The sequence below is a fragment of the Humulus lupulus genome, chromosome 6, assembly GCF_963169125.1.
Source record: "Humulus lupulus chromosome 6, drHumLupu1.1, whole genome shotgun sequence".
In the NCBI taxonomy this organism is placed as follows: Eukaryota; Viridiplantae; Streptophyta; class Magnoliopsida; order Rosales; family Cannabaceae; genus Humulus; species Humulus lupulus.
This window is the reverse complement of record NC_084798.1, coordinates 216,646,121-216,710,688: the sequence shown is the minus strand read 5'-3', so window position 1 is coordinate 216,710,688 and position 64,568 is coordinate 216,646,121. Positions and strand designations below refer to the sequence as shown.

General features: G+C 31.9%; 6 protein-coding genes across 6 annotated transcripts; 5 read left to right on the top strand and 1 right to left on the bottom strand.

The window, feature by feature from the left end:
* Positions 1–15,657: 15,657 nt before the first annotated feature.
* On the bottom strand, positions 15,658–19,337 carry LOC133784500 (meiotic recombination protein SPO11-1-like). The gene is made up of 15 exons (XM_062223820.1): positions 19,137–19,337; positions 18,938–19,037; positions 18,724–18,797; positions 18,520–18,621; positions 18,263–18,336; positions 17,899–17,915; positions 17,576–17,645; positions 17,419–17,455; positions 17,217–17,264; positions 17,077–17,135; positions 16,972–17,003; positions 16,771–16,876; positions 16,544–16,664; positions 16,405–16,468; positions 15,658–16,318 (listed from the first exon to the last, which is right to left on the bottom strand). Exons 1-15 carry the CDS (start codon positions 19,219–19,221, stop codon positions 16,192–16,194), a joined length of 1,116 nt encoding a protein of 371 aa, XP_062079804.1. The 5' UTR covers positions 19,222–19,337; the 3' UTR covers positions 15,658–16,191.
* A 9,110-nt stretch (positions 19,338–28,447) lies between these two features.
* On the top strand, positions 28,448–32,710 carry LOC133783273 (two pore potassium channel a-like). The gene is made up of 3 exons (XM_062222838.1): positions 28,448–28,593; positions 30,513–31,481; positions 32,462–32,710. The coding sequence occupies exons 2-3, from the start codon at positions 30,547–30,549 to the stop codon at positions 32,655–32,657; spliced, it is 1,131 nt and encodes a 376-aa protein (XP_062078822.1). The 5' UTR covers positions 28,448–28,593; positions 30,513–30,546; the 3' UTR covers positions 32,658–32,710.
* Positions 32,711–46,970: 14,260 nt separating this feature from the next.
* On the top strand, positions 46,971–50,441 carry LOC133783272 (receptor-like protein 7). The gene is made up of 2 exons (XM_062222837.1): positions 46,971–49,985; positions 50,155–50,441. Exon 1 carries the CDS (start codon positions 46,991–46,993, stop codon positions 49,958–49,960), a length of 2,970 nt encoding a protein of 989 aa, XP_062078821.1. The 5' UTR covers positions 46,971–46,990; the 3' UTR covers positions 49,961–49,985; positions 50,155–50,441.
* A 3,316-nt stretch (positions 50,442–53,757) lies between these two features.
* LOC133783270 (DNA-dependent metalloprotease WSS1-like) lies at positions 53,758–56,955 on the top strand. The gene is made up of 4 exons (XM_062222836.1): positions 53,758–54,069; positions 56,142–56,300; positions 56,425–56,620; positions 56,809–56,955. The coding sequence occupies exons 2-4, from the start codon at positions 56,146–56,148 to the stop codon at positions 56,824–56,826; spliced, it is 369 nt and encodes a 122-aa protein (XP_062078820.1). The 5' UTR covers positions 53,758–54,069; positions 56,142–56,145; the 3' UTR covers positions 56,827–56,955.
* Positions 54,796–55,326, top strand: LOC133786060 (uncharacterized). The gene has a single exon (XM_062225275.1). It carries the CDS (start codon positions 54,796–54,798, stop codon positions 55,324–55,326), a length of 531 nt encoding a protein of 176 aa, XP_062081259.1.
* A 3,031-nt stretch (positions 56,956–59,986) lies between the features above and the next one.
* On the top strand, positions 59,987–61,233 carry LOC133786059 (uncharacterized). The gene is made up of 2 exons (XM_062225274.1): positions 59,987–60,685; positions 60,836–61,233. The coding sequence occupies exons 1-2, from the start codon at positions 59,987–59,989 to the stop codon at positions 61,025–61,027; spliced, it is 891 nt and encodes a 296-aa protein (XP_062081258.1). The 3' UTR covers positions 61,028–61,233.
* The last annotated feature ends 3,335 nt before the right edge of the window (positions 61,234–64,568 follow it).

Here is a 64,568-nt window from a genome sequence, read left to right as displayed (position 1 = left end):
AGATGAAGAAGGTCGGTTCAGGGAAGTTTTGGGCTGGAGGTAGCGCTACAGCGCCCACCCTAGGGCGCTATAGCGCTCCTCAGGAGGGTTTCTGGCACTTGGGCGGTTCTGTGTTTAGCGCTGTAGCGCTAGGGGTGGAGCGCTGTAGCGCTACCCTGTTCCTTCCAAACCCCGTTTTGAGTGTTTTTAAGGGTTTTTGACTTGGGGTTTCAATCCTTAAGGCCCGGGATCGATTCTACTCACCGTGTGGGCATGTTTCGAGGTCCCGAGGATGGTGCTTAGGTTAAGACCCTATTATTGTGGATTCTCATTAATGGAGGTTATAATTGGTTGTGATTAGGTAACCGCTAAGGAACTAAAAGACCGATCGTTCTCAGGGGTCGTCTTTATCATACTTCTCGCTCGAACTTGAGGTAAGAAAACAGTGTATGAATACAGTTGCACCCTGTACAGGTATATGACATGCATGGTTTGATATTGAAGCATGTTGGTTGATATACGTGAACGTGGATTGCATATTAAATGCTAATGAATGATGATCACCTGTTTAAGACACTGACTAGTCAGGGACCGACTCTAAAGTCGATGATCACGCATTGAATGACTCTATGGCATTAATGCGGGACCGGCCCTAAGGTCGATGAACTTATAAGCGCTTGCTTGGTCTACGACCGGATGACTATAGCCAAGGTATATGACCCCGGTGACCGTTTGTCACGTGGCTAAGGGACGTTGTCCATAGTTTCGACTCTAGAGTCGTGAGGAAGGTTATATTGGTGACCATTCACCATGCACCTGTCCTGAACAAACTTATGAATGAAACACTTATCGATTAAGCCCTGGTGACCCTATCGTCACATGGCTAGAGGGAGCGTTGCTCATTACTGTGACTTTTGACTACTGTCACCTATTTGTTGGACTGATAGTCCTGGATGATTATTATGATCGTTGTTGATATTATACCGTATCTTATTGTGTTTTCTTGCTGGGCCTTGGCTCATGGGTGCTACGTGGTGCAGGTAAAGGAAAGGAAAAGCTTGGCTAGCCTTGAGTGGAGAGCTTGGGCGATGTGATGTACATACAGGGCCGCTTGACTGCCACGGTCAAGGAGTTCTCAGAGGGACTAGGGGTTTACCCTATTTTTGCCGCTTAGGCCGGCGGGGATTGTATATATGAACTGTAGCAACTCTTTTGTAACATGAACTACTTGTAAACGTTTTAAAAAGGCTCATGAGCAGTTTATTTACTTAATGAAATGTACCCTTTCCTTTTACTGGTTTTCCACCTTAACCTGATAATAACACTTAGATCACGTTTTTAGCCAAAGGACTCGGGTAGCGAGTCAAATTTCCGCTTCACCGTTCTCCGTAACTGTTCTGGGGTAGCCAGGGCGTTACACTTAACTTGTGACTTTATCCTAATCTAAGCTAATAATGTGGAAAAGTATTTCCATATTCTTATGTGTTTTTTTCTTCTTCAAATAATTCAATTTTTTTAATTATTACTTCAGTGTTAATAATATTGTTTTATTTATTTGGGTATTTTTGTCATTTCATTATTTTTTGTAACAAAAAAAAATATTGTACACTTTTCTCATATGAAAATTAATTTTTATATATTTTTGGAAAACAAAAGGCCAACATGTTCACGTTATCTCTCATTTTATCCTCTTTATCTTTCTTACTTCCCAGAGTTAAAATCTTGCCATTTTTCTACTGTTTTTGCTGAGATATTTTCGTCGATCATCCACCAATCCTTTTTTTTTTTTAATGGTTTTATCCACATTTTGATCCGTTCGACTTCAAAGTAACTGGTAAGTTTTTAGCTTGTAGGTACGATGTTACTTTAATAAGCTAAAAAGGCCAAAAATCAAGTCCCGTATTACTTTTCTCACTATTACATTTTTTCTTTTGGCCAAAATCAATTATGGTTCGGTATATTTGATCAACAAACAGTACTAATACCGATTTACTTTGTTAAGCTAAAAAAAGGCAAAGAATCAAGTCTCATATTACTTTTCTCACTACCAAGTTTTTTTTTTGGTCAAAATCAATTAAGGCTCAACATATTTGATCAACAAAAAATGCAGATACCAAATTACTTTATTTAGCTAAAAAAAAAAAAGCAAAGAATCAAATCCCAAGTTGCTTTTCTCACTAGCAGATTTTTTTTTTTTTGCCAAAATCAATTAAGACTCAGCATATTTGATCAACAAACAATGTAGGTACTAGGCTACTTCGTTAAACTAAAAAAGGCAAGTCTCAGGTTACTTTTCTTACTACCAAGTTTCTTTTTTCCAAAATCTATTAGTGCTCATCATATTTGAACAACAAATGATACAGATATTAATTTACTTAAGCCAAAAAAAGGCAACGGCTCAAATTTCTGATTCCGTTTGTTTTGTAGGAATTGGTAGAAAGCAAAACCTTCATTTTTTTTTGGCAAAATTAGGTCTAGTGAAAAAAAAATCATTTTTCATGGTCTACTCACAGCAAGGGACAAACTTGGGATTGCACGAGCTTCACTATTTTGGTCATGTCTGGCTTTAGAAGCCGTGAAATAATACGAGGTGAAAACCATGTGATAGATAAGATGAAGCACTACAAATTTTTTCCTTTCGAAAATTTTAATCTCGACTTTCTTCATGGTCAAAAGTTCGTTCCAATGCAAGATACAAGAAATCGAGATTTCCTAAAAGGAGTATATTCACAAAAAAGTATCATTATTTTGGCCATACCCTACATTATACTCAACCGATTCCGATTCCGATTCCGATTCCGATTTCGTTTGTTTTGTAGGAATGGTAGAAGGTACAACCTTCATATTTTATGTCAAAACTAAGCTTCGAGATAAAAAAAAAGTTAATTTTTAGTAGTCTCTTCACAACAAGCGAGAAAATTGGGGTTGCACAAGAGCTTTACTATTTTGATCATATCTGGCTCTAAAAGTTGTGAAATGTCATGAGGCTAGAACCATATGATAGATTAGAAGTGGGCATACAACTTTCTTCTTTACTGAAATTTCAAACTCGACTTTTTTCATGGTCAAAAATTCGTTTAAATGCAAAATAAAGTAGTCGTATTTTGGTCGTACCCTACACTATACTACTCCAATTCCGATTCCGTTTGTTTTATAGAAATGGGAAGGAAGAATCTTCATTTTTTTTGGAAAAATTAGGCCTCACTTAAAAAAGTTCACTTTTAGTGGTCTACTCTAAAACATACATCTTAATAGTTTTACAAAGCTTATTCCATGCATCTATAAAAACAAGAGACAACTTCAAAAGCATTGTGGATAATTTTTATTCCAAACTAAACAAAAAAACCTAACATAAAAAAACTATTGACCCTTGCAATACTCAACAAGACGATCAGCATAAGAGGACGAAGATGAAGGAGTTGTGTTACATGCTTGAGACACTTGAACAATGGTATCACAACAAATTGAGCTTATCTGACCAAATCCATGAAAGTTAGCATCAATTTGTTCAAAGCATGGAGCAAGACGGCCTATTCCTCTTCGACAATCCTCAGAAGGCGATGGCGATGATGGCGGCAATGGTGGGAATGGTGGCAATGGCGGGTTAGAGCAGAATTGGAAGGCTTGAGCAAACCAGCTGGAAGGTACAATGGTGTCACAATTGGAGGAGGTAATGTCATCTATGGCTTTACAACAAGAGGAGCTTATTGGTACCTTTAAGAACATCATGTTCATGATCTCTAGGGCACATGGTTGGTAACGTGTGATGTCAGTCATGTTACAACTCTTAATGCCCTCTAATGAGGCCATGGCCATGGCCAAAAGGAACAGTGCTAAGTGTGTTTGTGAAACTCTTTTCATCTTTGATAGATTGGTTTGTGAAAATGTGATAGTTTGGTTTGGCCAATGATGATCTTATATAGATAGAGTCGTTTTGAGATTTGAAAAGGCTTGAATTTGATGAAAATTTTGAAAAATAAATTGTGTAACATCTTTTGTATAACCTTCCGTGAATGTAATATGTTTCATGCTTTGTGTTTGTTGAGGAAAATGAGCTATTAGAAATGAAGTGGTTTTTGCATTTTTTGATGTTGAGATCTTCTATATACGTTTTTCCAAAGTATAGTAAAACTTCTATATAAGAAATGATTTGAGACCAAATTAATTTTATTCTAATTGAGATGTTATAATTGAATAGAAGTATTGGTACAAAAAATTTCTACACCCAAAAGTATCAACTTTAACAACAATAACAATAAAACTCCCTAATAATTATTACATATTTAAAGGTAATTCAAATGTAGAATAAATCTTTAATTTTCTCATTTGTGTACAAATAAATGACATAATATATATATATTTATTTGACTATATATATAATTATTACTATATAGAGGTATATTTTCTTAATGTGATACTTAAAAAACGTATAAATAATTACATTTTAGAAATTATTTTTATTTATAACTGATCTAAATTGGGACAAATTTTTTTATAATAAAATAGAGGTTATTTTTATATAGAAGTTTTAGTGTAGCATACATATAGAGGTAGACCATCTTTATAAAAAAAAGTTGAAATTTATAATAATTAATAAATCATAATAATTAGTGGCAATTTGACTTATGTTACAATTTTTAGTATATTCAGAACATTATTATTATTAGAGTAGCATTTTTTTTAAATGTGCAAAAATATTTAATGCACTACTTTTGTTCTTTTCCAAAACCATATAATGCCTATGACTAAATTTAAAATTATTTTCCCTATGGGGCTATTAAGTAGTCAATTTTATGGTTTGGATTTTTCCACATGGAATGGTTAATATAAATTAGTCGGCTAATTATATAATAACACAAGAAACCATTACTAAGTCCAACACCATTGTATGCCTACTATGTATAAATAATTTTACTTGTGGGGAAATATATAGTGTTTGATAAAAATACATGGTTTTGCATGAATTTTTATTTAGTTCAATGGAAAAGTCTTTACTTTATGAAACAATAATATTAAAGACACATGCTTTTATACACAAAATCTACACATACACATATGGCATATGTAATGCCCCGAATCTCTAATGCGGTTTAATGGCTGGATTAGTAAGACAGGAGGGCCATAACTATTTAGTTATGCCATTAAATGATAATATGCATGTTTATATGAATTATATTATATTACGATGTTATATGCATGCATGTGAGTCCACATTTGAGTATTATGATATTTTGATAATTTGGCCCGTTAAGGGTATATTTGCATATTTTGGTGCATATTGTGATTTGTGAATGAAATTCCATTATTATGGAGATATATTCGAGCTATTCGGCATGAGACAGTCCTATATAATGGATTAGCAGTTTTGTCATAACGATGTTAATTATTAAGTAGTAAGAATATTTATTTGATGATAAATTAGGAGTTATAGAGATCAGAATGAAATTCTGGAAGTTTTGACTATAATGTCTCCGGGAGGTTTTTGGGACCCCGAGCATTAGATTTTATTTAAGGTTACTTAAGGTTACTTAAGTTTAAAGTAGCTTGTGAGATTTGAAAAGACTTGAATTTGATGAAAATTTTGAAAAATAAATTGTGTAACATCTTTTGTATATCCTTCCGTGAATGTAATATGTTTCATGCTTTGTGTTTGTTGAGGAAAATGAGCTATTAGAAATGAAGTGGTTTTTGCATTTTTTGATGTTGAGAATTTCTATACGTTTTGTCAAGTAGTATACAAAAAAAGCCAATACTATATTCTATGATAAATAAAAAAATATGAAATTTATAATAATTAGTGTAAATACGATAAATAAAATTGTGAAATTTATTGTTGGTTCATATTATATTTTGTACTAAATTTGACACAATTTTTAGTGTGAGTTTAATTTGATACACTTTATAATATTATTGAAGTTTTTCATTTATATATTTTTTTAAAAAAGATTTAACAATACACCATTTTTTAGTACTACATTAGAAATACTTTAATATCACAATTTTTTTTCCTACATAAAAAAAAGGGATAACTTGAAAAATACCCAGTTTTAGAATTAGTTAACTAAAAATAGCCACTAATAACATTTAGTTGAATATTACCCACTTTTTTAAGCACATTTCTCATATTACCCTTAAAACACTACTAGAAGTCCAATATAAAAATCTTAATCTTTGCCTCTATGAATTTTAACGTAGAAGAGTTTATAGTTATTTGAAAAAGAGAACCATGTATTTTGGGTATAATGGGTAGAGTCATTAATATTTTGAGTATTAATCTAAAAGTTTCAAAATGAGGGTAAAAATTAAAGAGGTTAACTTAAAATAGGTACTAGGTGTAATTTTCACATAAAAAAAATGGTTTTACTTTTTCCTTTTATTTTCCATTTTTGTTATGCACATCACTAAATTCAAAACTATTTTCATTTTGTGGTCTGGATTTTGCCACGTGGAATACTTAATATAAATTAGTCGGCTACCTATATAACCACAACCAATTATATGATAACACAAAACTATTAGAAACCATTACTTAGTCCAACAACATTTTATGCCTACCATATATAAATAAATTAACTTGGGGGAAATACGGTGTTGTTTGTAACTATTAAAAAAATAGTTTTTATTTAATTAATTAAAAATTTAACAATTAAATATAAAATGTGTTTGGTAATTGTATTTTTATTTATTATTTTTTAAAATTTTAATTAAAATTTTGAAAATAGAATTTTTTTACTTTCAAATTTTTTTTAAACAGTTTTTAATTTTTTCTTTTTTTTTTTCCTTCTTTTCTTCAAATCAACATATCATATTGTTAAACAAAAAATAAAAATAAAAATTATCAAACACATTTATTATTTTTTGTTTTTAAAAACAAAAATAATTACCAAACATATTTTTATTTTTTAAAAATATATAAACAAAAATAAAATAATATTTCTATTTTAGTGTTTAAAAAAATTCAAAAACAAAATTTTTACTGTAGTGTTTGACAACAATCACATGTTTTTGCATGAAATTTTACTTAAGTTCAATTGAATAGTCTTTATTATATAAAACAATAAAATTGATGACATATGCTTTAATTTATACATAAAATCTACACATACATATGACACACCTTTTTTTAAAAGAGATATATGCATATGGCAGGATTTTAACTATGAGAAATGATATATGTGCATCTTAAATATGCAACAAAATATTACATATATGTTAATATATGAATTGTTTAAAAATATAACACCAGAAGTGGCAGAAACAGATTTAATGGGGGCAAAATAAAGATTTTATTGAAAAAATATAGGAGCTAAAATACAAATAACAAAAAATTTACATGTAAAAGATATTTATTTTTAAAGAGGGGTCACAACTCAACACTTAAAAGGCACACAAATCCCAATTATGAGATCTTAAGGCCGAATTATGGTAGATTATATGTATAGTGAAACTACTATAAAGTTTTTTATTATTTGTAGTGCACCAATTTTTTTTATTTAATTAATTGTGTGCATTATTTTGTTAGAATTTTATTTTTATTATTTGGTAAAATCATGTGAATTAAAATTTGTCAATTGTTTTATTTTATGAACTTGTTTGAGTTTTAGTTGCTTGTATTAAAGTGCATGATTGTGAATTGTTTTATATGCATAGTGTGAGCATGCATTAAATTTCCCATGCATAATGTATTTTCTTCTTATTAATAAATATTTTAAAAAGGGGAAAATAAGGGGAATGTTCTAAAAGGTTTGTGTTCACACAAGTGAGAAATAAGAAATGAAAGAGTTGTCATTTTCTTTAAATCTCGTAACTTTGAACTCAGCCTCAGTAAAGCAATCATAACTTGAGTTGTAGATGTCCGATTTAGAGAAACTTGGTTCCATTAGAAAGATAATTAAATTATCTACAACTTTTGTGAAATAAATTTTTCCCTAAAACGCAAATAATAGAGAACATAATTAAGGGTTTCGGCCAATCATATTTTATCCTCCCCACAAATTCCTCTCCTAATTAAACCTTTGACCTCAAGGATTAGGAAACTCTCCATTTCCCTCTTGATAGTCGCCCACTCCTCACCCTCTCTCTCTCTCTCTCTTTGGCTTTCCACACTAATAAGGAAAATGTGATCTTTTTCGTAGTTCTAGGGTCCTGCCACTTGGGACTCGATTTTGACTCTTATTCTTTGCATTTTAGGAAAAGCTTTATTTCTCAAAAGTTGTAGATAATTTAATTATATTTCTAACGGTACCAAGTTTGTCTAAACCTTCTAGAACCTTATGCATGAGATAGTTAATGCATGCTCACCATGCTTATCATGCACATGCATACACACACAAATGCTCAAGTGTATTTCTACCAATCATGCACCTTAATGCACGCAACTAAAACTCAAACAAGTTCCAAAAATAAAATAAATAAATAAAACAATTGAAATTTTTTAATTCACATAATTCTACCAAATAATTCAAATAATAAAAATAAAATTCTAACACTTAACTAAAATTACAAATTAATTCACACAATTAATTAAATAAAAAAAAATTGTGCACTACATTATTGGTCAATAACAGGACTCTTCTCTACTACCCTTTAAAGTCTCTCTTCTTTTTTAGCAATGTCTTGAGAAAATGTCAAGTATCAATATTATATATAAAAAGCAAAGGGTATAACAATCAACCTCATATTGATAACACACATTAAGATGACTATTACCTAATAAGTTGATAAGGCGATGCCTTACTACTTCTCTTCAAATGGGCAAACTTGACTTTATCACAAAGATTCTTAAAGCCCACTACGTGTATCAATGAAACACCATTTAACCTACTCTTTTCTCCTTATTTTTTTATTAATATTTATATATATTATTGGATGTTGGTCAAGGATAGTTTGGTAAAAACAACCAAACCCAACACACATCATTGTCTTTCAATTTGGAGTGCTATATATATAGGTGAAGCTCTTCATATAGTTTGATACATATGAGCCAATAAATCATATGCTCAACAAACAAGTAACAACCCTTCAAAGCTGCCTTAAAACTCTCTTCTTTTATACCCTTTTCTTCATAAATAAGAGCTAATTGGTTAGTGTACTATTTCTTCATGAAAATGGAGAGAATTAGTGCCAAGAGCCAAAACATGCATAGCTTTACAAAGTTAACAGATGCTCAGTCTCTGAAGATAGTGCTTATCTCAGTCTCACTCTTCTCTTTTTTCTTTTCTCACTCATCTTTATTCTCTTTTCTTCATTCTCTCAACTTCTATATTTCAACATTTCCTTACAAATTTTTCACCCACAACATTGATAAAAATTGCATATTCCTCATATGCAATGGACTCTTGGTTTTCCTTGCAAAGTATTCTGGTTTGATCAGAACTCTGTCCTTGTCTAATAATCCTCAAGATGACCAATCTTATTCCAAGAATGATTGTTCTCAATCTGATTTATTGTCAATGTCACCAACAAAAGAACTACTAGTCTTGGAGACTAAGGATGAAGCTGAGGTTATTGAAAGTAGTACTATTGAATCAAGTAATGATGATGAAAATGTTGTCATCAAAGAAGTGGAGGAAACAGTCTTGGAAGATCATAAAGAACATGAATACGAAAGCGAATTCGCTGTTTTGAATCAAAAAGAAGAAGAAACTTCACTAGTACATGTTCATCAAGAAGATGAAGAAGAAGAACATACTTGGTCAGAAGATGAAGAAGAAGATGTGGGAAATGGAAAGCTTAGTACAGAAGAACTAAACAAGAAGTTTGATGAATTTATCAGAAGAATGAAAGCAGAGTAAAAGATTGAAGCACGACAGCCGTTGATTATGGTTTAAGTTATACAATTGTTCAATGTAAAAGTAGTGTAAGAGTAAGAGTAGGTGGTCCAGTCTTTGTCTCATAGTTATGATGTTTTTATGAGCAATAGGAATCCTTTCTTCTATACTTCTCCTTGTTTTGATGAGTAAATTAGTTGTGTATAAGTATAACCTCTTATTATAGAATATTATCTTTTCTTCTTCTTTTACACCTTTTGGGATCTAGTTTTTGTCATGTTTATATATATATAATCATGCATGTTTGTTTATAAATCAAAGGTCATCTTTGTTGTAGAAAAAGCTGTAATATTCATCCATGATGACGATGATGAAGTTGTTCAGAAAAACTCACATCAAAATGATTTTTATGATAACAATTGGTGTCCGTACAGTTCATGATAACAGCAAAATAGTAACTAGAAAGAGGTTAGTTGATTTAAAAATCTGACTCTGATACAAGTCAACCAATCAGAAATTACTTATAGATGTATATATATGTTTATATACATGTGTAAACTTAAATAGAGAGTAATCAATGGTTGTAACATGGACATAATAAGGAGGCCCATTTATGAAAATGATGCTTAAAATGGATCCAAATATGGTAGATGGACCTACAAGTGTGCTAGGACAAAAACTCATCATAACTTCATTTGTTTGGTATATGGAGCAAAAAATTCTATATTAAATGGCTAACTTTGAAACTATTTAACAATACAAAATTAATATAGTTTAATTCTAAGATCATAAAACAAAAGTGCAAGTGGGAGCCTATGCCACCCCATGAGTTATTGACCCTCATTCACTATGAAACTCACTACCTAATTTTAACAGACTGAGGCATGTACATATAAGTTAATTCATGGCTATATAATTATGTCAAAGAAAAATCATCCAATTTATATATCCAATAATAAGCATATATTTTTTTATATATAATCTAGATCAATTTAATTTAATGAGTAAAATTAAATCACATATTAAAATTAGAAATAAAATTGTTTAATTTAAATATCATTAGATCAATCTATCAATTGAATTTTATATAAATACACTCCTACATGTATAAATATAGGTATATTCACATCCATATACTGTGAGGACAAATATGAGATAATAGATGTAACAAGAGTTTCACTTGTTTAAACACTTTACTTCACCAATAACAGCAACGAAATGAAGAAGAATATTACTATTTGCCACTTTAAGGTGTCCACACTACATGAAGTGGTAGCCTATGATTAGTTAGCGATACTTTATAATACTTATTAAATTCAAATGTATGAAACTTGATATTGGATTGCACCAATAACAACATGTCACCTTCTTGACCTATGAATCATTTATGATCAATAACTTTTATTTTCTTTAATATTAATTTGGAATAATAAAACCGACAATTTTTATTTCAATGATCATGGATGGAATCATTTTCCACTAGTTAGGAAAAGTTACTTTGCTCCAGAAAAGTCTAAAGCTTAAACTCTTTTCTTTTGTTGCATTAAGCCACTCTGATTATTAATTGGGGAGTGAATTAAATATCTTTTATATATAATCTACTATTGTTGAAAACAAGGTATAGAAACTTTGGTTTTGTCTACTGAAAAGGACTGAAATATTGTAATGTTCTCGTGTGGTTGGAAGATCATAAGCTTTCATTTTCACTTTCTCTTCATATGGATTCACATTAATTATAAGATTATCTCTCTGAAATGGGTCCTCCTTAAAATGAAAAATCACTCTCAATATAATATGGGGACTTTGTTTGATTCTCTTCCTGTCTACATAGCTAGGTACCCACCAAACCAATTAGCTTATTGAGTTAATAATAGGTCCAAATGCAGTGTCCAACTTGTTAGCAAAAAAATTATACAATGCAATCTGCCATTGAAATTGAAAAATTAATCCAACAACCTACTTAAACTACTAGTATAGGGTAACTTAAAAAACTTAGGATAATTTCTTCATGTATTTCAAGGGTAAGAATTTATTAATGACAAATGATAAACTCATTCATTCTTTCATGTTTCTTTACTTATATTTCATAATGCAATCCTACTTTCTAAACATCACTTCTATGTATTACAATTACAAAGTATATATAATCCCAAGTTTATTCTTGCTGTCTTCTAGTGGAAGATAGCATGGTGAAGCATAGAACAACAGACAAAATATTAAAGTAAACATGTATAATATTAATAAAGATGAGATCAAAGAACAAGAACTTCCAAGAAAAAACATTAGGGTGTGCATGAGGCAAAGAGTCAATGATTGAGGTTTTTTTTTTGTTAATAAATTCATTATGAGTTGAATGATTGTAACCTTGAGATCGATAAGGAAAGCAGCTAACATGATTCATTTTTGGATTCAAATAATGTATTTTTTGCAATCAATCGGGAAGTGGGGTCTCTATATATCTTACTTATTATATAAATGGCTATTAACCAGTATTTTGTATTTAATAGTTGGTTATTAACACTTTAACATAATCTGTAATTTACTCGAACAATACAACTGTTGAGAAATATACAACCATTACCATAGGACACAACCAATGACATTTACAGCCATAATAAAAATCATTATCTCATCAAACCTCATCTCTCATCATTATAAACTCTCAAATAATTAAAAATATCTCCTGAAACATACTCTCATATCAATTACACCTACAAAAAGTGTTGAATTAATACACTATAATTTCAACTCTAGAATGATTTCATCCTGCTGAAACAAAAAAATCTGACTTATAAAAATAAGTGTTTTACTTAATAATTTTAAGGACTTGCTTTGGGAGTCCTTAATACTCTTTTAGGACTCGTAATAAGTGTCCTAAAAAAGTATGCGAGTCCTAAAAAAATCTAGGCTAAAAAATAAATATTTTACTTAATAATTTTAAGGACTTTCTTTGGGAGTCCTTAATACTTATTTAGGACTCGCTTGTGAGTCTTAAAAAAGTATTAAGGACCTCCAAAGCACATCCTTAAATTTTTTAAGTGAAAGAGCATAAAAATCTATCATTTTTTCGAAAACATAAGGTTAAAATACACAAAAGAGAAAACTCATCAGCACACACTACAACATTTTAGAGTATATAACCCATTAAAAGATGACATTCTTTTAAAAGTGCTAATATTAAAGAAATAAAAGTTTGGCCTATATGTTGAAACATGGGCTTACATAATAGTGATATAATATTTACAGTAGAAAAATAAAACCCTATACTAGAGAAGATCGTTGGAGCCATTTTCCTGGAGAAGATTCTCAAAGCTTTCACTGCTCCTTCGTTCCCGGCGGCAGAGATTGCTCTGCACTTTCAATCATCTTTCCTCTCCTCCACCATTGTTCCTTGCTGGTCAGTCACTCTTATCCTAGCTTCTTTTTTTGGTTTTTTTCTTTATCTCTCTTACTCCTTAATCTCTTCAATGTACGTGCCTAGTATTATAGATCTGAAAATCTTTGTTTGTTTTCTCAATAAGTTATTACATTCATGTATCTAACCATTTCCTTAGCTTTGGTCGAAGCATGTTACTCAACAAAATCAATATATATATAAGAATTAGTTTTCTTCTCTGGGTTTGTTTAAACTTTTTTTTTCAGTTTTTGCAGGATTACTAATTTGAAACTTGCATATGTACTTATCTAATTTTACTATACTATTATTATATGAAAAGAAATCTCACTAACTATTTTAATGTTTCTCTAAAAGTTTCATGGATGAAATCAAACTGTATTACTTCAACAATTTCTGCAAGTGAAATAAACCTCAGATTTTTTTGTCTCAGCAGGATGAAATCATTTTAGAGTTGAAATTACAGTGTATTAATTCAACACTTTTTGTAGGTGTAATTGATATGAGAGAATGTTTTAGAAGGTATTTTTAATTATTTGAGAATTTATAATGATGAGAGAGGAGGTTTGATGAGATAATGATTTTTATCATGGCTGTAAATGACATTAGTTGTGTCTTATGTTAATAGTTGTATATTTCTCAACAGTTGCATTGTTTGACTAAATTACAGATTATATTAAAGTGTTAATAACCAAATGTTAAATAGTACAAAAATCTGTTAAATACAAAATACTGTTTAATAGTTATTTATATAATAGGTAAGATATTGAGTAACTAGTACTGCACCATTATACACACATATACAAGTATATGTTGACTTAGCTGATTACCAAATACAATAATGGAGGATTTTCCTGTGCACTTCACGAAAAAGAGCACAGGAATTAAAGCAACAAAAATATAAGAATTTTAATGTCTACTCTATTCATGAATTGCAACCGTCTATTCAAGAATTGCATCCGAAGGAAGTAGTTGAATCTTCGTCTTAGTTTATAAATTACCTAACTAAATCTTTTAAATATTAACACAACGTTTTTCTGTTAATACCATGTAATATATTTTCATTATTTTACATATTTAATATTTATTATGGAAATCATATAATTTTTAAATAATTCTGTTTTAAATTCAAACATAGGTAGTGCATTGCACTTACATTCTAACTAGTGTATATATACGTATGTATATATATGGGGTCCCGTTTTTCTAATAAACGATAACATTCATTTTTTTAATATGATCCGTTAGATTTGGCATCAATGGCTAGGATTAATTTTCACTTTTATAAATTTTAAAAGCAACTGCCAGGGCTATTAAATTGTCAGTTTTTCTAATAAACAGTAACATTTCCTGGCAGTTGCTTTTAAAATTTATAAAAGTGAAAATTAATTCTAGCCATTGATGCTAAATCCTATATGATTTGAATGATCAATGTACCAATAATCAATACAATTTAAACAAGAAAATACAAACAACAATAACTACCAGATAATCACTAGTGTTCTTATTAATTATACCATGAGTTTGATTAAGACTATTCAAGTGTGGATTTCTTCTAAGAACTTGCTTGTTATAATGATTAACCATTATGTGAAAAAAGATAGATATTACATGGGCATTGATAATGATAATCATAGTCATACATTATTGAGTCCTTGATATGTGCCTCTACATTAATTTCACCTCATTTTGCAACTTTTTCCACATACCCTTTTCATATAAAGCTAAATTATAAATCAAACTAGCTTTTTTTTTTATCAATAGCTTCATATAATTGACCTTTAGGATATGAAGAGGATAAGTCAATTTCCAGTAAAGTTTTAATAATAGTATGTACAGTATCTATCTATGTAAATAAATCTTGATTCAGTCTAGGAAGCAAACACTTGAAAAAGGGATTACTTTGAGCCAAGATTAGTAGAGGATCAGTACTAATTTTACCACATTTCTGGAATCTATACTATGCTAAGGAAAATTATGTTTCGATGAATAATAATAATAATAATGAAAGAGATCCAAGAAAGAAAATGATTTCTCTTTTTTCATCACTTTACATTTTTATGCGTCAGTTGCTTAAAGTTTAAGGATAATATTGATAAAATATATTTTTTTATTGTCTAATGAATTATCCAGAGAGAAATTGTTTGTCTAATGATTCGAAACTAATCATGCCAAAAATAAAATAAAATAAAATATCTTGGTGTCACATCATTCATTGATTTTACATTTTTTTCAACTTCAGTTTTCAAAAAAATAAATCTTAACTAAACAGAAATGGATCATAATGAATGTATTCAAATATTTTACATATCTTTAATTTTACTTGGATAAGTTATGCTCAAGTTTGTCACTAAGCTAATGTTTACTTGTGTTATTTATTAGTCAATTCTTTTACCACTTTTTGACAAAACTGAAGGAAAAAAAAACAACTGAAACTGACCACTAAATTTTAATTCGATCATAATTTCATAACTAAATCAATGGGATTATTCTATTTGTAATGTCTTTCTCTTTTCACTTCATACAGTCACTCTTACAAAAATAATGAAAACAAAAAAAATTCAAAGAATTAGTTTCAAAAACAATAAAAACTGATCGCCTTTCACTAAATTACATTTAGAACATAAACACAAAATTTCGTTTATTCTCTTAGCCAACTATTGCTGTTTCCATCTAAAGTGAAAAGCTAATTAATATCAACAGAGGAATATGAAATATTGTATAATGGCAGAGATGAGTCAAATAAGGTGAGATTTACAATACTATTCCAATGAATGGCAGAAATGAGTCCACGACTCAAATAAGTCCATTTCATCAAATGTTAGCAATAATGACTACTAAGTAGGTGCCTACAAAGAAAAGACTCAAAACTTCAGATTTTGTGAGAGCAAACAACATGCAAGAGCCGCCGCGTGCCTCTTGGGTGATTCCAAATAGTGTTATTTGAATCGTAAAACGTTAATTTTGCTAATGTAACACTTCTGCAAACAGCCCATCAACTAAACTATTTAGGCTCCTACATGACAAATGCATAGAATTTTCAAAAGATTAGATGTAGAATCCACCTTGAATTTGAGATGGTATGTACTCCTCTGGTAAGAAGGATAATGCACGCACAGATAATGCTTCTATCTCAAACTTCACTCCTCTTTGCAGCATCGCCTCTAGCTCCAGTCTTTCAAGTTAAAAGAAACTATTGTACATTATAACAATCATAGCCAGCTAAAAAAGGTTCGCATCAGAAAGCACAAAGAGTTTTACCTCCATTGCGGCACCTCTCTTCGTAGGTAGCATCTGTGCAACATGGCTTCAGTTTTCCTTTTGTCTGAAATTGACATAACTCATTGGTTAAGATCACAACCGGAAGAAAGGCATTCATGAAAGACCATTGCATTCTCACCTTCTGCTGTCAAAGGAAGAAAACATTGGTTTGGAATACAATACTTGTTAGAATCTGAAGGAAAAACTCCAAGCCATTTTATCTCTGGGACCCTTAAATTTTTTGCATCGTATGCCATTTGCTTAAATAACAGAAGAGTGAGTTTAGATTGGCTAGAAACTAAGTACAAGGCACAAGCAAGCATTGAAAATAGAGAATAATAAGATAGTCCAGTCAAGATGCCTAACCCTCGAACCAAATCGATATGTTGACAGTATGTCAAAACCATAAGGATCACAATCTACCAAGCAATATGCGGGGAGATGCAGCGTATCAATAAGCAGACGCAAAAACCTGGACAATGTTTTTGCAGCTTAGGAGAAATTAATAGAGCTGAAAGAACAAAGATATTCATCTTATTTTATTTACAAAAATAATGGAATTTGTACCTTCTCGTAGGAATATCAGGATAACCTCGTCCCTGTAATGAAAATTAAAAGGTAATGACAGCATATCTAAAACCAGTTTAAGACTCATATGACAGGCACTCTTACCGTGATAACAATGCAACGGTTTTTGCTGCAGAATTGGTCATTTGCCAATCGTTGGAACACTAGGTCAAAATCAAACAATACATGTTTTAGTTGATTGAAATGCATCTAGTCATGCACGCAACATGGATGACCAAAGGTACCTGATTCTTTCTCCACAACAAGAATGTATTGGGCAACACTAACTACATCTGCAAGAAAGATTAAAGGAAAATTCTATCTATTTGAGCAAATTTATCATAAGAAACATCCAAGTTTACACTGGCAAAGAAAACATTGTCAAATGAGCTTCTAGACACTGAGCTAAGTTATTATCTAAATTATATTTCTCAAGGGTCTGGATACCTTTAACTTCTTCAACGTGAACAGGAATTGGGTAAGCCTGTAAGTAAACCAAAGGCAGAGATAGAACTCAAATACAGAGAAAGGAAGAAGATACATTCCAGAGTATACATATATATTTATATTATCAATAAAATATATTTTTATCCTCCATTCTTACAGTGCTTGGCCTATTTATGCAATCAAGAATCTTTTGAGATTCTGAGAATCTAAGCCATCCCATCACCAACCTATAACAAGAATGAGAGCTAGTTAAAGATTGATGGGTAACTACACCTAATGCATGCCTATAGTGATAACAAATGGTGGGGTGAGGGTTAATGTAATGAGTACAATTATTATTCATGCGATCTTGAGTACAATACATTTTAATGTCTACAATGAAGGTAATTAACATGGTAAGATAACATCAAATAACAGACCAAGAAATTGCATATCCTTATATAAAAATGATCAAGACATGACGTGAGCTCAGGTGCATACCCATTTCCAACAGACACCTGCAAAAATGATGGAACGTGAAGCATCTCAGGAGCTGAATGTAGCGTAAAAAAGCAGCTCATGCATGCAGCCTAAGAAGTGTCGCTGAAACTACTTCTGAATTACTGAAAATTACCATGTCCCTTCTTTTGTACGACTAACCATATGGAAATCCGAAATCGAAAACAAATGAGAGGCGTAGTGTGCAAACAGCATTTTAACTTAAAGAACAAGGTTCAAGAATTTATATGAAAAAGGGATAACGTAGATTAAACAAGAATACGAAAATCACTATCCTGATTAATCCTCTATTATTAAACCCAAAAACTTGATATGTTCGTAAATGAAATGTATGAAGCCTACCCACCACATTTAAATTGTGTCTACTGCACCGCAAAAGGATGCATATGTCATTGATTGCCCGGTCTACAACAGACTGGTCTGTATTGCAAAAATAAGCATTGAGCATTACTTCGAGAACCCAATGAACATCAATTGGAAACAGTAATCAAAATTTTCCAAAAAGGCAACTTCAGACTTTAAAAAGAATGGATTTTGCATCACATGAGATAGCAAGAATACATTTGTAACAAACATCTGAACTGAAATTCAAGAAAAACTCACCTGAAAATACAGCTGGGTGCATGTAATATATATCTCTTTTGGAACCATGTTTATTTTCTTGCAAAAGTTTCTGCACAATCAACAGAACCCTCAGCAGAACATCTGAAAGAGGACCAAGCAAAGCAGATGCCAATCATCAAATATAATATATACACTCAATTCAAAGCCTAAAAGCATCAAATCACATAATTAAACACAACCCACCAATTCTATGCACGTGGTTTTCCCTCTTAAGTGTAAGAATTTCCCTCCCATTGGGCAAATCAGAGCTACAGCAACTGCATTCGACAACATTAACACTCCATAACTAACAAAAACCACAAAATCAACTGAATTATTCAAAATGGAGAAAAAGAAGAAGAAAAAGTTCATTAACCCTAATTTGGTAACTGAAACATTAGAGATGAAAGAATTGAACCATATAGAATCGGAATTCGTGCAGTAGCTACTGAACCGATCGATTGAAATGACAGGAGAGCGTCCATTGCTGAGATCTTTAACTACAGCTCGAGTAAATTCTGGAGACGACAAAGAAAATGAAACATATACATATATAATTTGGTAAAAGAGAATGAATTAAATTATGGGTGGTTCGAAGTCGAGGCTGAACGAATGACCTTTGATCTTCTTCTTCACCAAATCGCCTGGTTCTGGTTGTGAGCTTAGTCTCCGATACTTTCCCTCCAAAAAAATTCCCTCCATTTTTGGGTTTGAATTTCACAGCCCCACCAAAGCTCCTTGCAAACGGTTTTCAGAGATACGACGTCGTTTTATGGATTAGATATTCAAAGAGATACGACGTCGTTTTATGAATTATATCGTAAAAAAAAAAAAAAAACAAAATTGCGATCTGCTGGATCCTAAATTAAAAATAAATATTTATATATATATAAAAACTATGAATTTATTATCTTAAATTACTTATTTATTTTTAAACTTTTACAATAACCACTATATTACAAATTTCTTACATATGTTTTTATTATTACATCTATGGATAACTATTTAATTAATCATATATTTCTTGTCAACCATGAAAGAAGTGCTACAAACACTCTCTATATCTACTTTCCATATGCAAATAACTCTAAATATTTGGGACTTCCTATGTTAAGTTATTGGAATAAATAGCAACTCTTCCCTAGTATTAAAGAAAAAGTTTAGACAAAACTTAATTCATGGAATTCTAAATTATTTTCTTTTGAAGAACGGGAAATTATTCTTAAAGCAGTTATTCAAACAAATGCCTACTTATGTAATGTCGTGTTTCCAACTTCTAATTAGTTTTTGCGATTATTTGGAATCAATGATGGCTCGTTATTGGTGGAGTTGTTCTGTTCAGACACAAAAACTTTATTGGTTGGAATGGAAAAAATTATGTTTTCCAAAATATCAAGGAAGATTAGGCTTTTGCTCATTTGTATACCATAATCAAACATTGCTGGCTGCACAAGTATGGCATGTTATTTCTTGCCACAATTCACTCCCTTCATTGATATTTCAAGCAAAATATTTTCGCCATGATAATTTTTTAACGGCTTAAGGTATTATACTCTTTCCTCTATGATTTTTAACTATTTTACCATTCTATTATTCTAGTGTGTTATTTGTTGATATCATTTAGATTGAATTTGAGTATTCCTAAATAGTGACTTCAATTTTGTTTTCTTTTAAATAAGTTTTGAATACTCATAGATTATAAAAAGAATTATTACAAACCGACTTGATACAATTATACTACTCTTTTCAATATTCAATTTGTATATCCATTTAAGTAGTCTCTCATGCATTTTAGACTTCTTAACTTGCTTCTCTACACAACTTTCATAGTTTTATAGTTCTTTCTTTTCTTCTAATATGTAGTTGGCTTTATACATGAGGTGATTATATTTATATATGATATTAAATATTGTTTTGCTTATAGGCAACCATTTATTGACAAAGTTTATGTGTTTCCAACTTACTCCATACCTATTGGTTATAATTATATTACTATTTTCAATATTCAATATGCATATCTATTTAAGTATTCTCTTATTTATTTTGGAATTCTTCACTTGCTTCTCTACCTAATCATCATAGTTTGGCAGCTCTTTTTTTCTTATAGTCGATAGATGGCTTTATGGATGAGGTAAATATTTTATATATGATATTAAATATTCTTTTACTTATAGGTAAACATTTAATTATTAAGTTTTTGTGTTTCCAACTTAATACTTTTATTATTCTATAATGTCTCTCTTTTTACTACATATGCATACAGTTGGACTTACTCTTAGTTGTGTTTGGCGTAGTATTGTTTAAGGACGCACTATTTTTTCACAAGATTTACATTGCCGAGTAGGGACTGGTGAAAATATACTTGCGTTTAAGGATCATTGGATGCCTCGTCCTCCGTCTTTTTTTCCCTCCTCTAAAGATGTGTCAAATTCAAATATATGGGTTAAACATCTTATACTAGAGGACAGAGCTGAATGGAATATGTCCATATTTTTTTATGTTGCTGGTCAAGAATGTATTCTCTCTATTCCTCTAAGTAAGTTTGCAAAATCTGATAGTTGGTAATGACATTTTACAAATGATGGTTAGTATTCAGTAAAAAGTGGATACAAGGTGGCTACATACTTAGCTTTTTCCTCTCCTTCTCCCTCTAAAGCGGTTTTTTCAATTTGGTGGAAGAAATTTTGGCAACTACACTTACCAAAGAAGATTTTACATTTTGTCTGGAGAGGATTTCATGAAATTCTACCTACATATGTTGGGCTTTATAGACGTAAGGTAATCCAAACTGCAAATTATCCTTTATGTGGTTATTCTCAAGATACTAATAGCCATGCAATTTTTTGGTGTTTTGCGTTTCAGTAATTGTGGAAATTACTAGAATTTGATCTTATCCATACAACTTGTGCTAATATCTCTTTTCAGCAAGTCATTTTAAAGGCATCTGAGGTGTTTCAACAATCTGAATTTGAACTATTTCTTCTTTCTTCTTGGTATGTTTGGGGAGAGAGGAACAATATTGCTCACAGTCGAGCCGCCCAATCTCGAATGATTATGGTTTCAAGAATTAGATCATTATTTAACGGGTATAATCAGGTTAGGTACTCAAAGATTCATACGACACATACAGTTTGTCAATCTACTAATTATTGGATTTCTCCTTTAGTAGGTCACAATAAACTAAATGTCGATGCATATGTAGATGTTGGTTCTAATACTATAGGTATTGGAGCGATTATTCAAAATTCATGTGGAGAAGTCTTGGCTTGTCTCTCCAAATCACTCTTAGGCAGTACTGTTTTTTAATATAATTCTCTCCAATCTGGAAAAATTTACATCCCTTCAAGTTGTTGTATTTTTTAGTTATAGCTAGTCGGGTTGTTGTGCTCTGTGTATTATTTGTTTTGTAGGTTGCTTTACAGTGACTCAAGCAGGATGTGTAGCTTTGATGGTAGCACTGGATTGAAGCCTAATGTCAAGTCTTCCTTTAAGTTTTGTTGAATCAGATTGTTTAGCAGCTAAGACTACTTTTTTGAAAAGATCCTCTTATTGCAAAGACTTAGGTTCTTTGTTAGAGGATATTCCAAGTTTGTTGTCCAATTTTCCAAGAGAGTCTCTAATCCATGTACGTCGTACAACTAATAAGGTTGCACATGGATTGACAATGCACGCTCTTAGGGTAGACGATGAATTTGTATGGCTAGAAGATTCCCTTTCTTTTCTTCAAGCTTTTTAGTCTTTTAAAGTGTATGACATTATAAAAAAATTCAATGAATATATTTTTTCATGGCGACAAAAAAAAAAAAGTTTCTTACATATGAAGTATGCTTGATGGAGAAAACAAGCTAACACTAAATTATTTGTTTAAGTTTTGTCGAAGTAATATAATAATAGGAAACTTGCAACATAACTCTTTATACTGTTGTATTTTTTTTATACTTAAAGGTCTAAGTAAATTATTTGGTGACATAACTCTTTACCATTAATGTTTTGGTGCGACCATCACTCCTTGTCGTTGTTTGTGTTCTAGGGACATGTGGGGGCATCATAATGGATAAAAATTAAATAGAATTTTGCAGCATAACTCCTTATATAGTTATATTTGTTGCATGTAAATGCCTAAATGATTTTTTTGGCAATATAACCCCTTTAATTATTTCAGAAATATAAATTATTTTATTTTATTTTAAATTTAAACTAAAATAATTTCAATTTTTGAAATATTTAATAGAATTGTTTCAATTTTCAATTTTGACAACCTTTAATATGTATATAGGTTTTTTTTTCTTTTGCTTAAAATGTGAACATAAGAATAAAAAAAATTAAAATATGTAAACTTTTTTATATAAATTAAATTTTCATAAAATCTAATAACTTTTTTTTTTGTCTTTTTTTCCATTTATCCCTCTTCTTATGTTGATCTCTAGTCTCTCTCTCTTCAAAACAAGAGGATGAAGACACTAGAAGTAGCATAGAGTAGCTAGTTTTTCTCACTTCTCCATCTCTTAATTTGTGGTTTTGACAGGAATGGCAGTAAAAAATGCTCACAATTCTCTTATTGGATAAACCACTCGTGATTTTCTACTCCATAAATTGTAGGTACCTTCAATGTTTACTTTTAATCTCCTATTTCATATGATCCATGTTTCTATTGTCCTTGAAAAATTCAATATGTATTGTAAGAAATTTGGGATCAAGTTGAGCAAGATGCAAAGCAAGGTCGGCTCAACGGAAAAAGTTGAGAACTACAAACTTTTAGGAGTAATTAACTAAAATTAAACACTAAATATATTTAGTTGAACTTTACCCATTATTATTATGAGACTTCCCAAATTATCCTTATTTGAGCAGATGATTCTAAGTGTTGTTGTAATGTGTATTATATGTGTCACATTATAGTTAAATTGGAAAAGCATTCTAATTGTAGCATGATTAAAAAGAAAAAAAAGCATATAATTGAAAGGGTATAATGGATACATTAATTGATAATTTGGATACTAAAATAAGAGTTAAAAATAATGAGTAAAAAATAAAGTGAATTATTTAAAATAGGTACCGGGTCTAATTTCCACTCGGCTCAACCCTTAATGAGGCCTTAGGCCCAAAAAAAAAATCTGAAGCCCTATATTTAGAAGAAAAAAGTTTGGGCCTTATTTTTAGAAGAATTTTTTTTCGTGGGTCTTATTACCATACATTTTTAGACCTTTTTTTTTTTTAATTTTTAGGCTTAATTTCTCATAAAATAAAATTTGTTAGCCTTAAACTTGTGGCTAATTGGAATGCTAATTTCAACATGATAATGATGATTGATTGAAAAGTTAGATAGAATAGTATAACAATATTTACAAATATGTGTACCTTGTTCATAAGTCATCACCCATAAATTTTGAAGCACAAAATTATATAGAATTGCTTTTAGATACATGTTCAATATTGTTTTCCCACAAGGTACCAAGATACTTTTAAATGGGTATCCAAAGTGGTATATGAATATGGATTTTTTTTTAAAAATAAAGACATATAAATATATTGTTTTTTGTTGTTTGAAAGAATATATAAATATAGAGTTTATACATTTTTAGATCATGTGTTTTGTCTCATTACTTGTTTGGACCTTGTGTTTTGATAAATTATTTTTTGGACCCTGTTTTTTGTAAAATGGTTCAAATAGACCCTTAAACCTGATGTTGATGAACAAAAAATTGTATATAACAACACAGTTCTTAGGCAGAATGACTATATTTTTGTTCTGAGTTGTTAGTTTGATGAATTATTTGTGATTTTAATTCAAAAAACTTTTATCAAAATCGGGTTTAGGGGTCTATTTGAACTATTTTAGAAAATGCAAGGTTCAAAAAGTAATTTATTAAAACAAAGGGTACAAACAGATAATGAACCAAAACACAAAGGGTAAAAAGGCATAAACTCATAAATATATAGGGTATAAATTATATCAAAATTGATTGAAGCGAATGAATTAATTAGGGATGATTCGAAATCAAAGCTAAACGAATGACCTTTGATCTTTTTCTTCACCAAATCGCCTGGTTCTAGTTGTGAGCTTCATCTCCGATACTTTCCTCCTATTTTTGGGTTTATGAATTTCTCACCTAAAGCTCTTTGCAAATTGGTTGGTGTTTTAGGGATACGACGTAGTTTTACTATTCTTCCCTCCTTTTGCAAGTCGTTTTCCCTTGTTATCAACTTGTTTGTTGCTAAGAAATAGTGGTGGATATTGTTTTCATACTTAAAAATGAGAATTTTATAGGCCACACACTTGATAAATGTTGTAACTTTTATGAAACTAATATAAATTAATTGATTTGAGGATATTCTTGTGAATATTGTGTTTTTATGAGTTTATTGTGAAAAAGCTATAAAATTCTTTCTTTCTTGTCCAAGCACCAAAGTTCAAAAAGGACATGTTCATTATTCTTATTAAAATGGCACCTTCGAATGTCATATATAACTAATTTTCTTTAATTTGAAGCCAAAATAGGATTCCAATGGATATGTCATATTTAGCTTTATTTTTTATGTTGTGAATAAATTATTCAATATGATCCAAAGGGTTGTGGGGAATATAGAAAGACACGAGACTTTCTTGCTTAATTTTACGAAAAAATAAGAAATAATTCATTCTGTTTATTTTGTTTGATGGAGATTTTATAATTCCTGATTAGGAATCTCGATCAGGAATATTAATAAAAAAAAATTTGCATGATTTTTTCTCGAATTAAATCTTATGTTACCAAAAAGAAATTTATTTTTCGTGTTTTGACTTTAATTCTTATACTATGAAACGAAATTATTATTTTTTTCCCATTAAACAAATAAATAAAAAATTGAAGTTTATTAAATTAAGGCTTATATTAGAGAAGGACATATATTTACATATAAGTACATTTTTATTTTTGGCATATTTCTATGACATATTTATTATTATTTAAAATGATTAAAATACTTAATTATATATATTAATTCAATTGATGATAATAAGTACATTATAACCATCATTTTTTTTCATTCTTATCCATTAAAAAAATGAAAATTCATCCCACTAGAATTAATAATAGCCATCAACTAATAACTTTGTTATATGCAATTATTTTAAAATAAGAAATTAGTCAAATCACACATATTTTTCGTATCTAATTATTTTAAATTTATGTCCGTTTTAAATGAAAAAAAAAAGTGTTATGTCAAAATTTGACGAATTATTTAAAATTTTGTCAATTTTCTCACCATTGAAAGTGACAGGTCAATTAATTCGCACAATGTAGAAATTACGAAGAATGATCACACAATTATTTTTCAAAGGCTATAGCTATCTATGATAGAAACAACCTTGACTACACAAATATATTGAACAAACTAAGATTAAATCACGATTATATTTACAAAAATACAATAATAATAATTATAAATTGAGCCTGTTGATGTTGAATACAAAATATAATATTTGTCTAATTATTGTTACTAAAATGATAATTTTCAAGGTTTTTTTTTTATATTAAAAAGATGATATGTTTTAAAATTTTGGACTCCTCAATCTTAATCGCAAGTGTCTAATCTACTCATAATTTTACCTTAGTAATCACAACTTTCGGTAGATTTTTCCTTCAATTATTACATAAAAGGAATAATGATAGGTGTCAAAATTGCTTTTTGAAGGCCCCATTTAGCAAAGCTTGTTTGATGAAAAAAATAGTAGGTTTCATGTTGACTAAATAAGATTGAGCAACAACCATTTTACATTCACATTGAGCATTGCTATTAGGCACTAGTGTGCCCAATGTCACGCGCTAATATTTTGACAACAGAAATGTCTGTGCGACACCTTGGCTCATTTGAGCCAAGGTCAACCTTCCAACAATTCAGATAACAATTGACACATTTTTCGCGCGACTATGTGCCTTTGCACACTTCCGTCTCTCGAACAACTCTCGTTAAGTCACGCTCTCAAGCATCTATGAATGCATATGTGCATCAAGACTTTCTAGCCAAGATACTCACACTGTCCATAGGTTCCCACTATGGCAAGGCAAAACCAACAATCGATGCTCACCCAGACATTCACAAGGCAAGGTAGCATATGTGGCCAAGAGTCAACACCAAGCTGACGTGTCAACGCCTCTCGTCATGCCCCATTCGATAACATTCGAATAGTTCCCATTGTGGCCCAAGAACTCTCATCCGTCCATGGTCCAATCCTCAAGGCACCATGTCTTCACGCCTGTTGGCAGGCCCTCGAGACTAGCTGCCAAACTAGTAGCACACGCTGGACCTCTGTCCTTCTCAAGCATTGTGCACCCTCCAATGTTTGTATGCTAACAAGTCTCACGAATGACTTCCCGTGCCATCTCGTGTCAACACTCATGGCCATGGCGCGTCACGACATCTCTCGGAGGTTTGGGCCACGTTCCATGCAAGCGGCATACCCGCAAGCCAAGAGAATAGTACCCATAAACCTCTGGCAGCACACTTCAACGCACTACTGGGGCGACCCGATAATGTCCATAAGTACTCATACTCATGGAGACATATGAGTCCCCTCATGGTCCTCATATGTCTGCCCTACTAGCCCTCCTTACTAGTAGTAGCTCACTTGACGCACCTGCGCCAGGAGGTGGTGGAGAGTTGACACCAGGTGCTCCTCCTACAAAGAGCCTTATGAGCTTTTAGCCTTCTACCAATAACATATATGATTTTTGCTTGGGAGACATATTTGGCTTTTAGCTTGCCAATTCTCCGAATCTCCCAAATCCGATCGCATCATTGCGTTCATTTACCCTTTAATATAAAACATGCCAAGCCCCGTCCATTTTCAGGCAATGTTGAAGATATTTACGAAAATGCCACTGTCGTACAAACTAGGAATCAACATGCTCACCAGCCTGCACCCTCGCATGTGCATCTGACCGAGCACCAACCTAGCTTGTAACGTGCCCTTAAGAGCGGCATGTTACACTCTCCCCACCATGAGTTGACAACTTATGAGTGATTAACAGTATTTTCATTATAATTATTAAATTAAAATATAGAGGATCTAATTTTAAATTGCACTAATAACGATGTTGGGTGTCACAGGTCATCGAATTGGTCTCTCCAAGTAGACAGAACATGCGACACTTGGTAGCACTCCAAGCTAACAAGTTAGCCTAAAACCCACGCTTGTGGGCAAACAAACTCATTGGTTAGTCACGAACACGTCTCGTACATGCAACGAGCAATAACAAAATATGAGCAAACACATAACAAGTCATTCTTTAGATACGTCCATACAACACAAAGGCATACAACAAAGACAAGTGGCGCGCAATGACTCAACAAAGTCAACAAACAAGCAACATATAAACAATAAGAAAGTATATCCAGACAATTATAGATAAACATCATTTTATTAATAATAAAACCTTAATAAGGCAAGATAATACACAACTTGAGTTTCTATCTGACATATGCATAAGAGTGTTGCTATTTGGCACATTTAAAGTGTCCAACACCACAAAAGCTGTCACCATTTAATTGGTTAGTAATACCCTATAATAATAATTAAATTGAATTATGTGGACCCGATATTAAATTTTATCAATAACGATATGTCATATTCTTGTAGTATTGAGCACCACTGGTGTCCCTTAGCAATTCTCAATACATAATTACATTACTACCACTATCCTACCTACGAGGTTGCTCGGTACAAGACTTTCAAATGGTCTATGCAGGTGTGCCAAAGGGCAGCATGACACATTGTTCAACATTGATGTAGTTAGGTGGGAACCACGTTGTGCTCTGTGCACCCTTAAATTTGTGATGGCTGACTGATCTGGCACGTGCCTTATTTCGAATCGCCTTTCTTGGCATGCCAAGCTCCATACTTTATAACAAGAAACAAATTTGTGTGATCTCCACTACTCTAATCTAAGTATCGTTTATAACACTTACATGGGGAGCATATAAAAAAGCTGTATATCGTTTTTCAATCTTTCTGGACCAATTATCGATTTTCCCGGAAAGTTTTTCTGCCTCATTTTCTCCAACAGCAAACAAACACTCATCTTTATTTGACTGGTAAGCAAGTGTCTCACTTCTCAACATTCTATGTATCTTCTTGTTCACATTCATGGTTTCATTGGCCACTTAAAGTTTCCATTTTTCTGAGTTTTTTTTCTTCTCTTATATAAATGTCAAAATATAATTCGGTGTCTTTTTTTCAGCTGGGTTTTTTTGTTCACATTCATGGTTCCATTTGGTTCCTTTCTGCTTTTTGATATAAATATCAAAATAGAATACATCAGACTTAGATATTTTATATTCTATAACTTTGCTTTTATGGAATTAGCAGAATTTTACTCACTGAAATATCTCACTCGGAGAATAAGTGCCTTTTTTAGCAGGGCTTTTCTTGTTCATGGTTTCATTGCATACTTAAAGTTTGCATTTATATATATATATATATATATATATATATTGGGACGACTACGATTTTCACAGTTTTTTTTGTTAACTATGTTGTTGACAAAAGTTGATTTGTGATAGTTATAAATTCAAATTTTTTATTATAATATTGTATATTGTAGTTATTTAGAATATTCCACAAAGTTTTAAGAAATTCTGAATATATAGTCTCGAAAACAAGATTCAAAAACTTGTTGCACGCGTAGAAAATTCGATTGTTTGAACATTATTTTTGGCACCGTAAATTATTCGAAAATTCTTGAAATTTTGTTGGATATCCTAAATTACTACAATATGCACCATTGGAAAAAATTAGAATTTATAACTATACACACATATCAAAATCAATTTTTGTCAACACCAATGTTAATATTTTCCTATATAAATATATATATATATCTTCTATTATATAATAAGTGTATAGTGGATGAAAATTCTTAATTTTAAAAAAAATTTATATTTTTTTCATTAACTTTAACCGACTTAAACTTAAATAAAATTAAATAAAGGAATATCAAAATAGAATACATCAAACTTAGATATTTTATATTTTATAACTTTGCTTTTTTGTATTTAGCAGAATTTTACTCACTGAAATATCTGACTTAGAGAATAAGTACCTTTTTTAGCAGGGCTTTTCTTGTACATGGGTTCATTTGGATACTTATGTTTGCATTTATATATATATATATATATATATTGGTAACGACTACGATACTCACATTTATTTTTAATACCGTTGTTTGATAAAAATTTGTTTCGGTACGTGGATAGTTATAAATTCAATTTTTTCATTACGATTGTGTATATTATAGTCATTTAGAACATCACATAAATTTTTAAGAAATTTCAATTAATTTACAGTACAAAAAATAAGAGTCAAACAAGTTATTGAATACGTAGAAAATTCGATTGTTTGAAACTTGTTTTCGTTGCCGTAAATTATTTTGAATTTTTTGAAAATTTGTGGGATGTTCTAAATTATTACAATATAGACCGTGACAGTGAAAAATTAGAATTTATAATGTAGAAACCAACTTTTATCAACATCAATGTTAGTCTTTCCCTATATATATATATATATAAATGTAAAATTATAATGAATCTCACACTTAGATATTTCAGTTAATCTATTAAACCCTATCAATTTTTGTTTATCTTGACTTATGACCTAAACTTTAGTAAAAAGATTCGATTTTGTTATAAAAATGCAAACTTTTTTCCAAAATTTTCTTGAATTTACTTTCTATTGTCATGTCTTCAATGACTTTGCAATGTTTTGAACTGATTTTTCCAACACTTCAACTGGTATGATTTTTTTTAGGACTGATCTCATGTCTGGCCATAACACTTGTTTTCCAGAGATAGCTGACCTTCAAGAACCAAAAGTGTTCCAAAAATATCTGATCTTTTTTTAATAAAAAAAGACAAACTTTCTTTCCAATTTTTTCTTGAATCTATGACTTGGTAATGTTTTGATCAAAGTAATAATTTTTCCAACACTTACTCCAACTCTTTTGACTCCTTTATAGGACTGATCTTCATATTAGCCAAGACCATCAAGAAATGTCAAGTAAAAAAGGAGTTGGCAAATACTTGTTTGCAGATCTAGCTGATCTTCCAAAAACCAAGAATGTTCCAAGAAGATCGAGATTTCGACGCTGCAAAAGCGCGCCAAGCACAGAAGACTTTGTTCCAATTGAAAAGCTTGTCTCAACAAGTTCTTCTTCTAATGACTCAAAGTCATCATCAAACAATCCATTCTCAACCAAATCCCTTTTGAGAAACATACGCCCAAGTTTTAGGAAAGTGATCATATTCTCGTCGTTCTACTTAGGACTAGGCACAACATGCTTCTACTTATTCAGAGACCAACTCAAGGGAAAGAAAACAAATGGGGTTCTTGATGCAATCTATTTCTGCATAGTCACAATGACCACAGTTGGCTATGGTGACATTGTCCCCAACAGCAAAGCCTCGAAGCTACTCGCCTGCGCCTTTGTCTTCACCGGCATGGCTCTAGTTTGCTTGACTCTAAGCAAGGCTGCAAATTACCTTGTTGAGAAGCAAGAGTTGTTGGTTGTGAAAGCCTTGAATAAGAGCAAAAATACCAACCAACTTCAAGTCATAGAAGAGGCTAAGAACAACAGAACAAAGTACAAGTGCATTATGATCTCTATAGTTCTTTTGGTGCTTATGACTATTGGAGTAATCTTTCTCACAAGTGTTGAGAATTTGGACTTTGTGGATGCATTTTATTGTGTGTGTTGTACTGTGACAACTTTGGGGTATGGAGATGTGAGCTTCTCAACTCAAGGTGGGCGAGTTTTCGCAATCTTTTGGATTATGATAAGTACCATTTGTTTAGCTCAGTTTTTTCTTTATATTGCTGAGCTTAACACTGAGCTCAGACAAAGGAAATTGGTGGATATTGTTCTTAATCGCCCCATGACTTATATTGATTTGGAAGCTGCTGATCTTGATGATGATGGCTCTGTTGGGTAAGTTAAAAATCTTTGATTCTGTGTTTGGTTTCATTTTTCTAACATGTACCATTTTACTTGCCCATTAAATTAGTATAATTAGGATAGTATTTTGGTATATATTGACTAAAACATGAATGTTTGGTTAAGTTAATGGCTGGAAAAGTTTTTCATGTAAAACCACTTCTATCTAAAAAAATATAGGTAATTTCTCATATAGGGGCACGTGTGATTACATACCTGCAAATTTTCAGAATATTGCGAATAATTTACATACCGAAAATTAGGTTCAAACATGTTGTTGCACACGTGATTCATTTTTTTATGCGCGTGAAAATCAACATGTTTGAGCCTAGTTTTTGGTCTGTAAATTATTTGGAATTTTCTGAAAATTTGTAAGATAGGAAGTTCTAAACAATTACAATATACATGGTCATAAAAAAAATTGTTCACGAGAATTGTCCAAAAAATATATATCATTTTACTTCATATGATCACACTAATATTTATGTGTTTTTATAAATAAGTATCATTAGAAAGTGTTTTGGTAATGATATTATGTTCAAAATCACTTGTCTCTGAATTTGTTATCTCTAATCTATCTCACTTATATTATTGTTATTTCAATTATTTATGTACAACTTGTAACTAGTTATGTAAAGGTGGTAATAAAATGATATAATTATAGATCATATATAATTGAGATTTAACTCTGTTCTTCCACTCAGGGCTACAAAGTTTTTTTAATAAAATCACCAAAAAAGATCACATGTATCATAATGATACACCATCTTAATTTTTATTATTAACCATTATTATTAAGTAACTAGTTACACATAGTAAAGTGGTATAATTATCAGTTTTGTATATAACTGAGACTTTACACAATTTTTCTTATTTTTGAGTAACTAGTAGTAGTAATTACTAGTAGTAACTACTAGTTACTAAAGTGATATATAACTGATATTTTAGTACCTTCATCTTCTTGTTCCACACAGGGCTGCAGAGTTCATCATATACAAGCTTAAAGAAATGGGGAAAGTGAGTTCAGAAGATTTATCACTTATTTTGGTGGAATTTAATAGCCTTGATATTGATCAATCTGGAACTTTGTCACATTCTGATATAACTCTGGCTCAGTTATCTCCACCACATACTAAAACTCCTAAATATAGTAATGCCCCACATCTTTAATTAGGGTCCAATTATTCTAATGTAACATTAAAGTGTTATTAACGTAACCATGGAAGTTTATATACACAATTATTGTTTTCTAAGTCTTTGTATCTTATCTTATATACGGTAAGAAAAAGAAAAATACTTATAGTCATTTGTTGGGTTACTTTTTATTATATACATGGAAATATAACTACTCTTCACGCGATTTTATAATATATTTAAAGAATTTTTATATTAATCTTGTTAATTATATTTTTTCTAAAAATAGAATATAATTTTGAGTAAGGAAAATATAATTTTTTTTTTATAATGATAGAAAATTATATATTTTTTTTTATACATTTAGTCATTTTTCTATTTTTTAATGTTATGTTTGTGTAATTCACTTAAAAATTTATATATAATATACATACATATGTATTTTCTCATCACTTAAAATATATAAAAATTCAATTTTTTTTTTCAATTTCCTAATACTTTTTTTACTTATTCTCATATAAATCATCCCGTATAGCTCTCCTTTATATATAAACTAGAAAATATAACTGCGCTCTGTTAGAATATTATTTATTTGGTATATAAAATCAACTAATTGATTTAATATATTAAAGTCAATATTTAATTTATTGACAAAATATTCTAATTAATGGTCAACATTGTTTGTTACCTGATTTGTTGTTACCCGATTTTTCATATCCCAACTGATTGAGGAAATATCTCAATCTGTGGCAGAGACTCTGATGGTAGGTCTCACTCTATAAATATAGAGTACCGGTCCCCAAGCTCGCTGCTCATTCTGACTTTCAGTAACTCCATCTAAAAGAGTTAGTGAGAGCTTGGAAGCCCGTGTACTCGTTCTAACTTCTGTTCATTTTCTTTTGTAGATCTAAAGCTAGATCGAGGTTATCAATAGCAATGGCTGGAGGTATACAATATTCGATTCTTTTTTGCATATGTTCATTCATATATTAATTCCGCCTACATGTATATAGAATTGTTCATATGTCTACTTTCATATTAATTCTAACATTTGGTATCAGAGCCAGTCTACATCTCTGCCTTGCTAATTTTATCTGCATGTATATTTATTTGATTTATATATGCCTTCATATTCATATTCATATATATATATATATACATATATCTTCGGTTTTGGTTGGCCTACATTTAACAAAATTTCTTTTGGTAATTTTATTGTGTTTGTATTGTTTTGTGTTTACATATATGTTATATCTAACATATTTTGGCAATATAAACAAATTATACACATATATTTTTTTATGATTTATAGATGTGCCTATGTCTTCATCTATACACATATATTATATATTCGTGTATATAGTTTTATATATTGTTTGAGGGCCATATTCATAATTTTTATTTTTATTTTTATTTTGATAGAGAGTTTTAATGTCTCATATTTTTTGATTTTTTGTTTCAAAACTAATTTTCCACATAAGTACCATTAGAAATCCTTCAGATTATTTTTTCTAATGATCTATGTTTCCAAATCAAGTTTTGAGAATCCAAAATCAGTTTTGCAACCTTCATGTACCCGGTTATGGCCAAAAACAATTTTGATATTAAATTTCGATTTTTTGTTGTTGTTTAATCAATCTAACGTCATGAATCTCTTTAGACATGAATTTCGAACCAATTTGGACAATAAATTTTATCTTGCCAATTTAATTAAAACATATAATTTTGGTAAATTATATATTTGAAAATTAATTAAAATGTGCACTTACTTGATTTTGGTGTATGGTATATTTCTTTTATTCATGCAATATTAAATAATTGTGCTATTTTAAGAATGTAAGAAATTTTTACAATTAAGTTTGTGCAATTATTTTATTAATTCACGAAATCAGAAAATGATGTTATTGTCTTATTAAGCATGATTTTTTCTACCATTAAGTATATATATGGAATTATTGTATTTTCGTACATATAATTAATTATACTAATTTGTATGATTATTTTGTTCTCATTCATGCAAAATTTATTTTGAGTATAATTATCTTTAATTTTATATGTATGCCTTTATAATTTTAAATACATTATATATATTTCATTATTGTGCTAGATATATTTAGATTATATTCAAAACATTAAGATAGGTTGAATAATATTTAGCACATTAATCTCCATAAATTATTCATAAAATATTCATAAAACATTTAGGGTGAATAAAATTATGAATAATTCATAAACAATTTTGTGGTTGACATAAGAACGCATGAAACTGAGACAAATGCTCAATCTAGAACGGTTTTTAATGATCTTCGGACGACCACACTAGGAGCACTACTCTCTGTGATTGCCTATTATGTTATAACGAAATTGTTCTTAGGTCTTCCTAGAGCCTAAAACATAATGTCTAGTGAACCATATAATTTTACATAATTAGGGAGTAGCCACAGCATCTTTAATTATATAAAATTATATATTAATTTGAAAGGATCACATAATGGACAAAATTGTGATTGATTATATAAATATAACAATTTTACCCCACAGGGATTTTATTATATTTATATAATTAATTAGGATAATATATTAAATTAATTTTCTTAATTTACCCACAGGAGTTATGATAATTAATTTAATAGTTTTATCATAAAGTTTAATAAAGATAGAAGTTTCAAACCTTACTTTATCCCAAATAATTCGTTTGAATAATCTATCATCCTTTACATCCAATTTTATTAAATTAAAAATTTAGCCCACAGGCAACTTTTGTTTAATAAAATTTCAATCTTCAGCATGTTATACATTGGTAAAACATGACTTCATTAAGCCTCAATCTTCTAAATCTAAGTTTGTAATCCTATTCATGCAGCTTCTTCATCATCCTCTAGTTTTGCTGAAATCCTTACCGAAATTCCTGAGCTTAGGGGTGATAATTTCAAAATCTGGAAGGAACGAGTTCTTCTTCATTTAGGCTGCGCCGACATGGACTACGCAATAAGGAAGGACGAACCTGCTGCAATCACTGCGACTAGCACTGCTGCTCAGATCGCACTATATGAGAAATGGGAGCGGTCCAATCGCCTCAGCATCATGTTCATCATGTCCAAGATCCCTCTGGGAATGCGTGGATCGGTGGAGCAACCTGAGAAAGTCAAAGACTTGATCAAACTGATCGATGAGCAGTTCGACACTTCGGACAAACCACTTTACAACAACCTCATCCACCAGTTCTCATCCACAAAACTCACCGGTGTCAAAGGAGTTAGAGAACATATTTCAAAGATGAGGGACATTTCTGCTCAACTGAAGAAACTCGATGTAGTCATTCCTGAAACCTTCCTGGTCCACTACATCCTTAACCATCTTCCACCTCAATATGGGCCTTTCAAAATTTCCTACAACACACATAAGGACAAATGGACTATCAATGAACTGATAACCATGTGTGCTCAAGAAGAAGCAAGGCTCCTGCAGGAACAAGGTGAAAGTGCTCACATGGCCACCCAAGGCAAGAAACGCAAACCATCCAAGAAGGACAAGGGGAAAAATAAAGTGCCTCCCCAAGGCGATATAAAGAAGGGACATGCGAAAAAGGAATGCGCCAAGTTCAAGAAATGGATGGACGACAAAGGTAATCCAATTTCATTCGTATGTTATGAATCTAATATGGCTAATGTTAATATTAACACATGGTGGATTGATTCTGGATCGACAATTCACATTTCAAATTCCTTGCAGGGTTTACAAAACCTAAGGAAGCCAGTGGGAAGTGAGCAAAGCATCTTATCTGGAAACAAGATGGGCTCACATGTGGAGGCTATAGGAACGTGCCATTTAGTTTTAAGTAGCGGTTTTGTTTTAAAGTTAGAAAAGACATTTTATGTACCAAGTTTCTCTAGAAACTTGATTTCCGTTTCAAGACTTGTACCTTTTGGTTTTTCCTTTACATTTTCAGACAAATCTTTTAATTTATATAATAAATCTGAATGTGTTGGAAATGGTATTTTGTCTAATGGTCTTTACTGCCTTAATTTACAAAACAATACCGCTTATAATACTATGCACGTTCACGCTGGCAATAAAAGATGTGTTATGAATGAGAATTCCTCTACATTATGGCACCGGAGATTGGGACATATCTCTATTGATAGAATTAGAAGGTTAGTAAATGATGGGGTACTCAATACCTTAGATTTTACTGATTTTAATACTTGTGTGGATTGCATTAAGGGAAAGCATACCTCCAAGTCTAAGAAAAGTGGTGTCCATAGGAGTTCTGACCTATTAGAAATCATACATACTGATATATGTAGTCCAGACATGGACTCATATGGTCAGAAATACTTCATCTCTTTCATAGATGATTACTCACGCTACATGTATATCTATTTACTTCATAACAAAAGCGAAGCGTTAGATGTCTTTAAGATATTTAAAGCTGAAGTAGAGAAACAATGCAACAAGCAAATTAAGATAGTAAGATCAGATAGAGGTGGAGAATATTATGGTAGATACACTGAAGATGGACAAGCACCTGGTCCTTTTGCAAAGTTTCTTCAAGAAAATGGGATTGTTGCCCAATATACCATGCCCGGTACACCCGAGCAAAATGGTGTTGCAGAAAGGAGAAACCGAACATTGATGGACATGGTGCGAAGTATGCTTAGCAGCAACCCTAAACTTCCTAAATCCTTGTGGACTGAAGCTCTAAAGACATCCGTGTACATATTAAATCGAGTTCCAACCAAGGCAGTCTCCAAAACTCCTTTTGAATTATGGAAAGGTTGGAAACCGAGTTTGCAACATGTACGCATTTGGGGATGCCCATCTGAAGTTAGGGTATACAATCCACAAGAAAAGAAACTGGACCCAAGGACCATAAGTGGATACTTTATTGGTTACGCTGAAAGGTCTAAAGGTTACAAGTTTTATTGTCCATCTCATAGCACTAGGATTGTGGAATCAAGGAATGCAAAATTTCTTGAAAATGCCTTGATTAGTGGGAGTGATCAATCCAAGGACTTAGGTTCTGAGAAAGATCCTTTAGAACCCTCCACCTCAAGAGCAAGATTGATTGTGGTCGATAACACCCCTGCAGTCCAAATGGATGTTGAACCACCACAGCCAATTGTTGAAGATCCACAAGTCAATGATGAAGTTCAAATGGATCAAGTTGTTCAAGAGTTGCCTATAATTGTTGAACAACAAGCTGAACCACCCGCTCCTCAAGAGCCTGCTGGTGTAGCCTTAAGAAGATCCACTAGGACAATAAAATCGGCGATACCTAGTGACTACATTGTGTATTTGCAAGAATCTGACTACAATATTGGAGGCGAAAATGATCCAGAAACGTTTTCACAAGCTATGAATAGCAAAGAATCGGAACTGTGGTACAATGCCATGAATGAAGAAATGAATTCTATGAAAAGCAACGGAGTCTGGGATCTTGTTGAGTTGCCTAATGGGGCGAGGGCTATTGGGTGTAAATGGGTCTTCAAAACAAAGAAAGACTCATTAGGCAACATTGAGAGACACAAAGCGAGACTCGTTGCTAAGGGATTCACTCAAAAAGAAGGAACTGACTACACGGAGACCTTTTCTCCGGTATCTAAGAAAGATTCCCTCAGAGTTATCCTGGCATTAGTTGCTCATTTCGATTTAGAGCTACAGCAGATGGATGTGAAAACTGCCTTCCTAAATGGTGACCTAGAGGAGGAGGTATACATGAAACAACCAGAAGGATTCTCCTCTAGTGATGGTGAGCATTTGGTGTGCAAGCTTAAGAAGTCCATCTATGGTTTAAAACAAGCGTCCCGCCAATGGTATTTAAAATTCCATGATGTCATCTCTTCTTTTGGATTTGAAGAGAATGTCATGGATCAATGTATATACCAGAAGATCAGTGGGAGTAAGATTTGTTTTCTTGTTTTATATGTGGATGATATTCTTCTTGCAACCAATGATAAGGGCATGCTACATGAGGTGAAGCAATTTCTCTCAAAGAACTTTGAGATGAAGGATATGGGTGATGCGTCTTATGTCATTGGCATTAAGATCCATCGAGATAGATTCAAATGTATCTTAGGTCTATCTCAAGAAACCTACATTAACAAAGTTTTAGAGAGATTTCGGATGAAAGATTGTTCACCAAGTGTTGCTCCTATCGTTAAGGGTGATAAATTAAATTTGAGCCAGTGTCCAAAGAATGATTTTGAAAAGGAAGAAATGAAGAACATCCCATATGCTTCTGCTGTTGGAAGCTTGATGTATGCTCAGGTGTGCACACGACCCGACATTGCCTTTGCTGTCGGAATGCTAGGAAGATTTCAGAGTAACCCGGGATTAGACCACTGGAAAGCTGCAAAGAAAGTTATGAGGTATCTTCAGGGTACTAAGGATTACAAACTCATGTTCAGACGAACCGACAACCTAGAAGTAGTTGGCTACTCAGATTCAGACTTTGCTGGTTGTACTGATTCACGTAAATCAACTTCTGGTTACGTGTTTATGTTTGCCGGTGGAGCTATATCATGGAGGAGTAACAAACAGACCTTGACTGCTACTTCTACTATGGAAGCCGAGTTCGTTTCGTGTTTTGAGGCTACATCGCATGGTGTATGGCTAAAGAGTTTCATTTCAGGCCTTAGAGTTGTAGATTCTATATCTAGGCCATTGAGAATGTTTTGCGACAATTCAGCTGCTGTATTCATGGCTAAGAACAACAAGAGTGGTAGTCGAAGCAAGCACATCGACATCAAGTACTTAGCCGTGAGAGAACGTGTTAAAGAAAATAAAGTGGTCATTCAACACATTAGCACTGAATTGATGATTGCTGATCCTATGACGAAAGGCTTGCCACCTCATAAATTCAAGGATCATGTAGTGAACATGGGACTTGGTTCCCTTATGTAAATTTATTGTACAAACTGAAGTTATTATCAATGAAACTCTCATTTTTGATATTTTCTCATATTTATGCGCATCTTAATTTTATTTGAGAAAATTTTACTTTCATAGGACCTGAATAAACATAAGGTTTATTCGTTTAAGTACATAGCCACATAAATTACATTGTTATGTAATAAATATATTGTAATACATGGAAGATAATACTCGTCATAAAAAGAGGACCTATCGCCATGATTCATGTGTTTATTATCTAACAGGGATGATCGTCGGGCTTAAGTAATACATTAATTTAAATGCTGACCAAGTGGGAGAATGTTAGAATATTATTTATTTGGTATATAAAATCAACTAATTGATTTAATATATTAAAGTCAATATTTAATTTATTGACAAAATATTCTAATTAATGGTCAACATTGTTTGTTACCTGATTTGTTGTTACCCGATTTTTCATATCCCAACTGATTGAGGAAATATCTCAATCTGTGGCAGAGACTCTGATGGTAGGTCTCACTCTATAAATATAGAGTACCGGTCCCCAAGCTCGCTGCTCATTCTGACTTTCAGTAACTCCATCTAAAAGAGTTAGTGAGAGCTTGGAAGCCCGTGTACTCGTTCTAACTTCTGTTCATTTTCTTTTGTAGATCTAAAGCTAGATCGAGGTTATCAATAGCAATGGCTGGAGGTATACAATATTCGATTCTTTTTTGCATATGTTCATTCATATATTAATTCCGCCTACATGTATATAGAATTGTTCATATGTCTACTTTCATATTAATTCTAACACGCTCCGCGCAGTCTTTTATAATTATTAAAACATATATATTTTAAATTATTTTTTGGGAGATTGTGGGGTGGTGATTCATTTTCACCATACTCGTACAACATGTTCTTTATATAGACATGTGAAAACATCTTGACCATAATTTTTTATTTGATGATGGTGTTCACTGTTATTGTATAGCGAACCTCCTGTAGGATTTTGAAAAATTCTGACAAATTAAACTACTGAAAACAAAATTAAAAAAGCTTGTTGTACATTTACTTTTATTTATTATTATTATTATACGCTTTGCGTAGTTCTTTTTATAAAAAGTCTAAATTATGTATAAGAAAATTTATATTTTGTGTAAGATTTATTTTAGCTAATTACCTGTTTGAAGTCTTTATTTTTAAAAATTAACTTTTAAATCTTGTTTTGTCAAAAGAATAAAAATTAGAATTGATAGATTGATTATTTGAACACTGTATTTTTGCTCATCACCCGTTTTGACCCTATATTTTTTAAAATGAACCTTTGGACCATGTATTTATTTAAAATGTTCAAACTTCTTATGAAAATTAAATTATATATTTATATAATTTTTGTTTTCTGTAAGGGTTCACACTATTTTGAACCTTGTATTTTAGTCGATCACCCATTAGAACTTTTATTTTTACAAATTAACTTGTAAATCTCAAGTTTTGTCAAAATATTAAAATAGAAATAGATAAATCGATTATTTGAACACTATATTTTGGCCGATTACTCATTTTGATTATTTATTTTTAAAAATTAACCTGTGGATCATATATTTATTCAAAAGGTTAAAAATTATTTATAAAAAGTCAATTATATAAATATATAATTTATGTTTTCTATAAGGGTTCATACCATTTTGAACCTTGTATTTTAGTTGATTACCCATTTTGACCATTAATTTTTTTTTTAAATTAACTTGCGGACCTTGTGTTTTGTCAAAAATTCAAAAATAGGAATGTAAAGATAAATTATTTGAACCATGTATAATTTGGTTGATTACCTGTTTGAATATTTTATTGTTAAAAGTTAACATTTGGATCCTGTGTTTTGTCAAAAAGTTAAAATATAAATAGATAGATTTTATTATTATTATTATTATTATTATTATTATTATATGTAGATATTTTTATCTATTATAATTTTTATTAAAATAATTTTTTTTCAATGATTAAGTAGTTAAGATATTTAAGCAAATTAAATTAATATGTATATATATATATTAATATTTTTAATTGTTAAGATATTTTAGAAAATAGAAAATGAATAAAAAAAATTAGATTAAATGAGAAAATAGAAAGAGTGCTTTGAATAAATTTTAGAGTCTGGCATAATCTCCTCGAAACTCTCCTATATATAGATATAGATATAAGATATAGATTTAATATTTATTGAATTACATAGCGAAAAGAAAAATTAAAAATTTGGTACGTGGGTTTTTTAAAATTAATATATATAGTGTAAATCGATATACTGAGAGTTTACTTTCTTTAGTGAAAATAATAATAATTAGAATTTTAAATAAAAATGACATCATCAAGCGATTCAACACCCGATAATAAATTTTAATTCTCATTAATATTAAGGTATTATATGTTTTTACGAATATCAAGGTAGTTCTCTCTCTAAGGAAAGGAACTGCCTGCAAAAGCAACATATTATTTTGTAACGGCATACTTTTATGGGTTAAAACTGAAAAAATAAATAAAATATTAAATAAAATAAAAAATTAGATACTTTAGATTGTCTAATGTTAATTATAAAATGATATAATAATATAATAAAATCTTATTGTGATAATTGTTTAGTTAAACCATATGACTGTATTAGAATCAATGTATTTATAAGTATGTGTATTAATTTGGTTATTTCTATTACATTTGTTGAATGGTTGATGTACGTATATATGTATGTATATTTTTTTTTGGACACAATATAAAATTCTTACAAAATAGTAAAAATAGATTGTAAAAAATATAGGATGCCACTCATCACTCTTAAACTCTCATCTATATATAGATATAGATATAAATATTTTGTAAAATTATTCACTTTGAAATAAAAAAACATAATTATAATATAATAAGAAAAATAAATATATAGATAATCGAAAATTATTATGTAATTTTTAATTAATTTTTTTTAGTATTTTTCAATAAATAAGTAGTTAAGATATTGATATTTTCAATTGTTAAGATATTTTAGATAATAGATAATGAATAAAAAAATTAGATTAAATGAGAAAATAGAAAGAGTGATTTGAAAAGATTTTAGAGTGTCACATAATCTCCTTGAAGCTCTCCTTTATATATATATAGATAAAACATATAGATTTTTTTTAGAAAATTAAGTATATATAAATATAAATAATATATTAAATATTAATATAAATTTAATTAACTAAAAAAAATATTTGGTAAGATTGATTTAAATCAATCACATATATAAGAAGAAGAAATATACTAATATTTGGACATATTACAAATTAAAATAAATGAATGTTACTTTATATATAGCCTAAAAGTATAACATCACAATAGTTTTGTAAAACCATGTGGGACTATATGTATTTTTTAAATCGTTAATTAATTCTTTTGTTAAATAAAAAAATTAGAAAAAATCACAATTTATAATAAAATAGATAAATAATATATAAATGATTTTAGGAATCCACCTCACCCTTCTTTAGTTATCATTTATATATGTATATAGATTTGTCTGGGTAAAGATGGTCTTTATTATTATCTTTTTCACAAATTATTTATAATGATAAATTTGAGTTTTTATGGTTAATGAGGGGTTCTAAGTAAAAAAAATGCTCTGCATTTAAATTATTTCAAAAAATGTCAATTCTTTTGATAATACCCAAAATACCCCTCTCATAATTTTTCTCATTCACTTTATCTTCTCTATTCCATCTCTCTCCCTCAACCCATTCCTCTCAACTCTCTCTAGAAAAAAAAATTCACGAGTAAGGTATAATATAAGAGAATTCAATGTAATGACAAATATTTCTCACTTAGAATACTAAAATACTACATTTCGAACAGATCTGAGCATGATTTTTTGGGTTTTTTTTGCGATTTTTTTTTCAGATCTGAAACATTGAAATCTGTAGAAAATCGACATGGTTTGATAATGCTTGATGGGGCCTTCAAAATCAATATTTTCATGAAAAAAACAATGTTGTTCGATAGTGGTTCGATGATGCTAGATGTGATTCTTGCGAGATACATAATTTTTCACTCAGGTGTTCGTTTGAGGTGATTTTTTTTTTTATTTTGGGTATTTTTTTTCAAGATCTACACGTTTAAGATGTATATATACACATTTGAGAAATGTAAATTTTGAAGAAGAAAAAATGCAAATTATAGGAATGGGATGAGATGTATTTTTTTTATAGAGAGAGAGTTGAGAGAGAGAGAGGGAAGAGAGAAGAGAAAGAGAAAGTGAATGAGAAAATTATAAGAGGAGTATTTTAAGAATTGTCAAAAAAGTTTATTAGAAGGCCCAACATTTTTTATTTATTTAGGACACCTCGTTAAGCATAAAAACTTAAATTTCTCTTATCAATTAGTTAGTTTTGATGAATTTTTCGTGGGTTGGAAAATAAATTACTGAGAAATTAAAAATTGTGTCCAAATTTAAGACTTCAACAAAAATTAAAGAAATAATGCCTTCATTTTTTTTACAAGTGCAAGTTTAAAATATTAAGTAGGTCGTGTATTTATTTGACAATTTAAACTATTTTAAATTAAAAATATGTAAGATTTGATATTGATTTGTATCAATACTATCAGTATACAAAATAAAACAAATAACAGATACCTATTATATTGTAATATATTTTTTGATTAAAAAATTTGACCTTTCTCTTTTTATTATTTGGCTTTTGTTCACAATATTAGAAAAACAGTTACGTAACATACCAAACATTGTCAGGCCGACCATTTTGATACATTGCTGGATGAAATTGCTTTGTTTTGTTTGGCCAACTCGACTTTTTACCTTAAACATATAAAATAAAAAGTAATTAGCAGTAGGGGTGAGCATCTAAATCGACAAACCGCGGTGACCGACCGCACCGCACCATACTACACCGCAAACCGCGGTGTCAAAAGTGTAATAGTTCGGTATGGTTTGTATTTGAGCTAAACTGTGCGGTGCGGTGTGGTGCGCGGTTTGGCGGTGTAAAATTTTGGTTTGCACCGCACCGCATACATACAAATATATTAAAAAAAAATAAACTTTACATATATACCATTTTTTAAAGTTACCCAATATGGGAGACTTGTATATTTTTTTTTAAAAATGGGAAACTTGTATATTTTTTTTGTGTTTCACTTAACTTAATTGATAACTTGTGATGTTGTTTAGAACTTATTAAGGATTTGTTATGAACTAAGGATTAAGTATTTTTTTTAAAATTTAAATTTTGTTATGACATATTTTTTAACACAAACCGTGGAAAACCGCCCAAACCACACCGCAAAAAATGGTTTGGTTTGGTCGGTTTGGTGCAACCAAATCACACCGCATGGTGTGTTCTAGTTACTAAACCGCACTTGTGGCGTGGTGTATTAAAAAGTCTTCAAACCGCCCAAACCACACCGTGCTCACCCCTAATTAGCAGTAAAAATTTCTCATCTTTACATTTTTTTTTTATACTTAACCCCTAATTTTTTATTTTTGCCGGTAAAACCTCTCAATCAACTATTCTTTTAGTAAATCTAAAGTCTTTGTTTGTTGTGGCAATTAACTGCCAATAGCCACTTAACCATCTAAACTAATGTCACATCATAATTTTTTTAAAATTAAAATAAATAAATAAAATTATTTAAATTAATTCAAAATAAAATCATTTTAAATAATTAAAAAAACTAAATTAAAACCTATTAAATTTCTTTTTTAAATGTTATAAAAATTCAAAATTGTAAAAAAACAAAACATAATTTCTTCTTCTTCTTCACATTCTCCTTTTTTCTTGGTGCTTGAAGTTGACGGCGACTGGGACGTAAGGGCCACATCGATCGTGGTTGGGAATCGAAGTCGGTGGCGCCAGGGACATTTGAAGTCGATGGTGGCTGCTTAGATCTGAGTTGGGCGGTGGGCATTGGGTGAGGAGCAGCGGCGAGGTTTGGGGCTTCGTGGGAGAGATCTGGGTAGCCGACGTCTCATGGGATAGATCTAGGTGGTCGGCATTGGGTTAGTCTTTTGTCACTAATTTCGTTTACCTTATTGATTAATGCTCAAATTTATACATTTTAAGGCATTAATTGTGTACATAAATTCAATTTAAATCAATTATTTTTATGGTCTTAAGTGTAAGATTATTTTAGTTAAAAATATTTAATTTACTTTGAATTTGTATTGTTTTTTAGATTTGAGAAAAATTGTATAAATGAAAAGAATTAAAAAGATAAAGAAAAGCCCAACAAGAATTATTAACTGGTATAGAAATTGATTTCTTCACGTTTTATTAAATTGGTACATTGAAATTTCATCCTTTTGCATTCATGTACTTAGTATATTTCTTCTTAACAATAACACATATATACTTTGAAATTTCTTAAATGTTATTGGAATGAAAATAAGAAAATTCTCTTGTACCATTTTCAATTACTTGACAAAGTTGTCCGACAATAATGTTAACTTTTGACTGGGTAAAATACTTGACAATTATTAAGATGTGGACTTAATTTCTAATTATGATTCAATGGATGAATATGATGGTCAACATATAAATAATTGGTTTGTATCGATCGGTTTATTTCGAAAGATAATAATCAATATCTCAGTATATTCTATATAAATTAGTGTTAGAGTTATTTGATGAATAATCAATACTTCAGGAAAATATTATGATGCTTTTTGGGTGAAGATGTTAATAATACTTTATTTATTTAAAGTATATATTTTAAAAAAAAATTACATATATGTATATAGGACAATTCTTCTATAGGGTTTCACTTTAAGCTTTACTGGTAGGGCTCTCAGTGTTTCTCGACCCGTGAACAATACTAGGTTCAAACATGTTGTTTTCCACACGCATAAAAAAAAATTAGTCATGCGTGCAATAACATGTTTGAACCTAGTTTTCGGTACTATAAACTATTCGAAATTTTCTGAAAATTTACAAGATGCTCTAAATAGCTACAATATACACGGTCATAAAAAAAAATCGCGTCAAAAACTGTTCACGGGTTGTAAACACTGAGAGTCCTACCGGTAGGGCTTAAAATAAAACCCCTGTAGGAGAATTCTCATATGTATATATATTACGTTGGTTTTTATATGTGTATTTATAAATTTTATTTGCTCAAATAGTGTTAGTTGTGTAATTTTCATATATATTCTTTTATGTATAGTCCAATAATATGACTCTTTGAAAGTTTGAAGAGGAAAATAGCACACCAACTGTGACCAACTTGGTTATAAGGACTGGATTTGGAAGGACAAATTAACTTTACTCAAAATAAGTCTTTATGTGGATGTCAGATTCATTCACATAAATGAATCATGCTTTATTTATTTATAAAATGTGTGGCTTGACCACTGTTATAGTGTTGACATTAATCAACCAGAGCTATTTATAAATAGACTCAACTCTACATCCAATTATTCATCCCACAACCAAACAATTTTATTTCATTGCTATCCTAAGATGGAAAACTGGTTTCTCCTTTGGGTTGTAATTCTTCTTTCTCATTCTCTAACCCATTCATCTTCATCTTCTCCTTTGCCTTCTCCCTTGTGTCATTCTGCTGAGAGCTCTGCTTTGCTCCAATTCACCAACTCATTTTCCATTAATCCAAATATGTTCAACTTGTTCAAAAGGATCATGTATCCAAAGACAGTATCTTGGAAGAATAGTACAGATTGTTGTTCATGGGATGGAGTGTTGTGTGATCCTATTTCAGGTCATGTCATTGGCCTTAATTTGAGTCATAGCTGTCTTGAAGGCTCTTTTCCCTCCAACAGCACCCTTTTCTCACTTCGCCATCTCCAAACTCTAATCCTTGACAATAATAACTTCTATGGCTCTCCAATTCCATCTGAGTTTGGCAATTTTGCCAACTTGAAAAGGCTAAGCATTAAAGCTGCAAATTTCTCTGGCTATGTACCTATCGAAATGTCTCACCTCTCTAAAATGACTTATCTCACATTTTTTTCGTACTACCCATTAAATTGTATTATTCTAGAGACTTATGTCTTGAAAAGAATGCTTCAAAATTTCACCAATCTCAAGGAACTTTCTCTATCTTATGTCAACATGTCTAACGTTGACGTAGTTAGCTCGTTCATGAATGTATCGTCTTCTTTGATGCTTCTTTATCTCAATCACTGTGGATTGCAAGGGAAATTTCCAGAAAAGGTCTTTCGCTTACCAAACCTCCAAAACCTCAGTTTATGGGACAACTATGATCTTATTGGTTCCACGCCTACATTCAATTGGAGCAGTCCACTCGGGTACTTATCACTTTCCAGCACCAAAATCTCTATTGATTTACCATACTTGTGTACAAGTGCCAAGTCTTTGCAGAGTTTGTATCTTAGTAATTGTAGTTTTGTAGGATCATCATATCCTATAATGTTGGCTAACCTCACTCAATTAGTACAACTCAATTCTTTAGGACTCGGCAACAACAATTTTGGCGGCCAAATTCCGTTGCATTATCTCAATCTTCACCACTTCATCTTTTTGGATCTTTCTGGAAACAATTTCGTTGGTAAGATTCCAGAACTTTCAAAAACAAACTCCACCCAAAGCCCACTACCTAAGCAGTTAGAATCCCTCGGCTTATCTAATAACTTGTTCAGTGGACCAATACCTTCTTGGATATATTCCATTCCATTCTTACGTTATTTATCCTTGAGTGGTAATAACCTTACTGGCCCAATTAAAGAATTTCAGTCAAAATATGTTGAAGACCTTATGTTAGGTTCTAATAAACTAAATGGTGAGATTTTAAACTCAATCTTTCAACTAGATAAGCTTGCATGGCTAGATCTATCATTCAATGATTTGGATGGTGTGGTGGAGTTAAGCAAGTTTCCAATATTAAAAAATCTTTGGTTTCTTGACCTTTCTTTTAACAAATTCATTGTGCCCTCGAATAACTTTATAAAAAATAATCCTTTTCCTGGACTTCGATATTTGATTTTGGCCTCCTGCAATATTAGTGAATTTCCACATTTTCTTAAAAGCATGGAAAACCTACAAAGCCTTCAACTTTCCCACAATCAAATTCACGGCAGAATTCCTGAATGGCTATGGAATAAGGGAATAACAAGTTCATTGTTTGAGTTAAACATTTCTCACAACTTTTTGACAAATGTAGAGCAAATTCCATTTAAAAACTTATATTATTTGGATCTTCGCTCTAATATGATTCAAGGACGTCTTCCAATTGTCCCACCTTCACTGAGTGTGTTTTTCATCTCAAATAATCATCTATTTGGAGAGATACCATCTACATATTGCAATTTGAATAATTTGATGATCCTTGATTTATCTAACAACAATATTCATGAAGTAATTCCCTCATGCCTTGGAAATAAGCTATCTCTCTCTGTGTTAGATATGCATAAGAATAATTTTAGTGGAGAAATCCCTCGTAATATGTTTGAAAATTTAACTGATTTGAGAAGCCTGCATCTTAGTGGCAATCATCTAGAAGGTTCCCTACCACGCTCTTTGCGCAAATGCCAAAGCTTGGAAGTTTTAGATGTGGGCACTAACAAGATAAATGATAAATTTCCTCATTGGTTGGAACAACTTCCAGTGCTTCAAGTTCTTGTCTTGAAATCCAACAGATTCCATGGTTCCATAGGAGCGCCTAAGGTTAAATACCCCTTCCGCAAGTTGCAAATCATAGATCTCTCTGACAATGATTTCAATGGTCGCTTACCAACAAAGCATTTCGAAAGTTTCATAGCTATGATGGGTGAACAATCAATCGGTAACTTGACACATATTGGAGAAACTTATTACCAAGATTCTGTGACTGTGGTAATGAAAGGTTTTGAGCGTGTGTTAGAAAAAATCTTAAGTATTTTCGTAACAATCGATTTTTCTATAAACAACTTTGAAGGAGAGATTCCAGAATCGATTGGAAAGTTGAAATCACTTAAAGGGCTCAACTTCAGTCAAAATAAACTAAATGGATCCATTCCAATGTCATTGATTAGTTTGAGTAATCTTGAATGGTTAGATCTCTCTTCAAATGAGTTGGTTGGAGAGATTCCTAGTCAAATGAGAGACCTGACACAACTTTCACACTTAAACCTTTCATACAACAAATTAGTGGGACCAATACCTCGTGGAAACCAATTTGACACATTCACCAAAGATTCATACATTGGAAACTTGGAATTATGTGGGCTTCATATATCTAAATCATGTAAAAATGGTGAGGTACAACCAAAAAATGATTATGGTGAGAAACATATCAGTCATGGTATATTTGATTGGAAGATTGTGATGATGGGATATGGATGTGGATTAATAATCGGAATATCAGTGGGATACATGGTGCTTTACAATGGAAAGTTTGATTATTGGCTGAGTAAAAAAGTTACAATGAAGACAAGATCAACGAGATGGCTATTTATGAAGAACAATCTACGATGATGATCAAGGAAAGTGGTGGCATCTGGTAAGCATAGAAAATGAATCAAGAATTCAATATCTTTACATTTATAACTTTTGACTTTTTAATTCTATTTTAATAAAACTTGATCAATCCTTAAATGCATCATTAATATTTTTGTTGTATGTTATATAATGAGACATTGTTGTTGACGTTTGCTTATTTTTACAAACAGGCCCAGGGTTTGCTTAGACGATTGTGTGGAGTATCTTTATGTCCTATTTACCTACAAATATGCATTAATTTTGGGTGAAAATAAAGAATGGTTTTTCCTTTTTTTGAATCTATTTGCATTTGATTAATGTTATAATATACCTTAAGTTGTATAATACTGTAATGCCCCGGATTCCCTATTATGGTTAATGGCTGGATTAGTAGGCCGGGAGGGCCATAACTGTTTAATTATGCCATTAAATGTGTTTATGCATGTTTATGAGAATTATATTATCATATGATGTTAAACGCATGTTTGTGAGTCCACATTTGTTTACAGGGGTATTATGGTAATTTGGCCCGTTGAGGGTATAATTGAATATTTGTTGTATGTTAATGATATATTGTGAGACCACATTATAATGTGGATTGGTTCGAGAATTTCGACATGAGACGATCGTTAAACGTGATTATCGGTTTGGTCATAACAGGTTTGAGCTCGGGGCTCGGGGTGAGTCTCGGGGTGATATTAAAGGTTATAGCGTTACCGGGGATTTTAGGGTAACGGGTTATGAAATATTGGTGTTTGAGGATATTGAGATTAGCGGGAATTGGGAAGCGTTAATTATAATTAACGGGTTAAGCTAGAAGTGCCAATTTTACCCCTAGAGTAGTTTGAAAGGCTTTAGATGTCACAAGGGCATTTTGGTCTTTTTAGGGGTGGATATATATGACTTAAGTGGCTGAAGCTGTAGGAAAAACAGAGAAAAAAAAAAAGGGGTTTGCCTTCTTTCTCTTCCCGTACACCACTTTCTCCATAGCTTTCCTTGGTGTTTTGTGTTCAAGGTGGGATATCAAGCTAAGGAAATTGAAAGGCAAGGTTGGAGCACTTGGTTCTGCTTGTGTGGGAGTTCAAAACAGGTCTTGAGGTAAGTTTTGGTCGTTAAACTTAAGTCATGCTCTGTTTTTCGTTTTGATTTTAGTTCATGGTTTTTGATGTGGGAAGTGAGGATTAAAGGGAGTTCTTGGTGTTAGATGATTGGGTTTTGGTGAGGAGGTGTTATAGGTAAAGTTTGGGGGTTCAATTACATGTTTGGAGAAGGTTTTAAGATGATTCAAGGGACTGGTTTGAAGGGAAAAACGCAGGGTTAAATTCTGGTTCGTGTGTGGCCGACTTGCTGATCTGGGCTGGGCGCCGCGGCGCAGCAGGGGTGCGCCGCGGCCCTTGGCGTTTGGCAGGCAGGGAGCCTCTCTGTCTGGAGGCGCGCCGCGGCGCAAAAGCAGGGAGGGCCGCGGCCCTTAGAGCCAATTTTGCAAAAATAAGGTGTTTAGCTTGGGGATTCAAACCATAGGCCTCGGGGTTGGACCTAGTACCCGGTTGGGTAGTATTTGATGTCTCGAGGGGCTGGGATTTGGTTTGGGAACCCTTGGTTATCATTTTTATTGATGAATCCTATATTTTGGTTATGACCAGGTGACCGTCGAGGAATTTAAAGGTTGATCGTTCTCAGGGGTCGTTCATATTATAATACTCACTCGAACCAGAGGTAAGAAAACAGTGTATGAATACAGTTGCACCCTGTATAGGTATATGACATGCGTGGTTGGATACTTGAGGCATGTTGGTTGATATATGTGGACATGGATTGCATATTAAATGCTATTGAACGCTGATTATCTGCTTAAGACACTGACTAGTCAGGGACCGACTCTAAAGTCGAGAATTATGCATTGAATGGCTCTATAGCATTAATGCCAGACCGACCCTAAGGTCGAGAAACTTATAAGCGCTTGCCTGGTCTACGACCAGATGATTATAGCCAAGGTATATGACCCCGGTGACTGTCTGTCACAAGGCTAAGGGACGTTGTCCATAGTTTCGACTCTAGAGTCGTGAGGAAGGTTATGTTGGTGACCAATCACCATGCACCTATCCTGATAAAGCTTATGAAAGAAATCACCTATTAGTTAAGCCCTGGTGACCCTATCGTCACATGGCTAGAGGGAGCGATGCTCATTATTGTGACTTTTGGCTATTGTCACCTATTCGTTGGACTGATAGTCCTGAAGGAATAACTGTGATTATTGTTGATATTATATCATGCTATATTGTGTTTTCTTGCTGGGCCTCGGCTCATGGGTGCTATGTGGTGCAAGTAAAGGAAAGGAAAAGCTTTGCCAGCCTTGAGTGGAGAGCTTGGGCGATGTAATGTACATACAGGGCCGCTTGACCGCCACGGTCAAGGAGTTCTCAGAGGGACTAGGGGTTTACCCTATTTTTGCCGCTTAGGCCGGCGGAGTTTGTATATTTGAAACTGTAGCAACTCTTTTGTAACATGAACTACTTGTAAACATTTTAAAAGGCTCATGAGCAGTTTATTTACTTAATGAAAAGTACCATTTCCTTTTTACTGGTTTTACACCTTAACCTGATAATAACACTTAGATCAGGTTTTTAACCAAAGGACTCGGGTAGCGGGTCAAATTTCCGGTTCACCGTTCTCCGTAACTGTTCTGGGATAGCCAGGGCGTTACAAATACCATATCAGATGATATTTTGTGTACGATAAAATTTATAAAATCTCTGGTATGCTAACCATCCTCTTTCTCATCGAAGTTTAATGACCACCTCAGTCATTACTACTATAAAATTAAGTTTTCCCAACACCTAACTACGATAGTATTGTCATAATTGCTCAGCGTGACTCTATGCCGATAGTTAAAAACTGTAGGCATAAGGACCAACGTCAACGTTTAATAACTCCCGTCATTGCTTTCGATAGTTAAAAATGTCAATATTGACCCAATGCCGACAATCAATTTAATACCAATATCGACCGTTATAAACGTTTGCAAAAATCCAAATAAAAAAATCCAAAAATATATTTATAAAATAAATTAAATTATGTAAATACATTTTATAAAAATATGCATTAGTTAACAACTTTTAAATCTAGATTTTATTTTATTTTTAAAATTTTCTAATTTTATTAACTTTTATATTTATATGTGTTTATAATAATTTGTATATTTAAATTCAAATTATGGTATAAAGAATAAGGGGAATTCTCCTTAGGGCTTCACTTTAAGCCCTACTGGTAGGGCTCTCAGTATTCTCGACCCGTGAACAGTTTTTGGTGCGATTTTTTTTATGACCGTGTATATTGTAGCTGTTTAGAGTATCCTGCAAATTTTCGAAAACTTCTGAATCATTTACAGTACCGAAAACTAAGTTCAAACATGTTGTTGTACGCGTGACTAATTTTTTTTATGCGCGTGGAAAACATGTTTGAACCTAATTTTTGGTACTGTAAACTATTCAGAATTTTTTAAAAATTTACAGAATACTATATATATAGAGCTACAATATATATAGTTATAAAAAAAATCGCTCCGAAACTATTAACAGACAAAAAAATACTAAGACCCCTACCAGGCTTAAAGTAAAGCAGAATTCTCCTAAAGAATAATAATTAATACAAACAATTTTCACTATATATTACTGGAAAAAATCACATAGAGGCGTACCAAATGACATATATTTTCACATATAATAGTCTCTCATATATATATATATATATATATATATATATATAGCTCTAGGCGCCAAATGAAATTTTAAGAAATTGTACGAAATAATTAAGAGAAGAGAACAAAAGAAAAACCAAACACCAAAAATTCTCAAAATTCTCGTGATCGAGCTCTCAATCTCATTGAACCCTAAGATACCCAAAACCAAACCAGTGTCTCTGCCTCATCTGCCTCTCTCACGCACTTGGAACTCGGCTGGCTTTCTCTTCCTCACGCCGGTGAGCCGCTGCCGGTGAGCCACACCAGAAATTCGTGATCGCCGTCCTCCTGCTCCCTCTCTGTGTATCTATTCCGCTGACTAGAAGAAAGAACCCAGGCAAGAGCACTCGTGCCTCCTTTTATCTCTGTGAGTTTTTATGTATATTTATATATTTGTTTGTATGTTTGTATGCTGTGTATGAGTTATATATATATATATATATATATTTAGATTTAACATGTTTTCATCAGAGAAATTTTGTGAGAAAGAGCTTTGGGGCATTGAGAAAGAGCAAATGGGTTTTGGGTTGGTTCATTTACTGCCAAAAGCATTCTTTGTGCCATGTGACTGACTATATCATCTCACAAGATTTCAAATTTGTTATTAATTCAGAATTTGTTAGTAAATTTCTGTTGAAAAATTTATGTTTAAATCTTATGGTGATTTTGATTCAACAAGCATAACTTAAGGATCTTAAATAATAAACTTACTAGATTTTCTTGGCATATGCTTTCTAGCTTAACCAGGGGTAAGCTTAATACATCATAAGAATCACTATAATACAAGTTCCAAGAAGAATCTAATACAATGTTTATATATGCTGCCAAGCTTTCCTTGTCCTTTTTACCATACAGATCATTTTGTTGTGGTATATTACTATATTATGCTCCTTTTTTTTTTCTAATTTATTCTTTGTTTCCTGAGTAAAATCTAGTTGCTAAACGAGGATGAAGGTTTTGGAATTATTAAATTTGTTATTTTTATTTTTTAATTAATTTATATTTGACCTTCTTTTATAAATTTGGATTAATATAAAATAGAATATAATTATATGTCATTATACATAGGTAGGTATTGTATATGTTAATAGATATGGGGATAAAATTGATAGTTTCAGAAGTTGAGGCAGGAGTTGAGGCAGTTATTAGTCATTTAGTGGTGAGGGAATTCTGTATTCCTTGTGCCCATGCTCCTGCTTTATCACCTCCTTCCCTTTGTCCATCTCTTTGCCCAAAATCAGCTGCTGAGGAGTTGGGATACACATTCTTACCATGTGTACTTGCTGGGCTTAGTAATGCTCCACAGTACTTAGAAATGAACTCTGCGTCCTTAGAGAAGGGTTGCATTTTGGCAAGTGATGTTGATAGTGTCATCCTTCCAATAGATGCTTGTGGAGGAGATGGTGCTCTAGCTTTTGCTAGAAATCAAAGAACAAAGCCACTTATAATTGTGGTGGAGGAGAATGAAACAGTTCTTTATGATACACCGGATAATCTTGGGATTGAAGCGGTAAAAGTCTCAAACTATTGGGAAGCAATTGGCGTTGTAGCAGGTCACAAGGCTGGAGTAAATCCCCATTCTCTTAAGCCTGCTAATGGTTTTGCAGTTTCAACTGCCCATTGATTTTTTTAGTACATTCATTAAAAAATGTAGGGTCAATTTTTGCGATAAAAAAATCAGTGTGGTTCTTTATGATTGCTTGAAAGAAAAGAAAGTGTATATATTCACATGCCCTGCTACTATATTGGGGCTTTTACCAACTGGTATGCATATATTCACATGCTATGCCATTATATTGGGGCTTGGACAGGTTGAAAAAAAAAATTGATAGTTTCATAAAATATTTGAAATGAATAAAATATTTTAAAAATATAATATTTAAATGATGTAGAGAAAAAAAATAGGGAAGTTGAAGTATGGTGTAATGTAAAAGTTTGAGGTAAAGTAGAAAAAGTGGGATTTTTGTGAGGTATTTTAGAGGATAGGCTAGCTCACCACCTTTTGTGAGTGCTCTAGTTCATTTCCCTAATGTCAAGAATACTCACATGGTAAGGCTTTCTAGCTATATCACCACTTCTGTAACGATTAAATGTCAAAATTAAAATAGTAAGCACCAATTGAGTAATTGTAATACCTTAAGTGGTCAAATTACATTTGTGCAATTAACCTTTTTAAAAAAGACATAAAAGTTGGCTCTTTTAATTTATGTGATTGAATTTTTGTGTCTAAAAGCAAAAGAGGCAAAAGTAAGTGAAGTTAAACAAAGAACACAATCTAAACTCTTTACTGCATTGATCTTGATTTAGGTTCAAAATACCATTTTTTTTTTCAATTTTCATCTCTCTGTGATGCTTTTCTGAATCCCAGATGCTTTATTTTATTTTGGTTTGAAGGAAAGTGTGGATTTTTTATTTTTAAAATTATCTTTTGGTATTCAGAGCAATGAATGTGGGTGATCTTCACAAGGTTTGGGAAATCAAAGCCTTGAAAAAGCCAGGGGAGGAAGAAGCAAGGAAGATTCTTGAGAATGTTGCCAAACAGGTCCAACCCATTATGCGTAACCACAAATGGCGTGTCAAGCTTCTTACTGAGTTCTGGTACAATGTTATTTTTCTCTGATTTGTAGGTTCTCCCATAAACTAATTTTTGCAACAAGTCACATTCTTTCAATTTCAATAACAAACTGATTTCCTTGGGTTTTATATATGGTATAATTGGCAGCCCCAAAAATCCATCTCTTCTGCGACTGAATGTAGGAGGAGGTATTCAAGTAAAGTTGAGGCTTCGAAGGCCAAATAAAGACTGGGAATTTTTCCCCTTTTATCAAATTCTTGATACCATGCTTCATGAGCTTTGCCACAATGCTCATGGCCCTCATAATGCCAACTTCTACAAGCTTTGGGATGAACTTAGAAAGGTATATATGTCTGTATACATGGCTCTCATTATCCTTAGTAGTTAGTAATGCTACTGCAACCCTTAAATTTGAATGTTGCATTTGTTACCTTTTCATTTTTTGGGTGGTGGCTTATTCCTGTCCTATTGTTTTATTTACCCGCCAACCATCTCTTTCTTCACTTCGTTCAACTGCACTATCTGCTGCAGAAAAGAGAAGCCGTATGAATTCTCTTCTACCATCTGGACCAAAGCGTCTTGGTGGAGATAGCACAATTATGGTTGCGCTTAGTCCAGTACAAGCTGTTGCTATGGTGGTGATCTGGGTGGGGGTGAGCATCTGGTGGCTTGGGAAAAGGTGTGTAAACCTCTTTTTCTAGGAGGGCTAGGTATTGGGCAGTTGGAAGCAAGAAACAAGGCTTTTTTGATGAAGTGGCTGTGGCGATTCCCGTTGGAAGATAAGACCCTTTGGCATAAGGTGATCAAAAGTAGATATGGGAGAGCTAATAACTTCTGGGATACGAAAAGAGGGGATTCTCTGTCGTTTAGAGGACCATGGAAGAGTATTGCAGCAATGTATGATGTATTCTTGACTAGGGTCCGGTTCAAGGTTGGTAATGGGAATAGAATCAGATTTTGGGAGGATGTTTGGATGGGAGATGAATCCTTTATGAGACTATTTCCCGATCTTCTGCAGATTTCTAATGGGAGACAAAAAAGTGTAAAAGAAATGGCGGGTAGGGGAGAAGGCTTGTCAAGATCTAACTCTGGATGGATGGGACTTTCAGTTCAGAAGACACTTGAGAGATTGGGAGGCCCCTCATTTAGTAGGTCTGCTTCAGCTTCTTGAACAGAAACCAATTCTTGATGTGGTGGATGACTCTAGAATTTGGTCTCCTGGGACTAATGGTATTTTCTCTTGTAAAAGTGCCTTTCAAAGTTTAGCTTCAGACCAGTATACTACACAAGGAAATTGGGCTAAGTCGCTGTGGAAATGTTGCGCTCCATCTAGAATCAAAGTGTTTGGTTGGCTGTTAGCTTTGCAAAAGGTAAATGTTCAGGAGGTAATGCAAAAGAGAAGGTCTTACCAGGTGTTGTCCCCGGGCTGGTGCGTTTGCTGCAAGAATGCTGATGAATCTCTTTCACATCTATTTCTTGAGTGTCCATTTACCCAATGTCTATGGAATAGATTACTGAGAGAATTTGGATTAAGTTGGTGCATGCCAAAGAAATGTGCTGAGCTCTTGTCTTGCAAGATAGCTGGGGGGAAGAGGTCTGCTAGAATATGGACAGCTACAGTATTGGCTATCTTTTGGGCAGTATGGCTGGAATGGCAGAATTTTTGACAATATAGAAAAGAAGAGTGTAGAGGTGTGGGATAAAGTTAAATTTTGGGTTGCAACATGGGTCTATAGGACAAAATACTTTGAAAATCTTTCATTTCAAGATCTTCATAGAGACTGGGGCTGTATTTTGTCCTAGGAAATTGCCCATGATTAGAATCTGATATGATCTATGACTTGTACTTATATTCTATGTATTGGCTTTTTTTCTGTAATGGTCTTATGGTTTTCCTCCGCCTTAAGTGAGGGTTTTTAATGAAATTTGGGGGTCAATCATTGATTGACCTTGTCTCTTTTAAAAAAAAAAAAATATTGATAACGCCGGAAGGGCATCGATTTCACTGCGCCATCAGGTTTGACTTCGTAGCCTCGAACAATGAAGCAGAATACGAGGCCCTCTTCGTTGGATTACGATTGGCAAAAGACATGAATATAAAAGTGCTCGATATTTACAGTGATTCACAGCTTTTGGTGAATCAGGTTCTAGGGGAATATCAAGCACGGGGTCACAAGATGGGAGCCTACTTGAACAAAACTAGAGATCTGTTGGCACAGTTCCAGAAGTATACCCTCCAGCAAATACCTCGAGATCATAATTCAAACGCGGATGCCTTAGCCAAACTCGCAAGCGCAAAGGATGCTGACACTTTGAATATTGTGCCAGTAGAAAGATTGAGCGAGCCGAGCATACGAGCAGATGAGACTAGCATGGAAATCCGGATGGAAGACACATGGATGGCACCATATTTAGAGTATCTGAACAGCGGTGCACTGCCGGCAGACAGGAACAAAGCCAGAACTCTTCAAAGGCAGGTTGCGAGATATATACTGGTCGATGGTGTTTTATACCGAAGGGGATATTCCATGCCGCTGCTCAGATGCATTACACCAGAGAAAGCTAAGGAACTGATGAAGGAGGTACGTGAAGGCTTTTGCGGAGATCATGCTGGGGGGCAAAGTTTGGCAAAGAAGATTCTAAGGCAGGGCTATTTCTGGCCAACAATGAACGAAGACTCTGCGGAGTACGTGCGAAAATGCGATAAGTGTCAAAGATTTTCTAAAATTCCACGCATAGCTCCGAACGAGTTAGAGCAGATGTAGAGTCTGTGGCCTTTCGCAATATGGGGCATAGATCTGATTGGATCACTGCCAACAGGAAAAGGTGGGGTAAAGTACGCAATTGTAGCAGTCGACTACTTCACCAAGTGGGCCGAAGCTGAACCACTCGCTACCATAACGGCCAAGAAAGTTCTTGACTTTGTCATCAAGAACATCATTTGCCGATATGGTTTGCCTCATAAGATTGTCTCAGACAACGGAACCCAGTTTGACAGTGACTTATTCACGGACTTCTGCGAAAGATACGGAATTATTAAAAGCTTTTCTTCAGTCCCGCATCCGCAAGCGAATGGGCAAGTAGAGGCCGTGAATAAAACGCTCAAGTCTACCATGAAGAAAATGCTAGAAGATGCAAAAGGAGTATGGCCAGAACAGCTGCCTGAAGTACTCTGGTCGTATAGAACTTCTCACCGAACAGCGACAGGTCATACTCCGTTTTCCTTAACATACGGGTATGAGGCCATTGTAGAGTCCAAGAACTTTACTTAGCTAAGTTAGATAGTAGTATAATAGTAATAATAGAATTACCTTTATGACTGTGGATTTTTGGTTCAGACCGGGATTTAACCTAAGGTTTGATTAATATAACTGATATTGATGGTGATATTTATTATATTATAAGGTTTAGATAGACCCAATAAGATAGTAACACTTGTCATATGCTATTTTTCTCTGATTTGTAGGTTCTCTCCCATAAACTAACTTTTGCAACAAGTCACATTCTTTCAATTTCAATAACAAACTGATTTCCTTGGGTTTTATATATGGTATAATTGGCAGCCCCAAAAATCCATCTCTTCTAGGACTGAATGTAGGAGGAGGTATTCAAGTAAAGTTGAGGCTTCGAAGGCCAAATAAAGACTGGGAATTTTTCCCCTTTTATCAAATTCTTGATACCATGCTTCATGAGCTTTGCCACAATGCTCATGGCCCTCATAATGCCAACTTCTACAAGCTTTGGGATGAACTTAGAAAGGTATATATGTCTGTATACATGGCTCTCATTATCCTTAGTAGTTAGTAATGCTACTGCAACCCTTAAATTTGAATGTTGCATTTGTTACCTTTTCATTTTTTGGGTGGTGGCTTATTCCTGTCCTATTGTTTTATTTACCCGCCAACCATCTCTTTCTTCACTTCGTTCAACTGCACTATCTGCTGCAGAAAAGAGAAGCCGTATGAATTCTCTTCTACCATCTGGACCAAAGCGTCTTGGTGGAGATAGCACAATTATGGTTGCGCTTAGTCCAGTACAAGCTGCTGCTATGGCTGCAGAAAGGAGATTACAGGATGACATTTGGTGTGGATCTGTGTCTTGTGACGCTTCTGAGTGTGGAGAAAGTAGCTCTGATAAACCAGAGGACCTTTCACATGTCAAGCAAACTGCAGGAATCTCAAAGGTTCATAGCACTTCTAGTGCTTATGCCTCAAACTCAATATCTCGAAAAAGAAGCCGCGAATCCAGTAACTTTTCCCCAGCTCAACCTCCTAATGGCCACTCACAATCCAATTTTATTGATTTATCTGGTGCTTCACCTTCTGGGCTCAACTCTGATCATGATTCAGAACACAACACACAGGAAACTACTATGTGGGGGTGTGAAACATGCACTTTGTTGAATCCAGTAAGTATTTGCTTATCTAATACTTAATCTTTTAGTTGGAATGTGTTTCATAGTTTCACTTTATGCTTTGGTCCACAATTATCTGGTCTACCACCTAATGCAGTTCTAATAAAATTCTCTTTGGATGTGTACATTTGTTGATAAATGCAGCCATTGGCTCCAATATGTGAGGTTTGTGGGACACCAAAGCCAAGGGACATGAGTAACAAATACAAACTTTGGTCATGTAACTTGTGTACTTTGGAAAATAGTGTGAAGTTGGATAAATGTTGTGCATGTAGTCAGTGGAGATACTCACATGGTCCACCTGTGGCATCCCAACCACCTAACCTGGGCACCTAAAATGGTAAAGTCCCTTCTCTTTTTTGGTCCTTGAAACCGTAGTTTTCCAAGTTGGTGTACCTTATAGTCTCCATAGGGGTGGCTTTCCATTCGAGCTATAACACTATTTTGGTAAGGGGCTTCTCCTTCTTTCTGGGAGCATCATTCTATTACTTGTGAATATAATGTAAAGAAATATTGATGAATCTCACAGCCAAGTAAAGAAATTTGTATGGATTCTCAGTTCTTATATCCACCAGGAATCATTTTCTCTGCTCTTTTAACTGTTAACTGAAATATATTCAATAGGACCCTATTAATAATCACTATTCTCTGCTATGATTTTTTGTGTGTGGTGCACAATGCTTTATTGACAGTGACATCCACTTCATTGCTGGAATTTGAGAGACTGAAAGAGAAAGAAAAACAAAAACAAATTGATTCAAAAAAGACAGTGAAAAGAAAGAAAGGAAAATAAGAGAAGAGATGAATTTAAAAACAATTGAAGTTCATAATATCTATCCGTGAGTCTAAGATTGATTTGTAAGCTTAGTAGTTATGTTGAATTAACCTGCCTTATGCAAGCAAAGACTCTTACGTAACTAAGATATTAATCAGCACATAACAAAAAGACCAATCTATTCATTTGGCAAATCAGAGTAATAAGTTGTTTTGATGAATACAAACAGAAACAACAAAAAGAAGAATGCATGTTTGATGAAACTCTGATTATAAAACTTTACTGTTGTCACTCTGATTCATCTTCAAATTTTAAAACTCGTGTTATTTTTTTCTTAGTTTTTTCCTTTCGAATGATCCCATTTTTCAATCGCATTTGAATGATATAATTATTCCCTCTGCAAAGAGTATTTTCAATTTCAACATTCTTCTTCCAAAGAAAACTTAAAAGGTTAGTCTTTTGTCACTAATTTCGTTTACCCTATTGATTAATGCTCAAATTTATACATTTTAAGGTTTTAATTGTGTACATAAATTCAATTTAAATTAATTATTTTTATGGTCTCAAGTGTAACATTATTTTAATTAAAAAAAATTAATTAACTTTGATTTTGTGTTGTTTTTTAGATTTGAGAAAAATTGTATAAGTTAAAAGAATTAAAAAGATAAAGAAAAGCCCAACAAGAATTAATTAATTAATTCACATTAACTGGTATAGAAATTGATTTCTATATATCTATTTTTTTATTATATTATAATTATGTTTTTTATTGGTGAATAATTTTACTAAATATTATAATTATTATCATTAATTGTTAATATTAATAATTATATTTTTCTCTCATTTGATATTTTATTAAGTTTGTGACAATACAATATTATATATAAATTACTAATGATATTTTTTGGATTTGTGATTTATTTTCACTATAGTAAATAAATATTTTTTAGATTGTAATTTTAGTGGACATTAACGCAGCAATAAAATAAGCGGACGTTGATGTGAAGCACGAAAAATTCTTTTTAGAATATATATATATACATATACATATATATACTAGATACAAGCAATGTGCAATATGCACGTTTATTTAGTTTTATTTATAAAATTTATATTAATGTCATATAAATTTCAAATAAATATATTATTTTAATTAAATAATTTATTTATTTTTGTTTAAGTTTATGTTTGATCTAGTTTTTGAATTTGGAAGTGACAATAAGAGATTATATATTATATATTTAATGTAATATTAAATATTATTAGTGGATTTTAAATTTAAGTTTCTTGCTAGTTTTTTTTTAAAAAAAAAAAACACTTTGTTGCTAATTCACAGTAGAATATATTATATGTTTAATATGATATTATTCTAATAAGTGATTTTAAGTTTAATTAAATTTTATTTAAGTTATAAAATGTATGATTTTATTATTTTTAAATAATTATCATGGTAAAATATCTAAAAAATATCATATTTTAATTTATTTAATTATTTATTATTTTAAAATAATTATCATTGTAAAATATCTGAAAAATATCAGTTTAATTTGTTTAATTATTTTTAAATAATTATCATTGTAAAATATCTCAAAAATATGTTATTTTAATTTTTTTAATTATTTATTTTATTTGATTTATAAGTACTAACAAACTACCGTTAAATATAAGAATATTCCATTAAAGTTAACATTAAAAAAATAAAAAACCGTTAAAACCAAGAATTTTCGTTATCTACACACTTATTATATAGAAGAGATATATATAAATAAGAGATTCAAGGAGATTATGTGGCACTCTAAAAACTATTCAAAACTCTCTTTCTATTTTCTCATTTAATCTAATTTTTTTATTCATTTTCTATTTTCTAAAATATTTTAACAATTAAAAATATCAATATATATACATATTAATTTGATTAAAAATTTATTTAGCTTAAATATCTTAACTACTTAATCATTGAAAAAAACTAAAAAAAATAATTAAAAATTACGTAATAGTTTTTGGTTCTTTATGTACTATTTTTCTTATTATATTATAATTATTTTTTTATTAAAAAATGAATAGTTTTACAAAATATAATAATTATTATCATCAATATTTATAATTGTATTTTCTCTTATTTGATATTTTACTAAGTTTGTGAAAATACGATATTACTAATGGTATTTTTTGGATTTGTGATTTGTTTTCACTGTAGTAAATAAATGTTTTCTAGATTGTAATTTTAGAGGATATTCCCGCAACAACAAAAGATGCGAATGTTGATGTGAAGCACGAAAAATTCTTTTTAGAAACAAAGAACACATTATGAATTACAAAGAATATTACTAAAAATAAATTAATTTAAAATATTTAAAATCATATGGATGTTAGATTCATTACATTATATCTGTATCACAAGCATTATTCGCAGTATTAATCATATGAAGGAAAAATATAAGTTTTAATTATATTGATTAATTTTAAATCTTAAATGATTTTTTTTATTAGTTTGAGAAAGAATAAGAAAGTAAAAATAATTTAAAATATAATCAAAACTCTATATTTTTCTTTCACTTTCTTATTATTTATCAAAATAATAAAAAAAAATAGGTATAAAAGTGCAACATTTTTAAAATATTGAGTATATTTACCGTAAAAAAAAATTGGGTATAAAAATGCAACATTTTAAAAACATTGAGTATATTTACCGTTGAATAAAAATATTGGGTATAAAAGTACAATATTTTGAAAACATTAAGTATTTTAGTCGGAATTTACTCTGTTAAAAAATTCTTTTGAAAAATATAATGAAATTTTCTAAATAACCGTGCGAAGTGCGATTCTATTACCTAGTATATATATAAATATAGTTTTGTTACACCCAGATTTCGAGCCCTAAGAATTGTGATCTCGAAAGCTGGATTCGTTAGGAATGGGCTCGTAATGTCTGGAACACGTGTCCGCAACCTAGGCACCGGACCTACAAGCAGCGGGCAGCCTCGAAGATGGTAGCCTCGAAACCATTACAAGCTCGAAAGACAGACATCAAAACACATATGTTCTCAGATGGCCTCGGATCAGGGGCTCTGAGCCTGACATAAGTATGAGCTCGAAGTCGCA

What these genes read in the sequence shown, in the direction of transcription:
- LOC133784500 (XM_062223820.1), bottom strand. Translation starts at nt 19,221, where the DNA reads ATGGAGGGAATTTTTTTGGAGGGAAAGTATCGGAGACTAAGCTCACAA. An exon ending in GGTGAAGAAGAAGATCAAAG is followed by an intron (nt 19,038 to 19,136) that starts GTCATTCGTTCA and finishes TGTCGTCTCCAG; the next exon opens with AATTTACTCGAGCTGTAGTT. An exon ending in TCTTCCTTTGACAGCAGAAG is followed by an intron (nt 16,469 to 16,543) that starts GTGAGAATGCAA and finishes TGTCAATTTCAG; the next exon opens with ACAAAAGGAAAACTGAAGCC.
- LOC133783273 (XM_062222838.1), top strand. Translation starts at nt 30,547, where the DNA reads ATGTCAAGTAAAAAAGGAGTTGGCAAATACTTGTTTGCAGATCTAGCT. An exon ending in GATGATGATGGCTCTGTTGG is followed by an intron (nt 31,482 to 32,461) that starts GTAAGTTAAAAA and finishes TGTTCCACACAG; the next exon opens with GGCTGCAGAGTTCATCATAT.
- LOC133783272 (XM_062222837.1), top strand. Translation starts at nt 46,991, where the DNA reads ATGGAAAACTGGTTTCTCCTTTGGGTTGTAATTCTTCTTTCTCATTCT.
- LOC133786060 (XM_062225275.1), top strand. Translation starts at nt 54,796, where the DNA reads ATGGGGATAAAATTGATAGTTTCAGAAGTTGAGGCAGGAGTTGAGGCA.
- LOC133783270 (XM_062222836.1), top strand. Translation starts at nt 56,146, where the DNA reads ATGAATGTGGGTGATCTTCACAAGGTTTGGGAAATCAAAGCCTTGAAA. An exon ending in AAGCTTCTTACTGAGTTCTG is followed by an intron (nt 56,301 to 56,424) that starts GTACAATGTTAT and finishes TATAATTGGCAG; the next exon opens with CCCCAAAAATCCATCTCTTC.
- LOC133786059 (XM_062225274.1), top strand. Translation starts at nt 59,987, where the DNA reads ATGGCCCTCATAATGCCAACTTCTACAAGCTTTGGGATGAACTTAGAA. An exon ending in CATGCACTTTGTTGAATCCA is followed by an intron (nt 60,686 to 60,835) that starts GTAAGTATTTGC and finishes TGATAAATGCAG; the next exon opens with CCATTGGCTCCAATATGTGA.